The sequence below is a fragment of the Lycium ferocissimum genome, chromosome 7 (assembly GCF_029784015.1).
Source record: "Lycium ferocissimum isolate CSIRO_LF1 chromosome 7, AGI_CSIRO_Lferr_CH_V1, whole genome shotgun sequence".
Lineage (NCBI taxonomy): Eukaryota > Viridiplantae > Streptophyta > Magnoliopsida > Solanales > Solanaceae > Lycium > Lycium ferocissimum.
This window is the reverse complement of record NC_081348.1, coordinates 62018392-62090480: the sequence shown is the minus strand read 5'-3', so window position 1 is coordinate 62090480 and position 72089 is coordinate 62018392. Positions and strand designations below refer to the sequence as shown.

Here is a 72089-nt window from a genome sequence, read left to right as displayed (position 1 = left end):
ATTCATAAAAGAATGCGCAGAAGTGCGAATCAAGACAAAACCACAATCTTACGGTAGGTATTATAGGCCGACTAAGTATAGTTAACATAATTCAGACAATAAAGCAATATAGGCAAATAAATCGACAAGCATAGGCCAAACATAATCAAAGCCAAGTACATGTCATCGCCTAAGTAGAGCATCTAAAACCAAATGTGCCAAGTCTTAATATGTCCAATCCGAAACCAATATCACAAGTAAAACACCAGATCATCACATTATAAGCCATAATGCAATGCAATGCAATAATGTATGAATGCAAATGTAATGCAATGCAATGTTGTGTACACATATACTCCTGACGGAAGTATCGACGTCTCGGTAGTACAACCCAAGGTGACTCGCGAAGTCTAAGTGCCACTCGTCCTGGATCTTTGCCCACGGAGGTTCTCACCGGCACCACTCTGGGGGACCCGTGGAGTCCATGCACTCACTCAATCCACGATTTCGGGACTAATATCGGACTCTCACGTCACTCATTTAAAAATCGAGCCCAACTCATCATAATGTTTCATCAAGTACCAACAATGTATCAACAGTATATCATGAGAGTGCGTGCAATGCATGTATCAACATCAATAATCAGATCAATATCATAAGTACCACCATGGGTATGCCAACAACATATCAATGTCACAAGTACCAACATGGGTACGCCAACAATATATCAGTGTCACAAGTACTAACATGGGTACGCCAACAACATCATAAAAGACTACACAAGTCATATAGAACTCTATCCTCGTATCAACATCAAACCGTAAGATACTACAATATCACAATCAAGATGATCTTATTATCTTTTTTTGTAAAAGATCATTTATTTCATTTTTACAAGTTTTCATTAATTCATGGTTCATTTGAATTGGCCTTGCCTTTGTAAGGATGGCCTGTTCATTAAAACCTTCAATGTATGGAAGTTCAACTATGTGTCGCTTTCTTTCCCAAAAAGCGTTAGGTAGATCTGAACAAACTTCTCGTTCAAGTTTTTCTTGAAAACTTGTGATTTTCCCTTTTATCACCGGGATTCTTTTGAATTTTAATTTCATTTTTTAAGTATGAAATCTGATTGGTTAGTAAACTTACTCGGAAAATGGTTTTTGCTTTAAAAAATCACTTTCATCTTGGGAAATAGTAGTTAGATAAGGAAATTTAATTTTCTTTCCAAATATGTTGGTATCGATTGCATCTAATCCAGCATAGTAGGGTTTTATCTGAGTTATAAATGGTGTTCCTAAAATAATTTCTTCATTTATGTCTCTTGTAATAGCAAAATCATTTATAAAACAAATGTCATCATTACAAATATGGGCTTTGGATAATTTATAATTTATTTTTAACTTTTCTCCTATGGTGGAGTATTATTTAGTAGTACTTTTTTCAAAATACTTAGTTGGTAATAGTCCTTCCATTATGCAGTTTTTTCTGCTCCGGTAAAAAGATTAAGTTGTTTCAAACGACAATTAGATTTTTAGGACATGACTTGTACCAAGGAACTTATAAACCCATTTGTAGAGCAATAAAATTCTCTTCCAAGTTTTCAGATGAAATTCCTGATAAAACCCAATTACAGAGGTTTTTAGGAAGTCTTAATTATGTTACAGATTTTATTCCAAACATTAGAAAAATCCGTGAACCTCTTTATAAGCATCTTAGAAAGAATCCAATTCCGTGGAGTCTAGATTAGACAGAAACAGTAATAAAAATCAAGACTATTGTCAAAAAGCTCCTATATCTAGGTATTCCAAATCCAGATGCTTTTATGATTGTAGAAACAGATGCTTCAAATGAAGGATACGGTGGAATCCTCAAATAAAGAGTTTCGCTTGAGTCTTCAAAACAATTAGTTCGTTTTACTTCAGGAATCCGGAATCTGGAATCTTGCACAAAAGAATTATGGTACAGTTAAAAAAGAAATTTTATCTATAGTACTATGTATTACAAAGTTTCAAGATGATTTAATAAACAAATTTTTTTTTTTAAGAGTTGATTGTAAATCAGCTAAAGAGATTTTACAAAAAGATGTTAAAAATCTTGTTTCAAAACAAATCTTCGCCAGATGGCAAGCTTTATTATCCCGTTTTGATTTTGAAATTGAATTTATAAAAGGAAATTTAAACTCTTTAACAGATGTTCTTACAAGGGAATTTCTACAGGGTAACCATGAGGCCAGGAGCCCCAAGATCCCCCTTCCAGCAGAAACCTAATAACAAGTATTCAACCTTAGCTAAATTCCCAAACCTAACTAGGCCCATGAGACCTATAGGACTAGTCACAAACCAATAAAAGTTAACTATTCTTGGATCTATTCCCCAAATAGAACCACCACATTCACCATTCCAGAGAATGCAAAGATCCTCCACAAGCTCAACAATAGGTAAGATTCAAACCAAAGGATTGCTATGAGATGAATACCCCAGAGTCTTTTGCACAAGAAGTTAATCCTAACACTCCCTCAAAGAAGGAAGGAAAACAGCAGGCAACTCCAAAAGAATTTGCCATTGTTAAAAAAGCAGAAATACCTATTATGGCATTAGACAAACATTATTCAGATTGGAAGGTTGAGGATTTACTTAAACCTTGCTACACTAATTGGGACTATATTAAAACCAATGATCCTATCAAGACTAGGAGATATTATGAATTCGTCCTGACAGATACAGGATCCTTAACCATTGAAAATTGTTTAAAGAATGAACTGGACCCAAACGACATTCTATATTCAAAGTTCACAATAAACAGAATTTTCAGTCCATTTGAATGGAAAGTTGATGATCTACACACCCCAATTGTGCTATCCAGACAACGTAGGCCACAGACCTATAATTATTGTGATTATGAAGTAGCATGGTGCAACTTTTTATATGTACGACCAAATTCCCATACATGGTTCGTTAAGTATAGCGAACAAATGATTAGATCAATAATTCCATGGTAGTTTTGCGACTGGTGGATTAGGTTTGGAGGCAATGAGCTAACAATGCCCAAAAGCTTTCAAATTCATTATGAAAGATTCCAGAAGGACCAAGAAATTTCTACCTTACCGGATCACATCAAGTTATGCCACTATTACATTAAGAAAAGAATTTCTTATATTATCAGCTGGTCTTTCGATATAGTTGAAATAACCAGGATTAAGTATTTAATCAAAACTATTGAAATCAAAGGATGGACTCCAGAAGCTAAAAATTTAAAGCTTAAAAATCCAAAGCCATCCAAAGTTATGCGAACGAAGATTACCGTAATCATCAAGGCGACTAAAGAAGAAGCTTCGAGTAACATTGACAACACTGATCCAGCAAAAGTTCAAGAATTACTGGATACAACGTCATCATCAGCGAAAGATAATGGAGACATGATGGACCCACAAGGAATGGCCTACCAAGAAGATTTAAGGTAATTTGCCCCTTCAAAAAATCAGGAGGTAAAAGAAAGAATAAAATGCAAAAAGCAAAAAGGTAGCCAACAACTTTTTACAAAGTAGCCGTCCAACTTTTCAAAAAGTAAAGCAGAAGGCATCTTTAAAGATGACCGCCCACTTGTAACAATCTAGAAGATGTTAATTATTTCAGAGGTCTAAATAAGACTCTCAAGTTGTCACTTCAAAGGCATTCGAAAATCACCCCCACTTTCGATGTTGGTTGTTGCAAGCTTATTTGATTTTGGGCTTGTTCTCTCTCTACTTGTTGTTGAGCATTTCTCTTATGTGTTGAGTGTAATCTGTGCTTGGCCTAATATGTTTTGACTTTGCTAAAAGGGCACATCCGGGCCTCTAGTTTTCTTTTGTTCATCTGACTTGGGCCTGGATTAGTTTTCTTCTCAATTTATTTCTATTTTCCTAGTTATATGTACCTGCCTATTTTTTTTTAATTTTTTTTTTTTTACTTTCAATATATTTGAGCACGAATTTTCCATACTCTAATTCTAAAATACTTAGACATTTACTAACCTTTATCCCTTTGTGCTATGTGATTCAACCTGGGCCATTTGGGCCTCCTTTGCATTGAACCTGTTGGGCCAGAGGCCCAACCATTCTTTTTGATCGAGTCCGCTGAAGAATTAGAAATGGAAGCTAAAATTATTTGAAGGCCCAACTATGGGTGAAAATAGTTTACTGGTGGGCTTGGTAGGCCTACCCACTGAATTTCTTCCTTTATTTTTATATTTGTTCATGTATGTGTATTTGTAAATCTCTTGCAAAAAAAATATTGGAACCCTATGCATGTATAGAAACTAGGAAATCAACGTTTAGTGCCTTAGGAAAGTTGTTAAAACCTCTTTTCTAAAAACTGGGATAACGAGCAATTGTTTTTTTTTTTCACATGGTAAATCAAACTTAGATAAAAAAAATCCAAATTATTTCAAGTAGCATTGTTTGGCGAAGAGTGTAAAAAAAATGGCATTTTTTCTTAGATCAAGGGAAAGGAGTAACGACCAAATATCTTTTTTCTTCAAAAATGGCAAAATGTTGAAGCTTTTTGGTACCTCTTTTGTGACTCTAAAGGCAGCTGCTTGACGTTTTTTCTGGAACTAAAACTATGATGAAATACCTGCTTGGCAAAATTCAAAATCGCTTTTGGTTTGGAAGTTTGGAAAAGAATTGGTACGTTTCAAAAAACTTGTAACGACCCGTTTGGTAGTTATTGCATTTTCTACCCTTTTTGACTCTTTTTCGAGCTTGGTTAGCTCACTTTTGACCCGAGGGGACCGTTGACACGCTTCCCAAGGTGTCTAGACTTGAATCGGGCGACTTTTTGTGAAATTTAGGCTTAAAGCGAAAAATAGTTGACTCAAAGTTGACTTTTGGGTAAACAGACCTTTTTCGAAAATCCGTCGATTCCGAGAGGTCCGGATGGTCATCTAGAACTAGTGTGTATATCTGGTTCGGTTCCCAATACACTTGAATGCATTTAGGGACTTGGGTTGGGAAAAATGAATTGAGGTATCGGGGGTTGACTCAGTCAACGGGACCCCGTTGGGAATTCCAAGGCCACGAGCACGTTTGTAGCATGTTTTGATATGTGTTTATGTGTGCGGTATGTGAGCAGATGGCCTTAGAAATTAGTCAAAAAATCGAATTGAAGTGTGAAACTTAGCGTAGTTTCTTGTGTCTGGTGCCCGCTTTGGCGGCAGCAGCACCGCAGTAACGGTACTGCTGGAGCGGTCCTGACCATTTGGGCTTGACCGCTGTAGTGGTCAAGGCACCACTAGGGCGGCGCCGCTGAAGATGTCCGGGTGACTGCGGAAGCGATGATCGGGCAAAGGACTGGGTATTTAAATGATATAAAACCCCAAGTCTTTTCATTCTTTATTATTTCGAAAGTGGTTCATATTGGGATCATTTCTAGAGGATTCTTAGAGGAGACTCTTGATGGTAAGTCTTGCTAACCGCGTTACTAATTCCTTATTCCTAATCATCATATATTCCTTTTTCCTTATTAGTTCCTTAGTAATGGAAGATAGAAGTGGGTTTTAATGAATAGTCTATCTAGGCTTATTAATGATGAATTGATGGAGTTTATGCTAGATTTTGATGAATCTAAGGTTGTTAATCATTTATCTTCCATTATTAGTATTGAATTCTTGAATCAAAGAGTTGGGGTTTATACCCAAAATTGGGGGTTTTGCTTGAATCTCGAAATTAGGTGAATCTTTGAGTTAAATTAGCAATTAGTTGTTGGGTTATGATCACCTAGTGCTTAATTTGATATTTTACTCCCGAATTTTCCGTTTTGACCTTGTGGGCCTCGTTTCCCCAAATTCTAGGGTTGGATTTGACCTAAATTGAATGATAGCAATATTAGTATCAATCTTCATGATTTCTAATCTAGATTTCAAATATGCCTACACTTCTTTGATCTTGAGGCTCAGCAGAAGGGCAAGGCAAAAGAGTGATTGATTGGTGTTTGTTGTTCAGCCATCCAGGTAGGTTATGGATTACCTTTGGTGAGACTTCGTATAGCGAAGCATAAATTTAGATTATATTGTCGGAGAAGGCATGTAAATCTTTGGGTATAAAGTTGGGTTGGATACTGTCTTAGGTTGGGCCTTGTTACGTGATTTGACTTAGCTACCCCGTTGTGTTGTGACTTGATTGTTCTATTGTGTTGGCTTTCCGCTACGAGCTGTTAGTAGATATTGGAATCTATTGTTCCATCTTGATTGTTCTATTGTGTTGGCTTGACGCCACATACTGTTAGTAGATATTGGAATCTGTTGTTCCATCTTGACTGTGATGTTGTAGCATCTTACGGGTTGATCTTGATACGAGGATAGAGTTCTATATGACTTGTGTAGTCTTTCACTGATACATTATTGGCGTACCCCTTTGTTGGTTCTTGTGACACTGATACATTGTTGGCGTACCCCTTTGTTAGTACTTGTGATACTGATACATTGTTAGCATACCCCTTTGTTGGTACTTGTGATATTGAGCATGATTAGAGATGTTGATACATACATTGCACGCATTCTCATCCATTCATGATATACTGTTGATACATTATTGGCACTTGAGGAAACATTGTGATGAGCTGGGCTTAGTTTAGATAAAAGGAACGTGAGGACTGATACGCTCAAATTACACCCATTAATGGTATAACGCGGACGTTGTCAAATATAGTAACCCAACAAGGTTGGGGTCGAATCCCACAGAGAACAATATGTAGGCAATTTAAGCGGATCGAATTATCACTAACAATAGCTAGGCAGGAACGCATCAATGGTGGTTTTTGATAAGGTTTTGATAAAATACGGAAATATAAATTCTAATCTAAAAAGCAAGTAAATTGATCAATGGCCACAAGAATGGAATAAAGGAAACTACTTCTCAAGTAACGATCAATATATTTCACGAAGTATAAATAATAGCAAGCTTATGTTAATTAGCCTCGGATAATGACTCTAAATTAACTTCTCCCGAAGATTAACTAGACTACCCAATTGAAGATCCCTCAAGCAATTAGGAGTATTAAGAACACCCGATTATGGCTACAAGTGGTATCGCCTATTCCTAGGTCAATTTCCATTAGATGGGGGTTAACGCCCCAAATTCATGTTAATTATTCTATCCCAACCCCGTTCTTCCTCTTCCGAATTTCAAACGAAGTAAATGGGCGAGTCCTAGGGTTAGCTACTCCCTTGAGAAACGTTCATTATCAAGAATAATTAAAATAACAAGAACTTACTTGATTAAGAGTAATGTCGATCAATAAATAAGCACAACAAGAGTTTCATCTTAATTGTCACCGAAATTCCCATAAACAAGGATTGAATAAAAGAAAGAAAATATAGTAGGAACCCTAGCCTCCAAACTTGTGTTTTATGCCAAAGATAATTTTACAATCTTCCCGATTGGCTTTTTAAATGAGCGTAGTAGAAAAATCGTCAAAATCCAAGTTACGCTCGGGCGGGCCGGAAAACCTTCGGCGCGAACGCGCCATGTTTCTGCACGAACGCGTGGATGACGTCAGCATCACCCTTCTTACTTCAGCGCTAACGCGTGGACTACTGGCGCGAACGCGCAGTGTCACTGGCGCGCGTGGGCGCGAACGCGTGGATTACCTGCGCGAACGCGCAGAGTAATTTTCCAACAAAATCTCCAGTTCTTTCCAGTGATCAACTTTTTTCCCCTTTTTTTGCTTGTTTTCCACACTTAGGCTCTAGGGACCTCGTATTACCTGAAACATAACAAAAACTACGTAAAATCACATAGACTTGCTTAAAAACAAGTAAAACTTACAGCCGGAAAGCATCAATTGTGGCGTAAAATCACGCCACATCAAGGACCGATATTCGATGGTTGTTCCGGAATCTGGTGAGTGACATGGTTGTCGAGGTTTGTCTTAGGAAACCGTGAGGTACCTGGACTTCGCGGGTCCCCCAGGGTGGTGCCAGTGAGAACCCCCCGTGGGTAAAGATTCAGGGTCCCGTCTGTCTGTTGGGCAAAGATCCGGGACTGGTGGCACTTAGACTTCGCGAGTCACCTTGGGTTGTGCCACTGAGATGTTGATATTTCCGTCCGGAGTACACGTGTACACAGCATTTGCATGGCATTGCATCCATACATTATTGCATTGCATCGCATCCATACATTATTGCATGGCTTACATTGAGATGTTTTGGTGTTGTACTTGTGATGTTGGATTCGGACTTGATATATTGAGACTTGGCACATTTGGGATTAGATGCTCTATTTAGGCGATAACGCATACTTGGCTTCGATTATGTTTGATTTATACTTATTGGTTTATCTGTCTATCTTGCTTTATTATCTAAATTGTGTTAGCTATACTTAGTCGGCCGATGATACCTACCAGTACCGTTGTTTTGTACTGACCTATGTTTGCTACATTCTTTTATGGATGCAGAGTAGTAGACAGGTTCCACTCTTTCCCCTCATGGCTGATTGGCGGGGTTGCTGTCGAGTCATTCCAGGACGAGCATGGTGACGACCGTTGCCCGGATGTTCTTTCCTTTACTCGCTTGTCTTACTCTTATTTCGAGACAGTTATATTATGAGACTTTATCATCTTTCAGACTTGTAGTATGTAGTTAGTGCTCTTGTATGACCAGACCAGATCTATAGGGTTGTAGTTAATATTTTCGCACTTTATCTTATATGGATGATTTGAGACTTCTTCTATATTTATTTCTTCCGCCTTTACTTAAATTGGTTATATTGGGATAAGGGTTCTCCTATCGCGGTGCGAATGGTAGGTGCCCGCGCGTCCTAGTAAAATGGGCCGTGACAAGTTGGTATCAGAGCCCTAAGTTACTCGATCTATAATACAAGAGCGTGTCTAGTAGAGTCTTGTGGATCGGTATGATGAGCTCCGTACTTATCCGCAAGAGGCTATAAGACATTTAGGAAACTTCGAATTCTTTCATTTTCTTATGAGACTTTATTCAAAATGGTATTTAGTCGATTCCAATTGGTATCTGAACTTTCTTATCTCAATCACCCACGGAGGGTGGAAACTCGTCCTTAATTCTTATGCGAACGGTCGATCTATGACGCGTTATGGAATGGTACGGGATGTGTTATCCTGATTCGGACGCGTGATTCAGTTCAATCACTAGTTATGGCCTGATGTTTCGATTATGTGGAGCCGCGACTAGACTCGGTTGCTGTGCGGGGTCGCGATTAGACTCATTTATTGTGGAAGTTCGTAAGAAATTGGAAGATAGTTCAGAGGGTTACAGGGTCTCCATGATTCAGCATTGGGTTACTCAGAAGTGACAAAGTGCATTTATGGCTTACCAATAGTGGGTTGCTCGATGATATGATAGGTTTGACTCTAGTTTTGTCAAGGCTTTATGATGGTGCGCGTGACACTGGTGAACTAATGGAGGGTCGGCGATTCAGTAACGGTAGAGTATTAGACTTGGTAGGTGAGAACAAGTGTAAGTTCGGTGATGACCATCGAATGTGAGCAAGCGTATTGTGATCGCGTGTAATAAGAAAAGAAGTTGACAATAAGGACAGGTAGGAAAACTTTGTGGAAGGCGCGTAGCGAAGCAAGACTTCTTAGAATATCTTGGACATGAGTACTTTCGAGAGATTGGGAAGGGGAAAATTTGTATCTGGCATGGTTGTCGGTATAAGGTTGCGACTCTATAAGCTGAACCTATGGATCACTCACGAGGTGCGAAGGTGAAACCTACTACGAACTCTGAACTCAGAAAAAGAGTACAACAAGGTAGTATTTGTCCAAACACCATGTACCGATAGGTATCATAGGCCGAAAACAATTAGATCACGTTATATTAGAAAGAAACTGAAAGGTAGGCATGCGAGCAGTCAAGTATAAACCACGATACAATCCAAGATCAGAACAACACACGTGATATAAATGCCAAAGCAGAATCAATGATATAGATGAATGAAGTAAATGAGTGCATATGTAATGCAAATGATACACTGGCCAACTGTCTGTCTTCGTACATATGTACTACCGATGGATATCCTCCACATCTCAATAGTCATGACCCATAGGGGACTCGCGAAGTCCATGTACCAGTCACCCTGCACACAGCCCCGAGATAACTTCCACAACACTAGCCACTCCGTACATAACCTAGGGATGGCTTCCATATCAAACCTGTCCACAATATCGGATGTTCCTTTCTCACTTATTATCACCAGTACCAATCACAGTCCGCATCTATCACGACCCAACCAATAGACCATGACGGGTACCCGGAGCTAACTACCGAGCACCACTCATCATGCAAACCATCACCCAACCTGTACATACATAATCTCCAAGGCAATACATATATTTACATAAGCCCTCACGGCTGTGGCTTTCCTCTTTACTGACATCACTGAAATCATAACACACAATTAGGGAAAAGAAAATCTTATAACATAGCTCTATCGCAAGATCTAATAAGAAGAAAGACGGTCATTTTTTTTCTAAATTCCCCGCAGCCTCTTGTTTATAAGTGTGGCGCGCTTCACACCCATAAATTAGACTCTGCTGGACACGGCTCGTAGACACACCCTAGGATGGAACTGCTCTGATACCACTTTTGTCACGACCCAACCAGTGGGCCATGACGGGTACCCGGAGCTGACTACCGAGCACCACTCATCATGCTAACCATCACCCAACCTGTACACACACAATCTCCAAGGCAATACATAAGCCCTCACGGCTGCAAAAATGATATACAAAATATACACTGGTGTATTCATGAAACATCTACTACCTACGCATGCGTATCTACGAGCCTCTACTGGAGTACTGAGACATAAGGATGGGATAGGACCCCGTCATACCCAAATATGAGCACAAAAGAATGTATCAATGAGCTACACCTCCGGAGTAGTGGGGTGCTCCTGTATAAGCTGATGTAGCTCCTAAGAATCTAGGCCGCCTCCCACTCTACCTGTGGGCATGAACACAACGTCCATAAAAAGACAGGACTTCAGTACGAACAATGTACTGAGTATGTAAGGCATACATGATAACATGATAAAGAGATACAGGAATACAAGATAAAGAGATAACCTGTAACTGATTGCCTCTTAAGGCGGAGTCATGCATGCTAACTTATAAAATAATTAACATCATATCATATAAACACACATACACACACACACACACATATATATATATATATATGATTACCCGACCATATAGGTACGGTGTGATCATCATTAGCCCGCATCCGAGGTAAATATCTCGAGCCGCCCACTAGTGGTGTCTGCCCATGCCATATAGACATGGTGTAATCATCTTCATAGCTGCCCACTATGCCTGTCGTAGTGGTGACTGCCCGGCCATATAGGCGCGGTGTAATCATACGTATACATAACATAATGCATGCATGAGAGCTCAAGAAAAGCTATAACTCTATTGGAGTGACGTAAGGCCGATAACCTCCGATTATGTTATGGAATAGTCATGATCGTCATGTCTCACCTTGAAGGAACTAGTGACATGAGGTGAGACTAACAACAATGAACAATCATTAAGGAAAAACATAGAATAAGATCATAAACCTTATAAAAGTATCAGTTCATAAACTTTGGAATCTTTAGAATTAAAGCCATCAACCTCATCATTATCATAAAACACATCTCATCTCTATCTCATAAGGAGCTCTTAAGAGCCTTTAACCTTCATCTTTTAGGATGTAAGAAGATCATGGGAATATAGAAGGGAAATCATAATATAGGAGTCATGCCTTCGAAAGAAGAGGACTAGCCTTACATACCTTTACGTCGCTCTAACTTTATCGACTAAATGCTTCCCTCCAATGCTCACAATCCTACATTCAAGAGAATTCGTACTAGGTTAGATAACCGGAGCATACTTTAGGTCTCAATTAACAATCTAAGAGCTAACGAAAATTGGGCCGCATCTCCTCTGTTTCAATGACTTCCTCCACATAATAAACAACTCCCAAACATCAATAACGACACCCACAATATCTTTAGTAATAACTTCATCAAGCTAGACATTATTTGATTCTCAACATTTCCTATCAAAATCATTCATAACCCTAACTATGGCACACTACCGTATCCATTCTCATACAATGCTTCTACAACATCATTAATACCATTCATAGTAAGATTATACTCATTACGTATCAAGGACTATGATTCAAGTCAAGTTACTATTCAAGAATACCAATATTTCCATATTTGAACTCCATACTCTACTTTCTTCCATAACCTAAGTCTTTTAACCACTCAATATTCTTAATGACACGGAATGAACATAAAACTCACCTTTTAGGATGTAGGAATGAGCTTTGGATGGCAATACTTTACTTGGAGAGAAACCCAACTTCAATCCCAAAGAGATGCTTGGCTTCTAGCAACCCTAATGAACATCCAAAAACTTGATTCCCTTGATTATTAGTGTTTGATCTTTGATTCCTCTTGGATTTGTGACAATATGATGTGGGGAATATTCTAGAGCTTTCAAGACTTGGAGAGAAGGTGAAATCTAAAAATTATGGACAAGGATCGTTTATTTATAGCTGGAACCAGAAAATTCCAGCGATGCGGGTTGACGGCCGGGTCGATGGTCCCGTCAACACGTCGATGGTCCGTCAACTTGGTCCGTCGACTTGCGCCTAAAAATCTCTGATTACAGAAACACAGGGGCGATGCACATTGACGGTCCGTCGACAGTTGACGGTGTCTGCACCTTTTCTTGACTCGCCCGTATTTCGCCGATTTGATCTGTTCAACTTATAGTCCTGTAAATTACCAGGATTACCTGCTGGTACATTTGTACACGGGGTAAGACACTCTCTACCTTACTTTCTCCAACAGGTTTCTTCTCTCCCCTCAAATGTCTTTGGAATCTTAATTAGAATCATTAAGTATCCCTTCTTACTTGTGGGGACATCATATACATCTCACCCATTTACCGCACATAGTCTATTTACCGCACAACGACATGAAAATTTTTTCCGAGGTGTAACAGTATCAATGAATCATGTAAATGTGTATGAATGCTATGCATGATGTAAATATCAAGCATAAATCACAATCAAATCTCATTCGTGCCTCTACATGAGCACACATTACAATACCAATCCTAAATCAATATTCTTTCCTCTATCAATAATAAGTGACAAGATAAGTGAGATATGAATGCATCACAAATGCCACACAGAAAAGGGCAACAAGCCCAACACCTCACACGTGGCAGCAAGCCGAATTATGGTAAACAAGGCGACAAGCCAATAAAGTCCAACAAAAATACTAACCTAAGAATATCCATCCCAACTTCATACCTGAAGGCTTAGCTTCTTTCTCCGTTAGTGACTAACTTCTACATATGTTTCGCTAATTGAAGTCTAATCGAAAGGTAAGCCGTAACCTACCTCGATGCCGAGTTGGTGCCATGAACCGTCAAATGTGAGTCTTGCCCTTCCGAAGAGCCTCCGAATACTCAAAGTCTAGTCATTATCGAAATCAAAGTTAGAAACAGGGATTAATGGTACCCATATTGCTATACATTAGTTCGAATCGAAAATCAACTATAGAAAGAGGGAAATCGGCCCCCACAAGGGCAAAACGGGTATTTCAAGAGTGGAATTGGTAACCCGACGTTCTTTAATTCTACTGCCCAATTGCTAATTAAGCTCAATTATTGATCAATTTCATCATTCAAAAGGAAACCCCCAATTTAGGCATGAACCCTAATTTTCCCATAATCAAATCATTAACCCAAATTAGTGATTCAAGCTTATTACTACTAATTCATGAAATTTTATGCTTAGATTAGCTAAATCCATCAATTAAACTCACATCCATAGCCTAAGATTCAAATATTAAACTTAAGGTTAAGACTCATCTTCTCCAACTAGTATTTCTAGATTCCCCTATAGATTTCTAGCTTAGCAAGGTAAATAAACAAGAACAAGGTGAAGGAGACTTACCCTAAGATGAATCAACTCTGAATGTACTTTAAATCGCCCTTGAGTCACTTGGAGAATTAATTTTGGGAATGGGAAGAGAATGGTTCGAAATAGGACATTTAATGATTCCGGTTTAGGGATTCTCGCTCCAGCGAAGAGGGTCCGTGCCCGCGATCTCGCCTCAGCGGAGGACCATCCACTGAGGCGGATCTCAATTAAGGTGACAGGCATTCGCGCTACAGACCAAGGCTCGCTGAGGCGGATCCGCTGGGGCGCAACAGGCTCTTTGGGCCGAGACACCAGAACCAGCAGAATTCTAGTTTTTCACTAAGTTTCACCCCAAATCCAGACATCTACCCGAGACCTCCCAGATACAAAACAGATATGCACACATATGTAAAAACTCGTTACGAACTCACTCGTGGCCTTGGAATTCCTGACGAAGGTCTATTTGACCGGGTCAAACCCAACGGCCAAAAACCAACTTTTCAACCATTAGTACAAAACGCTCTCAAATGCCTCAGGAACTGAACTGAATACCCCCGCCAAGTCATAATAGACCCTCCAGACCTCACGGAATCGACAAATTTCCGAAAAAGGTCTGTTTACCTAAAAGTCAATTATTGGTCAAAGGTTTTTCACTTTATGGCTCTATTTCTCACAAATCATAATAAAACTCGCCCGATTACCTCGGAAGCCGTGTCGCCCATCCCCTCGGGTCAAAATCATACTAACAAGACTCGAGAAGGGTCAACGGGGGTAAATAGGTCAAAAGTGCAATAACGACCAAACGGGTCGTTAAAGAATACACATTTCAACTGACCCAGTTATTAAATAAAAAAAGAAATGAAATTAGTCAAGTCTATTTAGTTAATAAATAGATACCCCACACAAAGATATATAACCGATGCTTTCGGCTAATGATAAATTCCTTACAATTCTAATTACTAATTGCAACATGATCAAAATGTAGAGTACCATGAAAGCCTTATCCAGAATCATTTTCTTTCATGAAAAAGATTCATTCTTTTGGATATAAACGAATTTGCAAATACATCCCTAATAAAGGATATGCTGCATATTTCACTATCATATTTATAGTTGTCAAAATGTCTTTCAAATTAACGATATTTGTATTATCCAAAATTTTGGCCTTGCAAAAGGATATATATTGATGTTAAAATCACCTAAAAAGAAATGTAATAGAGTATTAATTCAGTTGTTTCAGGCATATCATCAATCACCATAACTGCACTAAAGCTTTTCCCTTTTAATTAGATTTTTAGTCCAAATGGCAACTGATCACCGTGGTAAGTGCAGAAGCATTTGAACAATAAAAAACACATGCACAGAATCTACCCAATATTTTTTGAAAAAATAGGAAAACCTGGATACTTGTAAACCACTAATCCACTCATACATTGAATAAAAAGAAAAATAAAGCACAAACGAAAACAAAGAGCTTTGTAGGCAAATGAAGATTCTATATCTAGTCTATAAAAAATAGAATTAAAGATTTACCTTCTCACCAATAAAGAATAGAGGAAAATTTAGCATAACAGGAAAATATTATCTTACTCCATTTTCAGGATTTTTTTTTCCGACCTAGATGCATGTGTATGTTGAATACTGTATCTATAGCTGCACATACACGTAAAAATCGGGAGGAGAATTAAAGCATACAAACGAAAAAGTAGAATACCAGAAAGATAAAAAGCAAAATGAAAAAGGACAAATAACAAAAAAATACAAAACACAAAATACTCACATGCATACTATAAAATTCAATGGGTTTTATGGAGAAAGAGAGCAAGTGAGAGGACAGTAAAACTAAAGAAAGACACCAAAACCAACAAAAAAATTTGAAACTAAAGTCACCCGCAACAAATAAATCAATCGGAACATGAGAATGAAACACGCGGAAGAAGGTGGTAGAGAAAAGGAAAAAATGAACAAAATAGAGAAAAAGAAAACAGAGATCGATGAAGAAGAAGAAATTGCCAAATCCAGTTGTATCTTACTGATATAACACGTGTCTTCAAGGAGAGAAGCAAAAGGGTTGAAACTAAAATACCAAAATGCCCATAAGATGTACTCATATTTTCGCAAGTATCCTCAGTCTTACCATTCAACCTTCACTTATTAATAGTTTACCTAAATTTAAATTTAAAAATTAATGGCTTACAATTGCATTGAATTCTTGCTTACTTAGAATCCTCATAAATTATGTAAATCATTTGTGATTATGTACATAGGTGACATTATATGCTTAATTTCACTAAAATAATGGACAAAGAGTTGGTTATAACCTCAAAAAGTAATTTTTTTTTTTGAGTAGTCAAATACTTTTTAAAATATTAGAGCTAATTCCTTTATTTTTAACTAGGAATAAGACATAAAATTACACCTGAACCATAATGAAATCAGTTACTCACCTAAACTATGCAGGAGGATCCCTATAACCTCCTTGAACTTAATTTTTTCATACTTTCCCACCCTTCACTAATGATTTGATAAAGAAAACAAGTTAAAATTTGGCCTGTGCATACAAAATAAACTAAAAAAGATCAAAAAAATAGGGGTCATATGTCCACCATTTCAATTTTATGGTCTCAAGCCCAAAACTGAGAAGACCCTCTTCCATTTCTCAAGCCATTTGTTCTTTCACGATTATATGACAAAAATCTCGTCTTTTACTTATTTTTTGCCTTTTGTGAATTAACATTACATACTTATGTGTAACATTTTAATTCTTTATTTGTAGTTGTAATTTCATCGAAACTTGAAGAGATCCAAGAATTAGGGTGTTACATAGTTAACCATAAAATTATATAGCAATTTTGGGAACAAATTAAAAACCCTAACTTTAAGATGTACACTTACAAAGGAATAGAGAATTGAAATTCATAATAAAATTATTTTACCATTTAAAACCACCAAAAAATTCTAACAAAAATGAAAATTTTGAGCTTCACTACTCGTTGTCGATTGCTAAAATGAGAGGGGGAGGAAACCTTTTCTGCAAAAACGGTTGTAACTTCTGATTTGAACCTTTACTTGACAAATACATACAGAGTATATGGGTTTTAAGTTAGTTGATACGCGCGCTCTTATAACGTGCATTCACCTTCAAACCTAGGTCCCAGGTCGTTACGGAAGGGAGTAAAAACTACGAAAAAAATAAGTCTAAAGGGGTCATAGGACCCCCACATAATTCAGGTGTGTAACTGTCACAACCTAACTCGTGAATCGTGCAGCCACCCACGCTAACCCCCTGGTGGGCGAACCCTCTCCTCAAAGTATGCCATTAAATCAAATGCGGAAATGAAATTAGAAATAAACTAAATCTCAATAGATATATAAGATAATAAAGTAAGTGCGGAAGTAAGAAATACTACAACTCCAGGATCTAGTCTGAAACTAGTACAAGAGCTACTAAAATAAATATATAGTCTGAGTAGAGTACTACAAGTCTCAAATGCTAGAACTATTGTCTCATAAGTAAAGAAAAGACAAGTATGCAAAGAGCAGTCTCCGGGCTATGGATCCGGCAAGTGGCTCACCCTAGAAGCTCTAGCAAATAGGCCTCGGGATCACTCGCGAGGCTAAGATATGGATCTAGTGACAAACTCTGCTCTCAAGAAAAAGTGCAGCAAGAGTAGGATGAGTACAAACACATATACTCGTAGGTATGACATGCCAACAACGATTAATTTACATACATAAAAGAAAGAAACTAATAGGTAGGCGGATAAGCAATCAAGTACAGTCAACGAACAGTCTCAAGTATAAGATCAGTCAAATGTACAATACCAGTCAATGCATAAGATCAACCAAATGTATAAGATTCCATGGACACAGTCAAGTATAAATAAGTGAATGTATATGCGATGCAATACAATGCACTGTACTGGCCAACATTCCAATCCGTACACGCATGCTAAGGGCAATGCCTTATAGCCATTACCCATGGGGGACCCGCGATGTACCCCTCGTCCTGGAAAATGACCTCAGGCACGAGCACTCTCTCGCTCCGGTAAATGACCTCGGATCACGAGCACATATTTCTGCTCCGGCAACAACCTCGGATCATGGGCTCTCATCTCTCTTTTACGCTTTTCGACAAAGACCTCGGAAGATACTCTCTCTCACTTACCATCATTTCCAATCATAGTTCATATCAATCATCATATGAACTAAGAGTGCATGCCATGCATGATATCAACATCAACAATAATTCATATAAAAAAACTCTTCAGTACTTGCCATAAAGTACACATCACAAATCGTGTCATTTTCATATTCCTTCCTTTCCGGATGATACGTGAGATATCAAGAGAGAGATGAATGCAAACACATATCACAAATATAGCACATATGGTGACGAGCTCACATAACAGCTGACAATACCAACCTAGTTGGATTACACCTCCACACCATGCCCGAAGGCCTATCATGTTTTTCCCGTCAATAACTAACATTTACATATGCTTCGCTAACCGGAGTCTTACCAAAAGGTAAGTCGCAACCTACCTCACAAGCCAAACAGGTGCCACGAACCTCAAGCCAAAGCCTTTCCCTTCCGATTAGCTTCCAAACGATCAAAGTCTATTAATTCATTATTCTACATTAGATTCCGAGACAAATGATACCCAAATTGCCATAATATTATTCAGAATCGAAAACAACCTTTAAAATGGAAACTCGGGCCCACAAGGTCCAAGAATGAATTTTAGCGGTAAATTAGGTTACCCAAAGTCTAGAGAGACCAAAAACCAAGTTCATCACAATCTAACCTCAAATTAGCATCAATTCGTCACAGCCCCCAATTATAGGGAAACCCCTTATTTTCCATAACCCAAAATCTTAAATAAAAGAGAGATTCAAGCTTAACAACTAGTTACCCCAAATATTAAATGACTAGATTCAAGGAGATTCCTCAACAATACAAGATTTAGAGTAAGAGATAGTTCAAAATCAACCTAGAGTTCATCACCCCTAAAACCCCCAACTAAAACATGATTCTCCAACATGATTTTTCCCAATTTAATGGTAACATAAATAAATTAAGAAGGTATGAAACTTATCCAATGGAGGAACCCTCAAAAAGACCAACAAAATTTCCCCTTAGAATCCCTTTAAGACTCCAATTTAGTAAATGAAAAGAATGATTTCGAATTAGGGGATTATTTGTACTGTGTGGTGTTCGTGAACATTGATTTCCTATTTGGTTCCTGATTTGAGATCGTCTTGGGCCGGATTAGTATATACCGAAGAATGATGGATTCGAGGAGTAGAGACTTTCTCCTAGGATAAGACTTAAGGTTTCAGATAATAGTGTAGGTGGTACCAGTGTTTGATTATTCTGAGAAATTGTGGAAAACTTGGCAGGACTTGAGTTTATATGCTTCACTATTGGCTTGATCTAGATATAACTCACTGAGGCCTTCTTGGACGTTTCGATACCTGAACTGTTATTCTTGGATATGTGTTTATGCCTTATATCTGATTGCGAGCATGTCTATTCTACAGTCTCTTTCTTTATATATGTTCACTAACTGTTGTCGGCCTATGATGCCTACTCAGTACGTGTTGTTTGTACTGATGCTACCTTGCTACACTTCTTTTCGGGGTGTAGAGTTTGAGACAGGTTCCGCTCCTACTTCTCGAGGCTGAGTTCCGAGGCCTGGCTTGCGAGTATCTAGGGTGAGCATCTGACGAGTCACTGCCCGGAGGCTCATCTATCCTGTCTTTATATTCCATCATTCAGACATCTTTTTATTTGACTTCCAGACTTCTGTATAGACATTCTTGTAGTTGCTCTTGTACGAGTCAGACCAGTTCTTTGGGGATTGTGATGTCTTCCACACTTATTCATTTTTAAATGATATTGAGATTTATTGTTATTTACATTGTTAATCCGCATTTCTAGTTGTATGCTAGTTAAGGAAAGGGTTCGCTTACCGAGGTAAGGAATGTTAGGTACCCGCGCGACTTAGTAAAATTGGGTCGTGACATTTACCTCATGTAAATAGCACTGGACAAAGAGAGGGCTCGTGTTTCAAGAGTTGCATACTTCACAAAATCCGGGCCATGTACATGTCATCAAGAGAAAACCAAAACACAAAAATCGTAGCTCATTTATACAATGAAAATAGAGAGGCAAGTAAGGAGTTCAGTTATCACAAGTATTGCATTTAAACACCATTAGGTTGATAGGCACAATAGACAATTGTTCGAATACACATTTCAACTGACCAAGCTATCAAATAAAATAATAAATGAAATTAATCATGTATAACTAGTGTTTAAATAGATACTCCACACAAAGAGATACAACCAAAGCTTTCAATTAATGATAAATTTCTGACAATTATAATTACTAATTGCAACATGATCAAAATGTAGAGTACCATAAATGCCTTATCCAGAATCATTTTCTTTCATGAAAAAGATTCACTCTTTTAGATATAAATGAATTTGCAAATACATTCCTAATAAAGGATAAGCTGCATATTTCACTATCATATTTATAGTTGCCAAAACGTCTTTCAAATGACCCATATTTGTGTTATCCAAAATTTTGGCCTTGCAAAAGGATAGATATTTATGTTAAAATCACCTAAAAAGAAACGAAATAGAGTATTAATTCAGTTGTTTCAGGCATATCATCAATCACCTTAACTGCACAAAAGCTCTTCCCTTTTAATTAGATTTTTTGTCCAAATGACAACTCACCCTGGTAAGTGCCAGAAGCATTTGAACAATAAAAACCACATGCACAGAATCTACCCAATATTTTTTTAAAAAAAAAGGAAAACCTAGATACTTGTAAACAACTAATCCACTCATACATTGAATAAAAAGAAAAATAAAGCATAAACGAAAACAAAGAGCTTTGTAGGCAAATGAAGATTCTAAATCTAGTCTATAAAAAATTAAAATTAAAGATTTACCTTCTCACCAATAAGAATAGAGAAAAATTTAGCAGAACTCGAAAATATTATCTTACTCTGTTTTCAGGATTTTTTTATTTTATCTTGCCGATCTAGATGCATGTGTATTTTGAAGACTGTATCTACAGCTGCATGTACACAAAAAAATGGGAGGATAATTAAACCATACAAAGAAACAATGTAGAATACCATAAAGATAGAAAGTAAAATGAAAAAGGACAAACAACAGAAAATACAAATCACGTGTCGATTGCTAAAATGAGAGGGGGAGGAACAAAAACTAAAGAAAGACACCAAAACCAACAAAAAACTTTGAAACTGAAGTCACCCGGAACAGGTAAATCCAATCGGAACATGAGAATGAAACACGCGAAAGAAGGTGGTGGAGAATATGAACAAAATAGTGAAACAGAAAACCAAGACCGATAAAGAAGAAGAAATGGCCAAATCAAGTTGTATCTCACTAATAAAACGCGTGTCTGCAAGAAGAGAAGCAAAAGGGTTGAAACTAAAGTACCAAAATGCCCATAAAATGTACTTATATTTTCGAAAGTATCCTTAGTCGTACCATGCAACCTTTACTTATTAATAGTTTATTTAAATTTAAATTTAAAAATTAATGGCTTAGAGTTGTATTGAATTCTTGCTTGCTTATAATCCTCATGAATTATGTAAATCATTTGAGATTGTGTGCATAGGTGACATTAAATGTTTAATTTCACTAAATAATGGACAAAGAATGGGTTATAACCTCAAAAAGTAATTTGTTTTTTTGGAAAGTAGTCAAATACTTTTTAAAATAGTAGAGCTGATTTGTTTATTTTTAATAGGGATAAGGCACAAAAACACACCTAAATCATAATGAAATTATCAGTTACTCACCTAAACTATGCAGAAGGAGGCCTATAACCCCCATGAACTTATTTTTTCGTACTTTTCTCCCCTTCAGTAATGATCTAATAAAGAAAACAAGTTAAAATTTAGCCCGTGCATACAAAACAAACTATACAAGCAGGGTCGGCTCAATAACATCGAAGGCCTAAAACAAAATCATAACAAGAGGCCTTATAACGAGCATCGTTGACAAAATAGACAAGTAAATATAAGGAATGAAAAAAAAGAACTTGATTTTATATTAAAAAAACTGAATGAATTAATGAAATATTTATTTATTGCGATACTTGCATGCTTGATTGCATCACAACTTAGATATAGGTAAGTGACTAACTAATGAATAGAGAAAAAGAATTCTACAAAAAAGTAAAATAAGATAGGCAAAATTTCCTCTGTCCCAGTTTGGCACCGCTCGACTAGGCACAAAGTTTAACAAAAGAAAGGAATACTTTTGAATTTGTGGTAAAACAAACTTTAGACATTTGTGTGGCTATAAATATTTTCATTAAGAGTCAAAGGAGAATTTTAAAATTAAATTGTTTCTAGTTATAAAAAAAATGATAAAAGAAAAGTGTGTCACACAAATTGAGACCGAAAGAGTACTAATTAGTGAGAGGAAGAAATTAAGTTATTAAACATTAATGTTTAACAAATAAATAATTTTATAAATTGTATAAGTACTATGTATAGAGAAATAATAATTTCGGGGCCCAATTTTTTGGGGCCTAAAGCAAGTGCTTACAAGACCAAAAAATAGGAGTCATATGTCCACCATTTCAATCTTATACTCTCAAACCCAAAATCGAGAAGACCCTCTTCTATCTCTCGAGCCATTTGTTCTTTCACGATTATACGACCAAAATCTCATCTTTTACTTATTTTTTTGCCTTTCGTGAATTAAAATTACATGCTTATGTGTAAAATTTTATTTCATTGTTTGCAGTTGTAATTTCGTCGAAGCTTGAAGAGATCCAAGAATTAGGGTGTTACATTGTTAATCCTAAAATTTATATCAATTTTGTGAACAAATTAAAAACCCTAACTTTAAGATGTAAGACTTAGAAAGGAATACAGGACTGAAATTCATAATAAAATAATTTTATCATTTCAAACCACCAAAATATTCTAACATCAACGAAAATTTTGAGCTTCACTACTCGTTGTCGATTGCTAAAACGAGAGGGGAGGAAACCTTTTATGCAAAAACGGTTGTAACTTCTGAGTTGAACCTTCACTTGACAAATACATACAGGATATATGGGTTTTAAGTTGGTTGATACGCGCGCTCTTATAACGTGCATTCACCTTCACCTTCTAACCTACGTCCCAGGTCATTATGGAAGGGAGTAAAAACTACGAAAAAAATAAGTCTGGGGGTCACCCCCACATAATTCAGGTGTGTAACTGACAGTTTCATTATAGTTCAGGCGTATTTCAAACTAATTAATATCACGTTTATACTAGTGCGATTTGATTTAAACAAGTCCTTCACCCTATCTTCTCGTCTATCTTCTTTATCTTTTGGCGAAAGTCAACCCAAAAGGAAATAAATAGGTCGTTCTTGGTTACAATCGTCTTTGCAGAGTGAAACAAAGAAACCTTTTCTGCAAGGACGATTGTAACTTTTGATTTGAATATTTACCGAACACTATGTACTTCTTTTTGAGACTGAACTCCAACAATAGATAATTTGAAACAATTAGATTTTTTTTATTGCTATAAAATGCTATACCTTAATAGTAACAAAGTCAATTAATAGAGTCGATTCAATGATCGATGGGATGCACTTTTAAGAGACATGAACGATGACAGTTGGAACAGCTTTGTTTGAGTAGTTTTCTTTCTTCGTCTATTGTAAAAGTGAAATATAAATCGTTATCTTTTTGCAATATTCTTACGAATAATGTCACTCCTGAATTCACAAATATCAGCTTGATTGCCGCAAAAAATAAGAGGAGAATATATAGATTTGATTGCAGGTAGAAGCGAGTCTCTGCAAGCGACTTCTCTCCCTAAGGAGTGAAAAAAAATATACGAGTGTTGTCGCCGCTGAATCCACAAATATTAACTTGATTATCGCCTAAAATAAGAGGATGATATATAGATTTAATTACAGATAAGAACTAGTCTCTGTAAGCAACTTCTCTCTCGAAGGAGTAAAAAACATGTACAAGTCAAATCAAATCAATGCAAAATTACTATTAACAAAAAAAATCAAAGTTATCAAAACCCAAAAGTTACATCATATAAACAGTACAATAAAATTAAATAGGTTTTAAGATATTATATAACTTTTACTTGTTTTTTATATTATATCATTTCATACCCAACCTTTGAAGCACTATTATATTATAATACCAACTTCTTATTAATAATCTTAGTTTTGTGGACAGATAGGATAGACAATAGATTATCGTCTTGATGTCTTTAGAAAAAAATAAATATGAGGAGAAAAAAGGGGGTTTAATGTCGGTGGAAAATCAGGAAAAAAGGCAGGAAAATAGTACTACACAACACTATATTACATGATCACCAAAAAAATAAAAATAAAAAATTCAACACTATATTACATGATCACCAAAAAAAAAAAAAAAAAAAATTTTTTTTTTTTTTTTTTACTACATAGTAGTTGTTGTCCTTGTTAAACTGAGTAATATGTACACACACTGAAAAAGGGATCTGTACAAACACATCTTTTTCTTTTTTTTCTCTTCACATCTGTCTATCTTCTCATTTACTATATAATATAAAATATAATATATAGATATATATATGTATATATATATATATATATATATATATATATATATATATATATAGATATATATATGTATATGTGCTCTACTTCACCTGACTTCATTTGATCTCTCTTTTCTCTCTCTGTGTGCCAAGAAAATTACTCTACTGAAACCTTTTTAACCCAATCAAGAAAATTCAAGAAAGCTCCTTTTTGGTTAGTTACTGTCTATGTTCTTGATATACGTGTCTTTATCTCTCAACCCTTTTTGAAGATTGATGTGTTTTTTGTATGTGTGGGGGTTTTTTTCTTTGTGTTTTTGTTCATTTGCTTTAAAAGTTTGATTTTTTGACTTGGGGTTGACTTGTTTTGATGAATTTTTCAGGTTTTTTCGAGATTGGTGTTTGTTGACTCAGTTGAAAAATGGGAGCTTTTGGTTCTTGATTGAAAAAGTTTGTGGCTTTGGGATTTGTTATGTTGATATCAAGTGTTTGGATTGACTCAGATTTGAATCTATACTAAAGGTACTGTTTTTTTGTTTGGGTTTATGCTCTTTTTTGTTGATTCCATTTTTTTGGTCTTTGCTTTAGTTGTCATGTTGCTGAGATATGATGTCTATGATTCTTGTTGTATGGGCTTTTTACCTTTTTGATGTCTAGTGAAGTAGCTGTGTGCTTGGAAATTTTATGTCCCCATTTTTGCTAATTGAATAGACTGTTTCGTGCTTTGTTGTTTGTTTGAACTGTTGATTGCAGATTCAATAGACTTCTGTATGATGTTTTGGGTCGTATACCTGGAATTGTGTATGGCTGACAGTTGTGTTGCAAGTCTCCAAACTTATTTGTATTGACAAAAACTTTTTTGCACCCAAATGCAGATCTTCTAAGCGGCAGAATATGTGGTTGTTGTGATACGGACACAAAGTTGCAGTTATATCTCTAAAATAGTAGGGTAGTAGGATGGGTTGTGAGTGTTCTAAGCTCGCCTCGTGTTGCTGGTCTGGACAGAATGGTCCCGTTCACGAGGCTCAGAATCCTGGTACGTAAAGCTTTTTTTTGGGATATACTTCTATCACTGTTCAAGGACAGTTGATTAATTGTAAATTTGTCGGTTTTCGTTCTTCTAATAGATGACGAAGCAAGAGATGAAGTTAGTGATTTGCCTACGTTCCGCGAGTTTACTGTTGAGCAGCTGAGAATAGCTACTTCTGGATTTGCGGTAGAGAATATAGTTTCGGAACATGGTGAAAAAGCTCCCAACGTTGTTTATAAGGGAAAGTTAGAGAACCAGAGGAGGGTTGCCGTCAAACGCTTCAATAGATCCGCATGGCCTGATTCCCGCCAGTTCTTAGTAAGTTATTCGTAAAGAGCATTTATGTTAATTCCATTGGGTATTTAAGTTTCTATATTCATGTTATCTAAAATGATATAATTCTTTTCCTTTTCGTTAACGTTTGGTGATACATGTTTGATCACAAAAGGAAAATAACAATTAATAGAGGATTTTGGAGATCTTAAGCTGTCCTATTGTTTAAAAGCACCATTCCAGTCGCGGGAATAATTAGTGTTTCGTATATGAGACAACTGAGCCATAAATGGGAAATTGAAGTATGACGCTTCACACGTCCTATTTTTTGTCGTTAGTGCATGCACCTTTTGATGTTTTAATAGCTTGAAATTGAGTATCTTGTCTTTCTCTTGCTGACAACTGTGTCGTGAGTGCATGCACCTTTTGATGTTTTAATAACTTGAAATTGAGTATCTTGTCTTTCTCTTGCTGACAACTGCGTCGTTAGTGCATGCGCCTTTTGATGTTTTAATATCTTGAAATTGAGTATCTTGTCTTTCTCTTGCTGACAAATGCTTTATGTTGTTAAGCGATAGACTTTAACTTCATTTTCGTTATCCTCCAAATTGAGAACTTCAGGAAGAAGCAAGATCGGTTGGTCTACTCCGCAGCAATAGGTTAGCAAATCTTCTTGGTTGTTGTTGCGAGGGTGATGAGAGGTTGCTTGTGGCAGAATTTATGCCCCATGAGACATTGGCAAAGCATCTTTTTCACTGTAAGTTCATTTACATTTATATTTTACTTTCCATCCTAGTCATGATCCTTGTACCGTTGCTTTACTTGTTTTCCAAAAGGCTGTACTAGGGCGTAAAAATCATGGGAATATAATATATGTTTAAATATTTCTTTGTTCTATTTTGGGGATGGGTTGTCCAATTACTGGTGAACCGTGATGATTGGATTTCGTTATTTAGTACTGTAATTAACTGATTCGATTGACTCCCGGAGTCTCGTTTGGGTGTAAATAATTGAATTTGTATGTCCTAAATTTTTCAATCTTGCCCCCACATGATTGTCGGGCTTAGTTGCCTGTATTCCTTGCTCTTTCATGTTGCCGGATATGTCTTGTTGCATTTTCTTCGTCCATATTACTTGTCGTCTATGTTGCTGGGACTCGGGTGCGTGATTATTTTTTGATAAGGCTCGGGTGCGTGATTATCCGATCCGAGTGCGGATCTGGAGGTCAGATTCTTCATTAAATTTAGAATTCAGAGGTATGGATCAAAGTGCAGATACGGGCGCTGGAATACGGCCAATAAATGCATATTACGACATATAATGTATATATTTCGATTAGTTAAAGTTTTGAACTAAAACTAATAAAACTTCATTCCTTATAAACACTAATATTTCATTCTTATCTCGCGGAATAGAAAAACATTCTCATACTTTATATGACTAGTTATATGTGTGATATAAACCCAAAAAATCAAACCAAATACCTAATCAATCTATACTTCTCCCTCATAGAATGTGGTCAAAGTACGCAAGGTAAGTTGACCAAATCTGGTATGGATCCCACACCCGCACCCATGTCTACATGGTTGCGGCAGGGATTTTGAAGAGTTCGCACAACATAGCTTGTTGTCGGATACTATAATTATCCATCATGATTTTGATATTATGTTTTGGCTTAAAGTCAACGGGACTTCAGGATTTAGTGCACTGTTCTTAGGATATACAAGCAGTATGTGTTAGAGAACGTTTCCATTTTCCATTTTTGATTTTCTTAACAGGTTAACTAACACCTAAAAGCCTATTGAGTAGCTCAACTGATTAGGACAAAGAGCTAGGATCCTCGCATCTTCTTTTTAATATTCTTTGGCGCTGGATTTTTGTTCATACAAGACCGTGCTTAACATTTTTTTTTTTTTTTGGAGAATGGTAAGTGGCATATAATTGATGATAAAACAATACTAAGTGCGTGCTTAGATATTTACAACATCAACATCGCAGTGAGCCAAAAAAAAAAAAAAAAAAAAAAGAAAAGCAAAAGAGCAGAAGGCAAAAAAGGAGGCAAAGGAAAAATCTGGCTAATTGCTAAAGCCTCATCTATACATGTAGAAGGTATAGAGCCTTTAGTAAGGTATCCACATCCTTCACAAAATCCATTTTAAATCAAAAAGAAAGAGGAGAGAAGTGAATTTGATCTTCATTACTGGATTGGATATGTCCTTGAAAGACCTCCTATTCCTTTCTTTCCAAGGAGTCCACCATATGCATGCAGATAGTATGTTCCATATATAATAGATGCTTAATTCTATCATATGAACCTATTTGCTTGCGAAAATTTTCTCTAGGAGGAGGTCACTTTGCAGAAGTGTAGCAGATATTTTTTTAATCAGAAAAAAGTAATTTCTACTAAAAGATGTTCATAAATGAATATGTATGGGTTATGATTAAGAATTACACTAGAGATTATGTCCCTTTTTTTTTTGATCAAGTAAAAGGTTTCATTGATAATAAACAGGCCATCTTGGCTATATACAAGAGATATACCAAAAATGGAGAAACCTTCAACATATGGTTCTCTCCAAAAGACTCCCAATCCTCTATACAAACAGGAACTACATGGGTGCACCAAAAGATAATAAGGGATCGGAGACTACTCCTCAATTGAGCAAAGCTCATCTCCACCCTTTCAAAAGCTCTCCTATTTCTCTCCTTCCAAATGACCCACATTAACGCAAGAGGTGTAACATTCCAAGCCTTGTGCCTTCTTCTTCTAACTCCACTCTTCCACCTCAACATCAACTTCTTCACGGATCTTGGCATAGCCCAACAAATGCCAATCCATCTAAACATATCCCACCATAACCTCGTGGCTATTTTGCAATGTAGTAAAATGTGATCCACGTCCTCACCTGTCTCCTTACATTGGAAACACCAACTTATGCAACCAACCTTCCGTTTTCTAAGATTCTCCGCTATCAAAATCACCCCTCTAGTAGCTAACCAAGAGAAGACAAAACGCTAGCACAAACTGCTCCCACAGACACGCATGATAAGGGGGTGTGGGGACAACCAGGCCACCACTTTTACCAGATATGGGTCCGGACGGTTACAGCCATAGTTGTGCGATGACAACTCTCGTCTTAGATCCTCCTTGACTTCATGATGAGGTCTGAGACGACTTACCTTCCTCGGCACCTTTGGTGTGCCAACAGAAGCTTACGGAAAACTAACCTCGAAAGACTTGACGGAGAACAGTTTGTCGTTCACCACCTCCCACCTCAAAGCATCGGGTCTGTCGACTGGCTCGCATTGGTTGTGAAGTAAAGCTAGTAATCTCTGAAGCTCGGTCACCTCCCAATCTTGGAAATTCCTTCTGAACCTCAAATCCAAAACAATTCCACGCCCTTGTGTCCTTTTCTTGTTCAACCACCATACAGGTGCATCTACCAAAAAGGCCATAAGGCTGTTCCCGCCCCTCCTTAGCAGAACTATAGTAACTGGTTCCCCTTTTAGTTGCTGTATGGTCTGAATATATAAAAATCTTTAACTCTTTTATGGCTCATGCTTTTCCACTATCAATCAATCAAGAAAGTACTCTTTATCCCAAAGCGGTTGAGGTCATATAAATCATCCTGTTGATTCAGCTCTATTTGGGCTCATTTTCCCAACGATAAATAATGATTTCTAAGATAAACTTCAGTCATTGTTGTCTCACAACTTCGTACCAGTGCTGCATATGAAGGGCCACGCAAGACATGACTAAATTGGACCTTCTCTCATTCTATCTTCTATGTGCTACTTCCACTCTGTCTAAAGTGATATTTCTATCTTCTCCAACCTTGTAGTAATGCACATTGGTCTTAACAGTGCACCTTTTCAACATTCATGCTATGGGTATATGGAGCTTTAGAGTCCTAACATCCATTCCCATACTAAGAGCTTAACATTTGTAGCCATATGACTTGAAACCACCATTCTTTTAGTTATGTTTATTTTGTTAGGTATCAGACCATCGCATGTCACTTCTATAGACCCCTCCATTTCAGTCGTCCTATTTTAATTTTATCTGTTACACTTCACTACTTTAGCCTAGATATCTTAGTTCTCTACATTTAGGTGTCACCACCTCACCTAATTCACTTCACACACTTCCTGTTTATGGAGGTTCAACTTGTAGTACACATGTTCTTCTTACTTAATCATATGACCCATTATTCAAATGTCCGACCTGAACTGATTTGAAATTAAGGCATAGTTGATTGATTCTTATAATATGTTAATTTACAGCTCTGCTCTTTTACCCCCATCACTTGTCTAGAAAATTTGAAGATCTGAAAAGTAAACTGTAGTGAAATCCAAACTTCACCTAGAAAGTCGGTAAATGGAAAATGAGATTGGATGAGACGGGGAAACACATATCTTACCGCTTTAATGAAGGAAAATGGAAATCACAACTTTCACAAAGATTTAAGGGAACATATATTTCTTCGTGATCACTGAAGTTTCAGTTGACTTATTGTATTTACATATCCAGGGGAGACACAACCCATGAAATGGCCAATGCGGTTAAGGGTGGCGTTGTATCTTGCACAGGCTCTCGAGTATTGTACGAACAAAGGGCGGGCACTTTATCATGATCTTAATGCTTATAGAATATTATTTGATGAAGTAAGTACATAGTGCCATTGTAATTTATTTTGTTGTTCATTGGTAAGTATCTAGTTTTACAGATTCAAGGATTTGAGTGCTTCTAATGATCTACCCCCTGTCTATTTCTCAGGAAGGCGACCCCCGTCTCTCTTGCTTTGGTTTGATGAAAAACAGTCGAGATGGAAAAAGTTACAGCACAAACTTGGCATTTACTCCCCCTGAATATTTGAGGACAGGTACCTCTGTTAGTAAAGAAGTTGCTGTGTGTGGACAAATAGTATTTCATGTCCTGCTTAGTTGCTTAACATTTTACTTGTTGACACTTTTAGCTGTTCAAGAATTTCAATAACATGTATATCTGGTAAAGCGGTAACATGACTATTGCTGGTAGATAGATGCAACAGGGAGAAAAGTTTCTGTGAAGACAGTACACTCTTAACTATCCAAAAGCTGCGCCCTCTCCCTGAATTTTCCTTGAACTTTATGCAGCTCGTTACAATTATAGCTGTTCAAATTTGACAATTTTAGACATATTTTTGGATGAATCTGGAACATCAAAATACTGACTTCTCACCTCCACTGTCGAGATGACATTAAACGAGTGGTGCATGATTTTTTATGGGTATATATGTGTGTGTGTGTGTATATTATATGTATATATGTATGTATTTTATGTATATATGTACATATATTAGATGTATATATGTATATATTTATGTATGTGTGCTTTAGTATATGTATGTATTTATGTACGTTTGCTTTAGTATATATGTGTGTAATATATGATATATATGTATATAAAACGGTGGTATCTAGGCCAACTTGCACGTACTGGACTAATTAAATGTTGAGTTCAAGCTATACATTGTCAGTGTATAGACACCGAAAGAATATCTACACGTGAGACTGCTTAGAATGTGGAATTTTGTATTTAGCTGCTACAATAGGTAAAGGTGATTTGATGGTGTAAAAATTTCTTATACTGCCGATGTATATAACTTACACTCTATAAAGATTTATGTTACTTTCCATCCACATATGTAGTAGTCCACCAAGACTTGGGTAGAAGAGAACAATTAAACCAGTGTCACCTCTGGTACAATTCGATCTTTTTTCCTGAGATTAGTTACTTTGGTCTTCTTTGGAAATATCGGTTAGCTCCTCCGCTGAATTTTGTAGTTTTTAAATTTAGCTCCAAATTACTAAAACTACAAAGGCTAAATTGGCGCCAAAATGATCAACTGGAGACAATAATCCAAGAACCAAAATTAGTGGACACTTCAAAATGGTCAAAGCTAGTTATGGGGAAGGTATGCAAGGCCTTTGGGATCCATGCAAATGGGTTCAAACATGAAATTTTTGATTTAATCATGAGAATGGATGAAAATAGACAAGCTCAAGCACAAAGAAAGAGTTCAAATGACACGCCTATCAAGAAGAAACAGGGGAAGAAGAAAGGGGAGATTGAAGTCCAAAATCTAATATGTGGGATCAATTATGAAGGGAGCAACATGAAAAACAGGGGCAGGAACCACCAAAACTATTCCAGATGAAAGTGAAGATTTTAAGCTGGAACATCAGGGGTCTTAACGAGATGGATAAAAGAAGTACCATCTCATCACTAGTAAAAAAATGGAAAGCAGACATTGTGTGTATCCAAGAAACCAAAATGGAAGGTTTGAGCACTAACTTGATACACCAAATCTGGGGGAATAGATGGGCTGATTGGCAAGAGCTGAAAGCCAGTGGCACCAGGGGAGGTATCATAATTATGTGGGACAAAAGATTGTGGAAATGCATTGATTCCCATGAAGGATGCTTTTCTATTACTTGCTTCTTAGAGAGCCTCACAGAGGATTTCAGATGGGGATTTACAGGAGTCTACGGTCCTCACACAAACATTGAGAGGGAGGAATTATGGCATGAATTGGGCGGAGTCAGAGGTCTATGGGCTGAAAATTGGGTTGTTGGAGGAGACTTCAATGTGTGTAGATATGTGACCGAAAGATTGAATTGCTCCAGAAGATCCAAGGCTATGAGGTGTTTCTCAGAGACAATTGAAGATCTTCAGCTTATAGATTTACCACTTCAAGGGGCTCAGTTCACTTGGTCTAGAGGGGATACTTTGCTACAAGCCTCCAGAATCGACAGATTCTTAGTCTCTTCAGAATGGAATGAAAGCTTCAAAGTCATCAAACAAATAGTGTTACCAAGAGTTATCTCTGACCACAATCCCTTACTGCTAGAGAATGGGGAATGGGATTCACCACCTTCTTACTTCAAATTTCAAAATATGTGGTTTCAACATGAAGGTTTCATTGACTTGATGAGAGGATGGTGGCAGAATTATACAGTCAGTGGCAGTCCAGACTTTGTGCTTACCCAGAAAATGAGGAACTTGAAGAAAGATCTTTCCAATTGGAACAAGGAAGTGTATGGCAGGTTTGAATCTAAAAGAAGCAAGGCCCTAGAGGAACTGACTCTCCTAGAACAGGCAACAGAGACCAGGCTCCCAACTCAGGCAGAAAAGCAGAAGTTCACAAATTTGAAACTTGAGTTGGAACAATTAGCCAAAGTTGAAGAAATTTCTTGGAGGCAGAAATCAAGATGTTTATGGTTGAAAGAGGGGGACAGGAATACCAAATATTTTCAGTCTTTGGCCAATTCACATAGGAGATACAACTCAATTGATAAGCTCATAATTGACAATGTTATTTCAGAAGACAAAGACCTGATCAAGGGGGAAATTCTGAACTATTATCAAAATCTCTTCACAGAAACTGAAGATTGGAGGCCAACCTCCAACTTTGAGGGAGTGGCCAGTTTATCAGTGGAAGACAGTGAGGGGCTAGAAGTGGCTTTTGGGGAAGAAGAAGTTTACGCAATCATCCAATCTTGTGCACCTGATAAAGCCCCTGGACCAGATGGTTTTACAATGGCTTTCTTCCAAAAGTCATGGGAGTTCATAAAACAAGACTTCATGGGGGCAATGAACCACTTTCACCAACATTGCTATATGGTGAGATCCTGTAATGCCACTTTCATTTCCCTGATCCCTAAGAAGTCAGGGGCAATGGAAATGAGAGACTTTAGACCGATAAGTCTCATTGGAAGTGTTTATAAGATAGTGGCCAAACTCTTAGCTGAAAGGTTGAAGAAAGTAATTGGTAAACTGGTCTCTAGTCATCAAAATGCATTCATCAAAGGAAGACAGATAACGGATGCATCCTTAATTGCTAATGAGGTTCTAGATTGGAGAATGAAATCAGGAGCCCCTGGAATCATGTGTAAGCTTGACTTAGAAAAGGCTTTTGACAAGTTAAATTGGTCTTACCTAATCTCTCTCATGAAGAGAATGGGTTTTGGGGCCAAATGGCTTAAATGGATCAAGTATTGTATGACCACAGTTAAATACTCTATCTTGATAAATAGAGGACCAGTGGGGTTTTTCTCTCCACAAAAAGGAATTAGACAAGGGGACCCTCTCTCCCCTTTTTTGTTCATCTTGGCTATGGAAGGACTAAGCAAGATGCTGGAAAAGGCAAGACAGTTGCAATGGATTCAGGGATTTAGTGTGGGCTCAAACTCAGGAAACATTTTGACAATATCCCACTTACTCTATGCTGATGACACGTTAGTTTTTTGTGATGCAGACAAGTCCCAAGTTCTATACCTGAATCTTACTCTGAAGCTTTTTGAAGCTTTATCAGCATTACACATCAATATGTTGAAGAGTATTATCTATCCTGTCAATGATGCTAACAACACAGAGGAGCTGGCAGAAATCCTGGGATGCAACATTGGATCACTTCCTAGCACTTATTTGGGCCTCCCCCTGGGTGCCAAGTTCAAGTGTTGTGATATTTGGAATGGGGTGGTGGAGAAATTTGAGAAGAGACTGTCCACTTGGCAACTCCAATACCTATCTTTGGGTGGAAGACTCACTTTGATCAGCAGTGTTCTTGACAGTATTCCAACATATTTTATGTCCCTTTTTCCCATCCCAAAGAAGGTGCTAGAAAGGCTGGATAAGATCAGGAGAAACTTCTTATGGGAAGGAAACAGCAGCACTCATAAGGTCCATCTGATAAAATGGGACAAAGTTTTGCTCCCAAAATGCAATGGGGGTCTTGGGGTCAAAGATCTGGCAATCCATAACAAATCTCTACTTATGAAATGGTTATGGAGATTTGGTTCTGAAAATGGTAGCCTCTGGAAAGATGTGGTCATAGCAAAACATGGAAAGAAAGACAACTGGAGCTCTAACACTGTGAATCTACCCTATGGAGTTGGTCCTTGGAAATTTATCAGTAAGCTAGGCTCTGAATTTTCTCATGGAATACACTTCAAACCCGGGGCTGGTGAGTATATCAAGTTTTGGAAAGATAGATGGCTCAACAATTCTACTCTCATGGTGGATTATCCCAATATCTTTAACATAGCTATGGATAAGGACTCCACAATTGCTCAAAACAGGACTAATAACCATTGGGATGTGCATTTCAGAAGGTTTGTGCAAGACTGGGAACTTGGGAGTTTGATGGAAATGTTGGCAAAGGTGGAAGCTCACAATATTGATGAAAGTGAAGCAGACAGGCTCAGGTGGGGAAGCAAAGGCATTTTCACAGTGAAAGAATGCTATAGACAACTCTGCTCACAAAGTCAAGTACCTGATAGATGGCCATGGAAGCTAGTATGGAAGACCAATCTGCCTATGAGGATCAAATGCTTCAGTTGGATTACACTAAACAATGCTTGTCTTACTTTAGACAATCTAAATAGGAGAGGATTAGAGTTGGACAACACCAGATGCTTTTTTTGCAACACAACTCCAGAGACAGTCGACCACCTTTTTCTTCAGTGCCCAGTAGCATATGACCTCTGGAACATGTTCTTGTGTTTTTTCAGTTTAAGTTGGGTGATGCCGCAAAGATTAAGGGAAGCTCAAATTTCTTGGAGTCTTCAGTTAGTTGATAAGACCATCAGAAAGATCTGGAATATGATTCCTGCTGTAATTTTTTGGTGTATTTGGATCGAGAGGAATAGAAGATGTTTTGATGGTTCCTCAACTACCACTCCCATTCATGCACTTAAAGCGAAATGTCTAGTAAACCTTTATTGCTGGACAATGTTGTCCCCAGTGACTAGTACAGATCAGTTTTTGGATTTTATTAGCACCCTAGTTTTAGAGGGAGCCAATGTATAGGGGCTTATAATTCTCTTTTGCTTTTGTCTATCTGTAATTAGCCCCTGTAATTATGCATCTGCTTGATGCCTTTTCTCAATGAAACAACTTACTTCATCAAAAAAAAGAGAAATGGCTTCTTTTGGTTGGCCTTTTTTTTTTTTTTTAAGCTGGTAACTCGTAGCATATTAATAGACAAAACGGTACATAGGTTGTACTGAAATCATATTTACAAAAGTGCTTCAGGTATACAAAACTAAACAGCCATCCTAAATGCTACTCAGAACATCAATTATATCAACAGATTATCCTGAGTAGATCTGTCACAGAAGCAAAAGACAATTCAACTTTATCTTCTGCAAAGAGTTTTCCACATCATGAAAACATCTGGAATTTCTTTCTTTCCAAATTGTCCACCAAATGCTTGCCGGGACAGTTCTCCATCTATCCCTGTCTATTGCCTGAGAACCTGCTTCCTCCCAACTGTGTAGAACATCAATAATCTTTCCAGGCTAATATTATGCAAGATATTCCTCTTAAGGTCCATGAACATTCTCCATAGTTGCTGTGTAATTTTGCATTGTAGAAATAGATGATTAACTGTCTCTACTTTCTCACAACAGAGAAAGCATCTGGAGCATAAAGTGATCTTTCTTTTTGCCAGATTCTCCTGAGTAAGAACAGCCTCTCTGGCCAGAAGCCAAACAAAACAAGAAATTTATGGGATTTTAATCTTCCAAATGTGCTTCCATGGCCAGTTCATAATTGGTCTGATTCAGTAACTTGTAGGCATTATGTACCCTAAAAGAGACACTGTTATATGTCCCACTGCTTTGGTTGACCTTTTTAAATAGATAAAAGGAGAGTATGAAGCAGGCGATAAGCTAATCTAACAACCTTCCAACAAATATTTCTCACGGCTATGGCCAAACTTGCTGCTGATACTTCTGATAGCAACTGAAGTGAAGCATGCTTAAAAAAAATTGAAAGACATAAGAAACCGAACATGTAGAAAGGCCAAAGTATTAGGTGATTTCCTCCCTGCAGACAAACTAATAGGTAAACCATGAGGTCTCAGGTTCGTTCCAGTGGAAACAAAAAAACGTTAGCTGGTTTCTTCCCATTCTTCCCATCTGTCCAAGCCTGGATAGAGTTACTCGGTACTTGTGCTGGTGGGAGGTAGCAGGTATTGTGGATTAAGTCGAGGTGCGCGCAAGCTGGCTGGACACCTCGCTTATCACGAAAAAAGAAGAAGGCCAAAGTAGTTCTAAAGTAAATTCCAAAACTTAGAGCTCATTTGCCTTGATGTTTAATGAAAAATATTCTTGGGATATAATTTTGTATTGCTGACAAATCTTTTTCCGTATACAACTTTGGTTGCTAATACTGTGTTTGATTCAGGTTTAGAACTCCAGATACCCTATACTTACACTTGTGTCGAATTAATGTATTAACTTATGCAGAACATTCTATGGTGTAAGAATACATATATCAAACAATACTAAGATAACAAAGTCTAATATGACAGAGAATACCCTAAGGGGACTTGTTTTAGTAAATACAAAAAATATCCTCAGCGAACCCTCAGGGGTTGGCCTGGTGGCAATTGACTTGAGCCTTGGGGTGCTCCCTTTCAAGGTCTCAAGTTCGAAACCCGCTGGGTGCAAACAATTTCTGAGGGCCATCGGACTGGGGAAACCCCGAATTACCCGTGGTGCACTTGCGGGAAACTCCTTGCCGAGGGCTGTGCACCCCCGGGATTAGTCGGGGCTCAAAGAGACTCGGACACCCGGTGCTTAATCAAAAAAAAATAAAATATCCTCAGCGGATTTGTTTAAGTAAATAAAACAAAATTCCTCTTTTGAAATGAAATTATACGGCAATCACCTCTTTCTCAATTGTAAATTTTCCTCTCAAATCTGGGACCTTATTCTCAACATTTTGGGCCTTAGATGGTGCATGGCCAAAACAATTCTACTATGCAAGGACGGCACAGGAAAAGTCTCAACAAATCGTCGTCACCCATTTGTAATACTTTACCTGCAGTAGCATGGCGGACTTCATGGAAAGAATAGAATGCGAGTGTAGGAATCAATTAAGGAAAGACAATCAATTAAAAAGACTATTAACTATAATAAACGGAAATATTCTATTCCTATAATTACGCAAGGAGAAGGAAAAATAAGTCTCCTAAAATCATGCTAATTAATTAACACAATCTCTTTGAGGATAAAAGAGATATTGTTACTAAGTAAAAAACATTCACATTTGCCATGTACAAGTTACTCTGTATCGATCAAAAACTTTATAACAAAATTTCTTAATATCATAATTTAAAGAGCTTTTCGAAACTTTTACAAGTATACCAAATTATTAATTCCCCAAGGTGTTGGTTCAGAAGGCAAAGGTAGTATAACACTGGATTTGTGGTAGGTGCACGTCACAAACTCAAAATTTGATGTTGTACAAAGTTTGATATTTTAGTCACAAGGATGGGGAGGGGGAAGGGTCGATCTGTCATCCCTGAGTTTTGGAACTGGTCACTAAAAGAAACTGATGATGTTCTACACAGTTGGGAGGAAGCAGGTTCTCAGGCAATAGACAGGGATGGATGGAGAAACTGTCCCGGCAAGCATTTGGTGGACAATTTGGAAAGAAAGAAATTCCAGATGGCTTGATGACGTGGAGAACTCTTTGCAGAAGATAAAGTTGAATTGTCTTTTGCTTTTATGTTTTTGGTGTAAACAGACCTATTCAGAAGAATCTGTTGATATAATTGATGTTATTAGTAGCATTTAGGATGGCTGTTTAGTTTTGTATACCTGAAGCACTTTTGTAAATATGGTTTCAGTACAACCTATGTACTGTTTCGTCTATTAATACACACAAGTTACTAGTTTTTTCTTTTATAAATTAAAAAAAAAAAAAAAAAAGGAAGAGGAGGATCATGCATACTAATAGGTGCTCCGTGTGTAAGCATTCAGGGGAGGATTTAAATCAACCTGCCGACCCATTTTCAAGTGGTGAGCAGGTTATGGTAGATCATATAGAATCTCTTTTAAATCCACCAGAAAGTCTTAGAGTGGCTATCAATCTATCTTAGATTTACTTGGGTTCTCGTTTTAGGCTCTTGATGTCTGACAAGCATGGTTAAACTTGAACCTTCTCCATTTATATTGAACATATGAAAGGTGACCAAGTCATAAACGACAATCTAAAAGTTAATGATACTCTCCTTGATGACCTTGGTTTTTGTTATTTGATACGTGCCCTCCCATCTTAAGAGGAAGAGGGTTTTTTTTTTTTTTTTTTTTTTTTTTGGGGGGGGGGGGGGGGAGGTGGTTAGGGAGGAGCAGGATGATTTTGGTGAGATTTTTTTATTATCTTTGTTTGTTTACTTAGAAGGTTGAAGGGGCAGCTTCTTTATATGCAATTTTACCTTTATGGCATTGGTTTATTCATTTCGCTAGTTGCTGTAATCTATTTAGATTAATTGCTTCATTAATCTCTATGGTGTTAATAATATTTCTGGCTACGAGTTGTTGAACTTATCATGGTTCACTCAGTTATTCTGAATTTTTGTAGGAAGAATTACCCCGGAGAGTGTCATGTATAGCTTTGGGACGCTGTTGCTTGACCTTCTCAGTGGAAAACATATTCCTCCAAGCCACGTATGTTCTTTTCTGATAATTGAAGATGATATTGTTTTACTTTCTTTTGGGACAAGAAAACATGATATGTTAATATGCCCCATTCGTCCTAATCTATGTCTGGTGGCATTTATATAAATAAATGAGCAAATCTTTTTGATCCTAGGCAGTTATGATTCGAAGATATTGTTGATTAGGACTTTATGGATAGTGTATTCGAGGGGGTGATTTTCAATTTGTTTGACTCTAGAGATAATGATACCCTTTCTTCCCCCCCCCCCCCCCCCCCCCCCCCCCCCACCACCCCCCAAAAAAAAAGGAATTCTTAGATGATTTTTCATGTTGTGAGCTCCAGTTAACTCCACCTGGCTCTGTGTTTAATCCCATGGAGTCGTTTACTAGGTTCCTAGAAGAAACCGTTACTTACACCACATGAACATCTGATTCTTCCTTGTCTTTTCCTATTCCCTCCTCTCCTCTTTAGCAAACTATCTTGTTCAATCTCAGTAGTGAGGAGTAGTGAGGCTTAGACTGCTCGTTGAAAGTTATCTGAACAGTCTGAATCATGTTTAGATGATAATTTTATAGTTCTTACCTGTAAGAAAATGAAAAATGAGAACTTCAAGCTTGGAAAAATAGTTTTAATCAGGCATCAAATCCATTTTTTTGGAGGGTGGTGCTGGTTTCCTCGATTTTTGAAGACAAGTGGTGGTTCAGCGACTAAATGGGTGTAAAGTAGGACAATTATATCGTAACTGCTTATGACAAAAGATATCTGGTGGTTGTGATTAAGTCATTGGCCAGGTACCCGTGAACTACTTTTGCTGTGCTCATCCCTTCTAATACTGTATCTGTTTTTGTCAGGCCCTTGATTTGATTAAAGACCGGAATCTTCAGATGCTTACGGATTCTTGCTTGGAAGGCCAATTTTCTTCTGATGATGGAACTGAGTTGGTAAGGATAGCTTCAAGATGTCTGCAATATGAGCCACGCGAGCGGCCAAATGCGAAGTCACTAGTTGCTGCTTTATTTCCTCTCCAGAAAGAAACCGAGGTTTTGTTCTTTCTTGTTCTGGTGTTACTATCTATTAGTATCTCTAAGGTTTCTACTGAGTTTGATATTTATTTTTCTACCTGTGTGCTCTTTTTTCTTTTTTTGATCAAGTTAAACTTTCATTTTGGCGTCCGGGGCTGCAATATATACAGAACCAAAGGACTCCTATGTAAAATTGAAAGGAGTCGACAGAATCCGAAAAATGATTTACATCATTTACATTGAGAAACTTATGGAAACTAAATAGGATAGTGATAAGAATCGGGTTACTTGAACAAAACAAGAATTATAATGCGGAAGCGAAAATACCAAGATTAAAGACAAGAATGTAAAGATAGGCGAAATTCAAGAATAAAATCCCCAAATTTCAAGATTAAGTGATAAGAACCCTAATTGGTCTTAGTATTCAAAATTAGCGGATTAAGACTAATTAAGATACTAATAGAGTCAATTCAAGAACTTATATCAAAAGTGATCTAGACCCCTATTTCGAAGAAATTAGAGACAACAATTAGTATAAGACTAATTACCTTCTTTAATTGACGAATAAGAACCAAAGATATCAAGTACGAATTAATCTTATCTCCTAAAGAATGCTTGAATGCTTCTTGTAGGTTTGCAAGATAAATCCATAATCACCACACACAAAGGTGTAAATAAGAGAAACTCTCAATAATAATAATATTTTTCTAATGAAAATAACAAAATCCACCCCCTATATATATAGGAAACTTATCCCAAATAGAATGGGATTAGAATCTACTTTTATGGAAATAATTAAATACTAAAACCTAATTAGGATTAAACTAGGAAATTCTAAAATTAGGAAACCTTAAACTAGGAAAGCATATAAAATATTGTCAAACTTGTTCCTAAAGAAATAAAGGAAAAAGTCAACCAAAGAGCCCATGTTTGGGCGTGACTTTCAGCCCAAATTTGGGCGTGCAAATCAGCCCCCTCTTTGGGCTCTTCTTTTGGGCTTCTTGTGGGCCTAAATCTTCCTTGTTTCGGACTTGGACTTGGATCATGAAATACGTGTAGTACTTAGTCCACTCCTCGCTATAGTTCTTGAGCTTATTCTTGGGCTCGTCTTCGACGATAAGCATCTTCTTGATTTCACATTTAAGCCCGGCAAACTTTAATGGATGTACGCTACCGTGGATGCTATCATTCCCCTCTTCTTGAAAACAATTCGTCCTCGAATTTGAATCTCTTAAAATCAAGAAGACTTCCATTAGTAAGCAACATCCATTAATCGAAAGTAACAATGGTAGGAACAAAACAAGATAGTGATCATGTGTCCACTTAACCCAATTAATCCTAGCATGTATAAATACACCCCTATAAAGCATGTGAATGTCATCATCCCAATAGAAAATAAGCACCACAAAAATTACGTCTATATGTTCTAAGGAATGATACATGCCTTGCCAATTTAGTTCTATCAATAAAGTCTTCCAATGGGCATGATAAAGACGACACAAGACCCCTAAAGCATGCTTCAAATTGAACACTTTTATGATATATCCAAGCATCCTTAATTAGACCTCCCTGATTCTACATAAAAGCCATTCACATAAGCACAAGAGTTTTCAAGAAAGTTAGAAGAACCATTAAATTTCAAAACAAAATGTCCATTAAATCCGAGCTTCTTATCGGGATCATCACAAATAATATTTTCAATCTTATCAATTCTAAGTAATTGCTCAAATTCTCAAACAAGAAATCATGGATACGTTCAACAAAAAGTATTTGAACACTAGTATCATAATAATCATCTATCTCCTTATCACTAGTAGTATAGACCTTTTTGAGCTCACAATTAGCAATATTGCTAGTACTTGAAGAATTATGTCTCATCACGCAGAAAAAATCATATTCCAACAAGTTATCACATGAAAACTCATTTGACACTAGAATAAGAGAAGAATCATCTAACTCACTAGCAAGCCTACAAACATTATGTCTTTTTTCAACAAGTGAGAATCCACAAATAACATCATGCTCAATTTTAAAAGAGAACAAATTACTCTTATGCTTGAACTTAGAGGTTATAGTTAATGACTTGTTATATAGCAAAATAGCGAAGATCCTCAAATTAATAAAGTCACCAACATAAGAAATTAGAGTGTAGTTCATTACCTCTAGAAAGACCTCGAAGTGTTCTAGAATTCCAAAAGTGTGAATAAACCAATTATACATACCGTACTTGGTCTTATGCAGCAAAGAAATAATATCACCTCGTTTTTTCTTGTTCATTGGTATTAGATTCACAACTTTATCCTTCTCATCAACATGCACTCGCCCTATGAGATGTGTAGTTTTGACCACATTAGGATTAGTTTCATCCAATGATGGTTCTACAATGCAAACTTACCTACAAGAGAGTCAAAACTAGGAAAAGAAGTAGGAATGTTAGAGTTAGAAATAACCTCACTCAAACTCTCTTGTTTTTCTCTCTCAATCTCACGACTATCCCTTTCCTTTTCTATTTCATTATCATCTCTCTTTTCTTTTCTCTCAAGCGCACTTTTTTTCTCACTTGACATCCCTCTCTCTTCACACAACACAACCTCTCTTTTTTCCTCTCTGGAGATGTCAACATGCACTCCCTTACTTCTCTTGTTCTTTTCTCTCTCAAAAAATTTCATTGCTTCGCTCACACGTTTCTGATCTTCATAAACTTGGGATGGAGTTAAAGGTGCAAGAATATATTTTCTTCTATTTAGGTCAAGAGAAACTCTATTATTTCTCCTATCATGAATTGCATTCCTATTAAATAGCCATGGACATCCAAGCTTGATATGACAATCTTGCATTGGAATTACATCACAAAGAACATTATCGGAATACTTTCCAATGATGAAAGAAACCATACATTGCTTTGTCACCTTAAGCTCACCAAAATCATTCAACCATTGTCGCTTATAAGGAGTAATGTGTTTGATGCATGTCAGTTTCAACTTCTCCACCACGTATGTTTCAACTTCTCCACCACGTATGAACTCACCACGTTAGCACCACTTACACTATCAATAATCATAGAGCAAATTCTACCATTTATCCCACACCTTGTATGAACAATATCTTCCCTCCTAAATCAGCTACGTTGACATTCATATCCCCGGGTGTTGTCATCATACGGGCACTTCAACTGAGTTGGTGTCGTTTTGAATTCCAACTTCAATTTTCTTACCTGTTTGAGACATCTCAAGAAAAGATCAAAGAAACTAGTATCTCTCAATTCGACTTTTTTTTTTCTCTCAATTGATCTCACCCTCTCTTGCCTTTTTCCACTTAAATTACTACCTTTGGCTGAATCCTTTAGGGTTTATATATAAACCCTATTAGTAACAACCTTTTAGAAGTAAGATATAGAAAGACAAAGAATTTATCAACTCCCAGACCAATTGGGATTGATGAGACAATAAAAATGACCAATTTGTGTAAAAACGAGAACTCCAAATTTCCCTTCTTCTTGGTTTCCCTTCTTGATGTTGGAAAAACAAGAAACACAATAACTATGGAGTTTCTTAATTTCCAAGATTTTTTTTTTTTTGCTATATAGCTTTACTATTTTAAGCTACGAGAATTTTTCGTTTTTTTTTTTTTTTTTTTTTTCTTGCTATGTAGCTTACCTTTAAGCAACTACAATTAAAATAAAAAAAAAAGAAATTTTTTTTTTTTTTTTTTACGAAACTCCCAAGATTATCAAGAACGGAACCTTGATAGCACCGCTCTGATACCACTTGATAAGAATCGGGTTACTTGAACAAAACAAGAATTATAATGCGGAAGCGAAAATACCAAGATTAAAGACAAGAATGTAAAGATAGGCGAAATTCAAGAATAAAATCCCCAAATTTCAAGATTAAGTGATAAGAACCCTAATTGGTCTTAGTATTCAAAATTAGCGGATTAAGACTAATTAAGATACTAGTAGAGTCAATTCAAGAACTTATATCAAAAGTGATCTAGACCCCTATTTCGAAGAAATTAGAGACAACAATTAGTATAAGGCTAATTACCTTATCAAGTATGAATTAATCTTATCTCCTAAAGAATGCTTGAATGCTTCTTGTAGGGTTGCAAGATAAATCCATAATCACCACACACAAAGGTGTAAATAAGAGAAACTCTCAATAATAATAATATTTTTCTGATGAAAATAACAAAATCCACCCCTATATATAGGGGAAACTTATCCCAAATAGAATGGGATTAGAATCTACTTTTATGGAAATAATTAAATACTAAAACCTAATTAGGATTAAACTAGGAAATTCTAAAATTAGGAAACCTTAAACTAGGAAAGCATATAAAATATTGTCAAACTTGTTCCTAAAGAAATAAAGGAAAAAGTCAACCAAAGAGCCCATGTTTGGGCGTGACTTTCAGCCCAAATTTGGGCGTGCAAATCAGCCCCTAATTGCATGCAAATCAGCCCCCTCTTTGGGCTCTTCTTTTGGGCTTCTTGTGGGCCTAAATCTTCCTTGTTTCGGACTTGGACCTGGATCATGAAATACGTGTAGTACTTAGTCCACTCCTCGCTATAGTTCTTGAGCTTATTCTTGGGCTCTTCTTCGACGATAAGCATCTTCTTGATTTCACATTTAAGCCCGTCAAACTTTAATGTATGTACGCTACCGTGGATGCTATCAGATAGGCTCCCAAGATTTTGGTCTAGTGGTAAGTAAGAGGGAAACATATGAGGTTCGAACACTACCGCAGATCAAACGTGGTTGAACTGGAGTAGGGTAGAGGGGCCCCCATTATTCGCGAAGTTCCAAACCTGGGGCCAACTAGCCCTCGGGGGGTTTCTCAGTATCCAAAGAAAGAAAAGAAGGTTCACAAGACAGCTTGGTTACCAAAAAGGGACTGAGGTTTTCTCTCCTTCAAAAACGTCTTCTATTCCTTCCTCTCCATATTGTCCAAAAACATACAGCTGGGATGGATTGCCATAGCTGCTTCTATCCGGCTTGTGTGCTTTTCTGGTTCTAGTTTCAGTTTTTGTTTCTGCAGCTATTTTCTCTTTATAAGTTTGTCCTGCGAGCTGCTTTTTTTTGGTCGAGAGCTCTATGACAGTGGAAGTAAATATGGTAAAGTAGTTTGCTAGACATTATATTGTGGATGGTCGTTAGTCAGAAGCTGATATGTTGTCACTGAATACCTTTAGGTGTGTGAGACAACTAATAAACACGCTGATTGTGATACATCCTTTGTTATTTTATGATGTGATCACTCATAAATATCCCCGACATCATTTGAAGTGATTTCAGTTTTGTTTGAACAGGAAATTTAGTAAAGGTTAACACATTAAGTGCCTTACAACCTGCAGGAGTCTAATAAGCTGGTTTATTGAAAAGTAGCTGCAGTTTTGTGACCGGCATTCAATTTTATAGTTCGAGTAGTAAATAATGGGGTGTGGAAGTTGCTATTTCCGTCAGTGGATGTACGATTTCCAAGCTTTTGTTGCGAAAAATATGATTTAGACCATTATAGACTATTTGGAGCCTAATGCTCCCATGAATTTTGTCTCGTAGTAAGAACGCAGTGCGAGTTCGAACCTGGCTGCAAACAAAGGCCTGACATTTAAGTGGAGAAGGGTTTTGTGTGGGGGGGGGGGGGTTCCAATTTCCAGCATGTTTCGAACCGTATCCCAGCTGACCGTCGGGGATTTCTCGGTTATCAAAAAAAAATTGGGAGCCTAAATTGGTTCTTTTATGTATCTATGCTCTCTCCTCCTGGTGTTATTGAGTCCCTTGAAGCTGTAAAAAAATAACTATACAATATATACGAGGAATGCTTGATGCTGTTGTATACTCGTAATGCAACATTGATGAATGCATTTAATTGCTATCTGTGAATCTGGTACTAGTCTGTACTTTGTACTAGTCAAATTAGTAAAAACTGTAATTTGGAAGGTAAGAAACATTTTAGGTTGTATTACTGTCCCTAAATATTAATTTTCTATATTGGCTGAACGTAAATTGTAGATCACATTAATGGTAGAACCTAGCAGGAATGAAGTTTTGGTTACTTGTTTTTGCAGGTTCCTTCTCATGCTTTGATGGGTATATCACTTGATGGTGAAACTATGTCTCTGTCTCCACTTGGGGAAGCCTGCTTGAGAATGGATCTAACTGCCATCCATGAGATTTTAGAAAAGCTTGGGTACAAAGACGATGAAGGAGCAGCTACTGAGGTTGTCTATGAGTGATATTTTTTGAGGATTCGATGTCCTCATCTTGTACATGCATGCCTTTCAGTGTTTTATCTTCAACAGGCCGAGTCACACTTCTAGCCTCATGCCATATGAGGATCTTTTATGCTATTATCCCTGCAGTTGTTAGACAGCCTCACATTTTTTCCCATCTGCTTCTTATCCCTTCTTTATGATTTGCTTTGTAGTGATTTCTCTCATGTAGGGAATCCTAACAACCAGAGAGCCTCTCGATGCTGTTTTAAGTTTAAGAAGCCTTGTTTCCCCCATATTTCAGCTGCTAAAGAAGGTTAATTAGAGAATCTTATCCAGGAAATCAGATTAGATCATTGTTGTGCCTTCATCTTTAGAGGTCGTCCTGATGAGACGATTTCTGTAAGCAAATTTGTTTGAATTTTGTCTAAACCAGTGTCCTCGTGGACAAATAGCCTGTTGCAAAGGAAGTTCCCAGAAGCAATGGAGAAAAGTATAATGAACTTGTGCTTCTTTTACTTATTGCCTTCAATTCCCAGTGCCTATAGAATGATTTTGCTCAGTTCTCCAACACGGTGTCTTTTAACAATTACTCTGCCGTTAAATAGTTTTCTTTTTGTGACTTATTGCTTGTTCATATGGTAATCAAATCCAAGTTATTGTACACTTTTGGAGCCAATTGTCAAAGTCTCATGATAGCCACACTTTTTTAATGTTGCTTGCAGCTTTCATTCCAGATGTGGACAAATCAGATGCAGGAAACGTTGAATTCCAAGAAAAAGGGCGATGCTGCTTTCAGGCACAAAGATGCTAAGGCTGCTATCGAATGCTATACTCAGGTAGGAAATTCACGATCCTATTTGATTGCTTCGCTTGCCTTGGTTATAATACTTTTAATCATCTTACTGAGGTTTGAATATGACTAGCAAGACTGTTCTTCTGAACTTGAGTTTCTTAGTCGTTCATTTCAAATGCACTTTCTTAGACGAGATAAATGTTAGTAGTCTAAGGCTTTATACATTCAATAAAGTAATAAAATGGTCTAAACAGATGATAGCATATTGTCGAGATTATTACTGAGCGCTTAGAAGAGTAGATTTAATCTACTTAAAATGCATCATTCAGTTAATACTTGGCTTGGTTGTGCAGTTTATCGATGTTGGAACCATGGTCTCACCAACTGTGTATGCTCGGCGTAGTCTGTCTTATCTCATGAGTGATATGCCACAGGAAGCCCTCAATGATGCAGTACAGGCACAAGTAATATCTCCTGTATGGCATATTGCTTCGTATTTACAAGCTGCTTCTCTTTTTACACTGGGAAGGGAAAATGAGGCGCAAATTGCACTTAAAGAGGGTTCTGTTCTTGAAGAAAAGAAGAACACAAATTCCTGAAAGTGGCAAGTTGAGCCAGTGTGATCGCTCCGTTGCTGGCGGGGTTTGGACGTAGATCACAAAAGTTTCTTGTTTTTCCAGCAGAACTGTGGGTGGAGAGGCTGTTCAATCTGTCGCCTCGTGCATGCGATCATTTAACAGGTTCGGTTTACTTAAGAGCATTCTTTTGCAACATAATTGGATGGGGTTGGTTTTGGTCACAGCTTTTGTGGGAATAATACAATGCCATTGGTTCCTAAAGGATCCAACATCTGTGGAAATGGAAAGCTGGAGACACTTCTCTGTGCTGTAATTTATGTACAGTGCTTTTTGTCTGCTCAACTGTTTAGATTCTGTGTCTCTTTTTTCTTGAATCCTTCCTTTTCTTTCTTCTCTTGGTGTTGGGGGTCAATGTCCTTTCTTTGTGGTGTTAATTAACTTTGCAGTGCTTATTTTAAGTAATTTTAACTTGCAGAATATTGTTTGTAAGGTTTGTGTCTTATTTCAACTATCAATCAGTTTGAATGCTTGTGGATAATTATTTGTATAGCTGGTAGCTCATTCATATATTGTTGAAATTTAAGTTGTTAAGTCTTTTCAGCTTTGTTATGTTGTCTCACATAGGTTGAGGGAAATGAATTAATGTCTCCTTATACGGCCTTTGGGCAATCCATTCTTCACCCCAATGGTTAAATTTCTTGGTTGAGTTAGGTGTGAGGTCCTCATTTTAAAAAAAATCAGGCGTATGGTCAATTTCTTACCATAGCATAAGAGTCAAGAGTTAAAAATGCCTTTCGAGTTTTAAAAATGATTCAAAAATGCCCTCCTTCCACCTATTGGATCAAATTTACCCTTTATTATACGTTGTTCTGGATCAGTGTTATTGTGGGCATCTTCGAGCAATCTTCAATACGTTAAGGCATTTTTTACCCTTATGTTGTCTATGATCAAAATATTCAATCCTGAGCGTCGAGGGTATTAGATTACTCCACATTGGTTGAAGGAATGAGCCATTGTATCCTTGTCGTAGGTCATTGTCATATTAAGAGTCAAAAACTTTTGGGGTTGAGTCAGTCTTGACTGCCCGAGGTCCATTTTTCTTAACTAGCTTCGTTTACAACAAATCAAAATTTTCTTTTTCCTTCCCAGGATGGAGAATTTTGTTAATGATGGGGTGCGGGTGTAGAATTATTGTACATCTAATTATAGCAATTTGGAATTCTTGTGTCTGTTCATGAGGTGTGGACATGGGAAAGGCATTGCTCTTTAATATATTGCGAGTTTAGTTTTAGCTAGTACAAAAAAAAAAAAAAAAAGAAGGAAAACAGGTCACCAATAGAGCGGACTACTGAAGATGAAAGAAAATCACAGTGATTGCTTCGAAAAGAATATTATCGTTTTTTCAGAAAAAAACATTGCATCACTTTTTGGTGAATACTTAAGCTTTGTCTGAGTATTCTTCTTTTGGTAGTAGTTAAAGTTAAAAGGCGCAACAGATGATATTTTGTGTGTGTGTGGGTGAGGGAGGGGGTTGACGAGGTTTATAGAAGAAGGGCCATGTTTCTATGGCTCCCGTGCTAATGCTCCCCTAAAAGACGCTCTTTTTCAAGTGAGGTTTAAGGCGCAAAGACCAATTTACGCTTTCTTCAATGGGATGTGTTGGTGCAAATGTGCAAGGATGTTATAAATAATTTAAGAAGTGAATTATTTGGCATTTGGGAAGAGGAACAAATTGTTTCACACGTTGCTTCGTGATTATTATTTATGAAAAGGAAAAGGATAAGAAGGAGAAGTTGAATGTGCACAAGCGTATAACTTATTTAAAGGTAATTCAATGTACTGAGATCTCATTATGTGTTGGATTCAGAAAAGGGTTGGGTTGCATTAGATCCTATATACATTTTCATACTATGGAATTCGAACTCTGACTTCTTGTCCACCAGGGGTGGAGCTAGGTGGTGGCAAGGGGTTCATCTGAACACCCTTCACCGAAAAATTACATTATATATGTAGGGTCAAATTTGAGTTTTGCGTTTATATATCTTTTAATGAACCCCCTTGATACAATTAAGAGGCTTGGTTCGATGGTTGAGGGGGTTCAAAAGTTTGTCAACATCACAGGTTCGAATCACTGCTTCACTCGCTTAAGCATTTTTTCGATTTTTACTTTGTACACTTTTAGCTATAGTTTGAAAGATCCAAAATGGTCTTTTATGTCAGGACTTCCATTCTAAATAGTCCGTATTATTTGAGGTGGGGCTAATAATCTTTCGTCTTTCAAATAATTGAGCACATTTAGCCCTAACTAATTCTATATTTAGAAATCTTATTGCTCTGCTAGCCTAGGGGGTTGGTCTTCTCCTCAACACTTCGTTAATTACTTTTTAAGTTTTACCTTTTTTAAGCTCTTGCAAATAAAGGCTTCATCAACTTCTAAACATCATCATTACAAAATAATAAAGGCTTTATCAACTTAGCTTAAATAACCTAGGCAAATAACCTTTTGCAAATTGATTTTAATAGTGGCTACTTATACTCCGTAAAAATGAAATTTCTGTTCGAATTATATTTAGTAGTTAATCTTATTAACTATGACAACATCATTTGTTGAGCACTTTTTTTTTTTTTTTTTTTTTTTTTATTTTTTTATTGGATGTTAATTATGTGTTATAATATTAGTAATTTAATTCTTACGCCTTTTTCAAGAATCTTTACGATTTTCAAAGTAATATATGATTGAAGGGACACCCCCCTCCCCCGATCTGTTTTTCATCCTTAATTTTCTCGTGTTACTTCTTCATATTTTGAACTCCCTCCGCCACTGCTGGCCACACAACGACAACTTTTTACCGCTATACTAAGCATCTCTTTATGGAAGCTCCAAGTTCACATCCTGTAGAGGTAAAAATTGCTTAATGATTTCTTTCCATCTAGGAGTATATATGTTAAGAGTTTTTCGCCTATTTCGCTCATGGGGAATACTAGATATTCCGAGAAATAAAGATGTACACAAATTAGTTCAGACATCACCATTATTTTTATATATAAAAAAAGAGAGGAGGGGGGGGGGGGTGGGGTGGATATAGTTGAACATAATCATTTGCAGTCCACAACCCGTCTACAAATTACCTTGAGCATAATCATTTGTTATAGATAATCAAACAAGCAAATAGAGAACCCTAGAAGCCAGGAGAAGTACATCCATTATCTCAATTATTTAAGATGGGATAAGGTAAAAGAGATTGTTTTTCTTTTTCGCTTCTTTTTCTCTTTTAGATTTATTTCGTTCTTTTTTCTTTGATTCTGTTAGACCTGCAATGGTGTAAACGTGACAAAAATTTAAAGATAAGTCATTCTATACTCAAACTCAAGGGCGGAACCGGAATCTCAATTTTTTTATACCATATAAAATCAAAAATATTTTTATATCTAAGTCGTTTCTAGTAGGAGATTTTTTATCGGTGTGTTGTCGACCACATTTATTAAAGGGAGGCTACATGCAGGAGCGTCTCAATACTGTTGGGGGCCTAAAGCCAAATTTCAGTGAGGGGCCTTAACTTTTTTTTATTTAATCACAAAAACGAGAATAGAAAAAAAATCATGTTTATTTTTATTTGAAGTCTACCATGTGAAGAAATAAAGTTGATTTTTTGGAGGTACAAAAAATCCTATGTATTTAGTAAGGGATCTAGAATAGTTTAGTGTAGATCTTGGATAAATATCTTAAAGAAAATCTAGATATTCTAGAGTAAAGTGGAGAAGATAAAGTTTACTATATTTTTTTTGTATATATCTAGATAATTCTATCTAGAACCATCTCAGACAAGTATAAATAGGACCTTGAACATTTGTAATCAAGCCAAGTTAACCCAACACAACCCACTTCAAAGCAATTCAAGTAAACACTTCCTTTCCAAAGCTTCCTCTTCTTTAGTTGAATCTTCCGATCTTAGTTAATGATCTTGGGCACAAAGGTCTCCCCGATTTACTTTTCTTCGCTATATTTCTCTACATAGATTTATCGAGCCATAGCCATATGTTGAAGCTTCGGACATATTTTCAAGATCGGGTTAGTGGTCGATTCAATTGTTTTTTCTAAATGGATGTGTGTGGTCGTGCTAACGGACTGGGGATGGAATTATTGAACCAATCCAACTACAAGGTATGGAAGGCCTGTTTGGAGTCTTACCTTGTTGGCGAGGATTTGTGGGAAGTTGTCAATGGGAGTAACACAAATCCTCCTGCCGACGTACCGGAAAGTAACGACGCACGTAATAAGTGGAAGCAGATTAATGCCAAGGCGGAATTCATCTTGAAGAGGTCCATCTCTCCCAGTTTATTTGATCATATTATAAGGTGTAAATCAGCTCGTGGAATATGGAGGACCCTTGATCGTTTGTTCAACAAAAAGGATGAAGCTTGGCTACAGATTTTGGAGAACGAATTGGCCAACACTATTCAAGATAATCTTTCTATCGCTGAGTACTTCTTGAAGATTAAAAATTTATGTTCTGAAATCTCTCTATTAAATACAGACGAGGCTATTTCTAAAGCACGAATGAGAAGAATTATCATTCGTGGTTTGAAATCAGAATATATTCCTTTTGTTACATCAATTCAAGGGTGGGCTCAACAACCATCCTTGGAGGAGTTTGAGAATTTGTTGTCATCACAGGAGCTACTAGCCAAATAGATGACTAGTGTATGTTTTAAAGAAGGGGAAGGAAATGCTCTTTCAGTAGCGACAAGAGGAACTTCAAAGGAAAAACATTCACAGATACGCCACACTCCCGATTTCAAAGTGTTTCCAGCTCGCCAGAAAAGAAGGGAGAGTCTAATAATAACTATAAGAAAACTCTCAAATGTTACAGGTGTGGTAAAATAGGACACATAAAAAGATATTGCCGAACAAAAGAGAGCAACATGGCTCAAGTTGAGAAAGATGCTGAAGAAGAAGAGGACTGGGGAATGTGCTTCGTAGCTGAGGCTCGAGTAGTAGATGCCCTGGCTTCCTTCAATTTCGAAAGAGACTGGATCATGGATTCAAGAGATAATATGGTCCATCACGTGGAGAAGGGAGGCATTGGTGTCATAAAAAAAAAGCAAGAAGATTCCAAAGACGTTTAGACTAGTGACATGGTAGCTGCTACCGAGGAAATCAACGAAGCAGATCCTGAAACTAGTAATAAAAGTATGGACGTAGATGGTATTGAAGTAGAACCTCAGCATGAAGTGTCTGAAACTATATATGGCAACGGGGACCATTCCGGAGAAAGCATTGAGGGAGTTGTAGTGGAAGTTGAAGTCTCTGGTCAATCATCTGTCGTATCAGAGTCAATCACTAGCTCAGATCAAATACTGGAAGCAGATGGAGAAGCCGGCGGTCAACTAAATGAAAAGGTTGACCTTGAAGGATCAATTTCATATGGAGATACAAGCAATATGATTTTTGGAAAATTTCATATGGAGATACAAGCAATATGGTTTTTGGAAGCTCTGAAGCTGGCAAACAATTTATTGAGGAGCTGGAAAGGGAATGTAGTGGTGGATCCTATGTTGGTGTTGAGTCTTCGAAGGGTATTCATGGTCAGATCTTCATCGACTCTGATGGTTCTCCAGATAACACAATTGTCAAGGAGCTAAGAGAAAGGGGGAGTCTGAAAACTCAAGAACGTAAAACTCAGCATGGAGATGATTCACGCGATTCGCAAAGGCCAAAAAGAAAAATTGTTAAGCCAGCTCGCTATAACGATGAAAAATTTGCCGGTACGTATTCATGCTTCTTTGCAGGCCCAATTAATGGCAGAAAACCTTTGTTATTTGAAGAAGCAAGGGGAGATAGGAAAGTATGTCTGAGATCTTCACCAAGGCACACCCAAAAGCTTCATCTAAGTTCTTCTGCAACAAGCTTGGGGTAGTTTCCAAAAATCACTTTAAGGGGGAGTGTGAAGAAATAAAGTTGATTTCTGGAGGTATAAAAAATCCTAGGTATTTAGTAAGGGATCTAGAATAGTCTAGTGTAGGATCTTGGATAATTATCTTAAAGAAAAATCTAGATATTCTAGAGTAGTGGTAGAAGATAAAGTTTACTAGATTTTTTTTGTAGATATATCTAGATAATTCTATCTAGAACCATCCCTAGACAAGTATAAATAGGGGTGGCCTTGAACATTTGTAATCAAGCCAAGTTAACCCAACACAACCCACTTCAAAGCAATTCAAGTAAACACTTCCTTTCCAAAGCTTCCTCTTCTTTAGTTGAATCTTCCGATCTTAGTTAACGATCTTGGGCTAGCAAAAGGTCTCCCCGATTTAGTTTTCTTCTGCTATATTTCTCTACATACCAAAGTATAGAGAAAGGTTAAAAGTAGATTGGGCATTGTACAGAAACCAATCAGGGGTCTTCTTTTTTGTCAATTTACTAAATATAGATTAAGTATTTATATACTATACGTTACTTATTGATTTAGGGGTCTTATTTTCCGTCAATTAATTAACTATTTTCTTTTAATGACAAAAAGTACTTAAAATACTTTATAATTTTTCAAAAAAAAAAAAAAAAACTATATTGTTGAAAAAAGGGACCTCAAAAGATGAGGGGCCTAAGTCTAGGCTTCACCCAAATGCCACCCCTGACTGCATGGCATCTAGGAAATGTTATCTTTCTTTCATCTTCTAGACCGTGCAATAGAGTTGTGCTTAAGGAAATCGTTCTACCTCATGCGATTGTGACTGGAGCGATAGTAAACATGAAGTCCTTATTAGATCATGTGCGTACTGAATGTGCAAGTAATCTGTTAGAGCCCCAGGGTGCGAATGTTCATCTCACCTATGCGGGAAGAAGGTTATGAAAATATCAGATAGCAAAGTATGAGATTTAAAGGTGAAAGGGTAGAAGTAAAAGGAACATAAGTACAAGTTGTCTAAGAAGACAAAATCGTAACGTAGCCCAGAATTCAGACGAAAGGATAGAAGCGTTATGCTTCAATTTTCGGGTGCCGTAATGATCGTTGATAGTATCTTTCCTAGCCAATGATGCACAGGTAGTAAATATAGGATTGTCATAGCTTCTTGATGTGTTTATTTTATAATTTGGATTCTCTTAGTAAAAATCGGACTCCAAAGACTACTTATATCATGCCAATAATTTATTAAACTTTGAAATTGTTTATCCATATTATGAGCCTTGAATTCAAGGCCCGTGATATAGAACAATTGACATGGCATAGAATGTCTCATGTCAATAATTTTATCACGTTTATATTATTGTAAGTCAAATAAATCTAAACAAAAAGAGAAGATCAAAACAAATCTAAACAGACAATTAAATAAATCGAAAAGAGAAAAAGAAGCGGAAAGCTTTCTTTGTTGGTCGATCCCATTGTAAATAATTGAGATTTTGGAATATTACCTGTCTTCTTCTACCGGCTTTTAAATCCATCTATTTACTTGTTTAATTAAAGTATAGTGATTCAGAGTAGTTTTATTATAAAATATTTCTTTGAAGAGTGGAAATTTTTGTTTGATTAATTAATTTGAAAGATACTTTTATAATATTTAAATAGTAATTTGTGCTTGTCAAAGGTTCCAAAAATGCTTCTAAAAATATTTTATTCAGCTTCTAAAAAACAGTTTTTACAATAAAAGTTCTTAATTGTTTCCTAAAAGCTTGGACAAAAACCTCAACTTTCTAATTTTTTATTTTTATTTTTTTATTATTTGAAATTGAGCATCTTTACTCTTCATTAAACTTTTGATCTAATGATAGATAGTTGGAAAATAATATTATTTTTATCTTTGCTATTTAATAGAGCTTCAACTTGAAGGTAATTTGGGCCTCATTTGATCGCACCTAATGAAGGTCTGAATCTTAATTATTAAGATCTCAATCATAAGCACATTTATTTTAAAGTTTGAATTTTAATCATTCAGGTCTCAATCGTTAAGTGTATTTGTTTTTTTATTCTACAACCACTTAATAGATCTAGATAAATTTGAATAATTAAGATATATCACAAAGTCTTAATTTTATTAAGATGCTATTCATTTAAGAATTTTCATAAAAATTGCATCTCACCACTACTCCATCTTCTTTCACTGTTAACTAGGGGTGTACAAAGCAAACCGACAAACCGCACCAAACCGATAAACCGAGTCAAATCGAGAAAAAAACCCGACTAGTGGGTTGGTTTGACTTGATTTGGTGTTGGAAAAAAAAAACCCGGTCATAATTGATTTGGTTTGGTTTTAGCTAAAAAAAGTCAAACTGAACCAAACCGACTCGACATTACGTGTATTCGATTTTTAAAATATTTTATACATAAAAATATTTATTTACAATGTAATTTGTAAATAATTCTTAAATTTTTTCATAGTTTTTTATTTTATAATATTATTTTAAGCTTGAACTTAGAATTTTGAATACCAATAAGTTTTATATCCCATAAATGTTAGTAACTCAAATAAAGTCCAAATCAAAACCAACTCAACACTAATGCTAACAAAAGAAATTCAATTCTAACGCGAGGTATGACGGTAATGTTGGATATCTATTCTTTAGTTTCGCTTAATTGGTTTAAAGCGTAAAAATACATAGCTTAGTTTTTTTCTTTGCCATGTAATTAATACTTATTAGCCGTACTTATTTTAGTATAACTTAGTATTTAGATTAAAGTTATTTTCTTTATGGCTTATTAATTAGCAATGCTTATTTTAACCAATTTTATTATCTTTTTTGTTGAATTTTTTAATACGATGTCATCACCCATCTCACATTTTGTGTTATTTTCTTAAGAAACACCTTAGTTATATAGTTGTATCTTACTAAGACTAAATAAATATTTGAAGTAAAAGTTATATATTTTGTATGAAGACTCTTTCGAAAAAAAACCCGAAAAACCCGAATAAACCGAATAACCCGAGAAAACCCAAAGTTGAAAAACCCGAATTTTATTGGTTTAGTTTGGTTTATAAATTTAAAAACCCGACGCAATTGGTTTGGTTTGGTATTTGAAAAATCCGAACTAACCCGGTCCATGTACACTCCTACTGTTAACCACCACTGCTGCTCATCATTATCAACCATACCATCACCTACCACCCACCACTAAAAGTAATCATCTTCAGCCACAACTGTCTTTGTGTCCAATTAGCAAAATCAACTATCACCATAACTAGCCACCACATATAATCATCATTACCAACTATCATAGTGCCACATCAACCACCATTCACTACTGACGATCAATACTATCAACATCACTATATATCACCAATCAATGCTATCAATCATCACCGCCACCATTAATAATCACTATTATCCATCACTGTCCACCATCAACCACCACCATTAACTATTTGTCGGCCACACCACAACTATTAGCTCCTACGGACGAATACAACTTCCACCATCGACCAACAGTACCACCTATCTCAATCAACACCCACAACCACCACTATCAGTCATCGTTACCACCAACCATCATGTAATATTTAAAATTATTTCTTGATATAGTATTAGATAATTAGTATTTTATATGAATTACATTTTAAATAAAGACAAATTTTATGTACTTAGATGGTTAAAAAATAAATAATCTTAATTATTTAGCATATCGTAGTACATCTTAATATTCAAATTTGTATTAAAATTCAGACATCAAATACTCAGATTCATGTGTCTTAATCCTAGTCAAAACAAATTGGGACATAGACCATAGTGATTAGTTGAGGGGATGAATGGGATTTTTATCGAAGAATTTAGACACATGAAATTTACCCATTTCACACAACATACCCAGTGAAATCTCACAATATGGGTTCGGGGGGGGGGGGGGGGTGGGAAGGTAAAGTGTACACAGACCTTACCTCTACCTTGGAAGGTAGAGAGACTGTTTTCGAAAGCACCAGGCTCAAGAGAAAGCTTGACAAAAAGGGTTAGATAAAGACAATCAAATCAAAGCGGTATGAAAATAAAAATAACAAGAGTGAAAAAATTATGATTATTATAAATATTATTTAATTACGGATGTCTATCTTTAGGAGAAACTTTAGGGTTTGTGACTCTGGCACCAAGTTAACTTTCTCCTATAAATAGAGATGTTCTCTTCATTGTATACAATTCCTAACAAGAGAAATAAAGAATTGCTCTCTTCTCTCCTTCTCTATAAATATTCTTGTTCTTGCTTTATTATTTTATAACACGTTATCAGCACGAATTTCTAGTCAAAAGAATTAATAACCTTCAAATGTGGAGCTTGACACCGGGTGCAGAACCTTTCTGCTACTTAAGTTGTCCAGATTTGGTTATTAAAGTATCGTGTTTACTGGCCGATATATCTCATATCTAGATATGATACTAAGGTAAGTAATTTATCTGATTAAGTTGAGTTATGTGTGTTGCGCTGCTTTGATATTGGAATACATATTACTATATAAAGATACTGGAAAATTTCTGTTTAAATACATAGTTCTTCAGACCATAAACATGCGGACTATTATACATGTAAAGATAGTAAATCATAATGAGCATAGTTATGGCAGTAATGACTATATGATTAGCCACAATTCTACTGTCAACACGTTGTTCAAGTACTGATGTGGCAAAGGATTATAGCACAATATTTTCATCTGATTTATCCTTTCGTCAATTTATTAAATCATTATCTATTTTTTTGTTTTCAATTCTTTTTGGAGGCTCACTATGAAAAAATTCACGTTAACCACCTGAAGTGGTGAAACAGTCATAGTCTTTTTTAAGACTAAATTATGCTTATAACCACCCGAAGTGGTAATATTTTAATAGTCTTATTGTGATTATATTGAGGATAAGTCATCTATATTGTATGCATATTTCGATTTGCTCCAAAAGTAGCAACATTTTTAAAGAGGTACTAAGCTATCATAAATACGATATGGTTATGACACGTTCAAATGATTATATTACATTCTCGAAGAATGAGAACTTTTGACAAATGTTACAAATACAGATCCATTTCCAGAAGTGAATGTGATGATATTTAGTAAAGATTATAAATAAGGACGTGCGATTCGTTGTGAAGTTATCACGAGTCACCTCCAGAAGAGGTAGAATAATTGAAGAAAAAACATTCTGAATATTCTATGCTTTACTCCCGAAGTAGTAAACTCTGAAATTTGCTCATGAAGTAGCAAACTTGAACTCTATTTCCGAAATAGTAAACTTTGAGCTCTACTCCCGAAGTAGTAAGACTCTGATCCTACTCCCGAAGTAGTAGGACCCCAAAATCTACTCCTGAAGAAGTTTATTCTTGAAGTAGTAAATATTCTGAAATCTACTCGTGAAGTAGTAGAACTTTGAAATTTACTTCTGATGTAGTAAGACCTTGAAATTTACTTTTGAAGTGGTAAACCTTTAAAATTTAGTCCTGAAGTAGTAAAACTCTGAAACTTAACTCCTGAAGCAGAAAGAATTGGTAGTATATCTGAGACATTATTTTGAAGAAATGTTTTCTTGTACTTGAGAAAAATGATGAGCTATTATAAAGTGCATCTAAATGACCAGACTTGATTCCCCGAAGTGAATGAAATAAATACTACAACTTATCTCCTGCAGAGATGGAATAATAAAGGATATATATATATATACTATTCCTGTGGTATAAAAGTTATTGCAACACGTGCCTGTAGTATGTAAAAGCATATTGGTTATTTTTTATTTTATTTTATATTAAGCATCATTCTAAGGCAAATTGAAACATATCTTGTAGAATGTTTGAATATTAGTGTTAGTTTACTTACTTACTGAATAAAAGAGTAAAGTTGCTCACGTTTTGAGCATAAAACCACCATATGCATGGGTAAAATACTAATTAAAATGATGAAAACTTTTCTAAGGCAGATGATGTATTTTATGACCAAAGTTATGGGTACCCACTGGAAAATTTTAGTTTAACTTGATCTTATCATTTAATAGCAAATTACATATATACTTGATGATTATATATGGCGTTGTGTTCCATTATTTGTAATTAGTTTTTGTGTTAATTATGGTTACAATTGTTATTTGATCCTTATATATTATCTGAACTTGTCACATTCTGATCACATTCGTATTGTAGATGGTTATGTTTTACTAGCACAATGCATATACATTTAATCATAGTGTTCACACTTTATCATTATATGTTATTAAATTATCATATTGACCATATAAGTCACTAAGTAAATTGTTGTATCCTAATAGGACTTATCAATTTAGTGTCAATATTTATTAAGACAGATAAAGTGAGTTGTTATACTTAATAGGACTCGTCAAAACTAATCAGTTTTAAATATACGACGGAGTTTGTTATATACTCAGTTTTCACTTTGTATTTTCTGACAGTACTAATCATGACACCAGCAGTGTCTAACTATAATTCCTCTTATGATACCTGCAGTATCTAAACAATGTTTACAGAGTTAATGATCAAGGGCTCTAGAAGAGCTAACTATTTCTCTAGAAGATCATGACACTAGTAGTGTCCAAACAATATGTGATTACGGAGAATAAATTAAAGGCTCCTGAAGAGCTTATATAGTATTATGTCATTCGTTCTAGAGTGTAATATATGAAGGTGTTATGATCAAAACACAAGTTGTAGTAAACCCGAAGTTTACTAAAGTAAATGGCTATCATATTGAAGCTATAAATGATTGGAGGATTAAATATCTTCAAAATCATAGTGTGTAAGACATATGTAAGTGAAAAGTTACCCTCTCTATTCTCCAAATTGTACTACACAAATATAAGCATGATGAAATCATATGCCATGATAAACCAGAAGTTTATTGATACAAAACAGGAGTTCATGTCATAGTAAACCAGAAGTTTATTAAAACAAACATGGCATGGTAAACTTGAAGTTTACTAGTATAAATAAATTTTATTAGTCGGCATGAGCGGTTTGGCCATCCCGATTCAAATATAATGTGCAGATTGAGTATTTGGCATATATTGAAGAACCAGAAGATTATTCAAGAATTTATTTTTGTTGCTTGTTCTCATGATAAGTGGATTATACTGGCAAATGTTGGGATTGAATTTCCTAACTCTGAAAAAAATAAATATAAAAGGTGAATATGGGCCCGTTCACCTATTATGTGATGTCTCAAATGGATGCATCGATAAGACAGTCACATGTGTGTTTATTGTCAACCTGTAGTTTGGCACATGCAAAGTTACTTGCTCAAAATAATTGAGTTGAGAGCACAATTTTCAGAGTATGTAATCAAGATAATTCATCTTGTTAATGCTGGTTTATATTCAAGCTGGTTTGGCATTGAGTGCCTCTGATAAATAGCTAAACCATTGTTTATGAGAACAAAGCTTTATGTGCTAGTCTGAGATATGATATATGGTATACAACATCACTTGTATGCTTCAGACCAATAAATTATATTAAATTCTCCCCTCACAATTGGGTCAGGATTAGGAACCAGATATTTCAATCTAACAGTTTTTATGTATGGTATATGATTAATTAATCTACCATGATGTGCGAAGATGGATTCCCTCAAAGAATATGGGATATATGTTAGTTTTAGTTTTTCTAACATAAGGTGGGAGAAAATAAGCAGCTGAGGAATATGTTATGAATTATCATTAGTGTGATCCTCATTAAAAGGATAATTCAACTCAAATGCTAGAAGCATTTGCTGACCCAAAATTAATTTCTAATTTCAGCTACAAAATGCTCCCATTAAATTCATGTCCCTAAAGGACATAGTCTACAACATGCATGAAGTGTGGTAGACTAATCGATTCCAAATGCAATAATCATTGAAAAGAAAGAGGAGCAAATGGTCAATGATCATTATATGGATGTCTATCTTTAGTAGAAACTTTAGAGTTTGTGACTTTGCACCAAGTTAACTTTCTCCTATAAATAGAGATGTTCTCTTCATTGTATAAAATCCCTAACAAGAGAAATAAAGAATTGCTCTCTTCTTTCCTTCTCTACAAATATTCTTGTTCTTGCTTTATTATTTTATAACAATGATAAAGCAGTCTGAAAAAAAAGCAGTAGCTACCATAGATAAATAAGATAAAAAGCATGATATAGCATTATGAAAAAAGATAGTAATTACAATCGATATACAAGTGAATACGCTAATCGAAGTATAAGAAAGAACATAAAGTAACATAAATCAAAGGACAAGAAAATATACAAGTAATACTATGACTACTACTATGGACCTACTAAGTAGGGCAACGCACGACTACCTACTACCCTTCTACCGTAATCTATGTCTTGCATAGCCTCTTATCTAAGGTCATGTCCTCTGTAAGATGTACCTTCGCCATGTCCTATCTAATCACCTCTCACCAATACTTGATCGGCCTACCTCTACCTCTCATGAAATCATCCATAGCCAACATATCACACCTCCATACTGGGGCATCTGTGCATCTCCTCTGTACATGTTCGAACCATCTCAACCTCGTTTCCCCCATCTTATCATCTATCATAACCACTTCAACTCCCACTTTGTCCTGGATATCTTCATTTCTAATCCTATCTCTCTTAGTATCCCCACACATCCATCGCAACATTCTCATTTCTGCAACTTTCATCTTTTGAATGTGAGAATGTAACATCCCGTAAATCCGAGTTAGGTGTGAATATGAAATTATTAGGGTTTAGATGTCATCTTAGCTATATGGATCCCCTTGGAATGGGTATAGATGTTAAATGATCTTTTCGAGGTCAAACGAGATAAGGAAGTCGTTAGAAATCCTGAAATTCGTCTAAGCCTGAGATAATTCTTAGTTATGTCCAGTTTTTGGGTATTTTCGTTGGGAATTTGGGAAAACTCAAAACATGAAAGTTGTAGGTCTCTGAAATATCTTTCAAACCATATAAAATGGGGGCTTAATCCGAGTTACGTACATAGAGTTATGACTATTTTACTGGGCGAATATCGATTGTCAGAAACATGCATTAAGTGTGCGTCACGGGCCCATCGCGCAAGAAACAGCCACAGTCGAGCATGTAATCAGGTGTTAGAGCCGCAGCGTGTAGCTAATGCGGATTCCAGTCCTCGCGTTGGACTCGCGACACGAGCTCAACGAGGATCGGGGTATATTTTTTGGTTTCGAATTTTCTTTAAGTCCTACCCCGTTGTGTTATTTCCCACTTTGTTCCAAACTAATATTTCTGAGGAAAAAAACCCTAGAAAAGTCTCTCTAACCCTAAGGTGAGTTCGTACTCAATCTTGATCATTCTCACACCACGTTCATCCCCTCTTGATAGTAAGTCATCTCTCTAAAACCCTAAGTACTTGAAAACTCAAGAAGAAGGAGATAGGGGCCTATGGAATTCGTTTAAAAGGTAAAGTTTCTGAATTTTTCTGAGTATTAATAAAGTTTGGGTGAGAGTAGAAAGTTCTACAAGGTTAGAATCCGTTTGTGATTCTTAAAAGGGTTCAAGAACCTCTTTATAGGCTTAGAAAAGACCTAGTTTTCAAATAAGGGTAGAAATCACTAGAATTCCTTAAAGTTCTAAACTTTGTCATCTAAAAACTATTGTAGTGTGATTGTTGAACTTGGAAGAATCCAGTTGCTAGCTTATAGCGGGATTAGAAGTATGTCTCTTTTTAAACATACTAAACGGTTTTTATGAACTCTTTGGTTGTGGTTTGTGTGTGTGAGGGACAAGCCCACATTAAACCTTGTTTGTACTATATTATCTATACGTATTCATAATTGTTTTCCTCTCTAAAGGATGTTTGAAAATTGAGATATAAAGCTTTGGTATTCGAATTTGAATTATCCCATAAGGGGTGCTTAAACTTGATAATTGAAAAGCTTGACTATCTCATGTGAATGCTCTATAATAGATTGTGTTGAACTTGAAACTTGTTTAAAGAAGTGAACCCGATTTCTAAAACTGAAATGACTTGATGTACCCCTATAATGGGATGATGAACAAAAGCCTTAATGAATAATATGACTATCATGATATGACTTGTGATTTGGCTTTCATGCCATGATTTGAGTGATTCGACTTCTATGCTAGGATTGTGATTCGGCTCTTTTGCCATGATTTATATTATTTGTGTTTGGACTAGCTACTTGGGAGGAAGGGTAGTCACTATGGATCCTAGTGGGGTTAGCCTTGCCATTCCGGAGGAAGAGTGGGCATCGAGGGTTACACACTCCGATGTGATATTTGCCTTACTATTCGGGAGGAAAGATAGTGATCTTAGGTCAAATTGTCCCGGTATGGTGCTTCTATGCTGTTTTAAGAAACTTGAATGGTCATCCCATTGTCATTATTGATTTGAGCTTGTATTGGCATTGTGATATGAGTTTGTTTTCCTGTGAGTGGCCTGTTGATGATATTAAGCTTGTTTGCCTGTGAGTGGCTGGTTGATAAATATTGAATTCGAAATGGAAAGACTGGAATGGTACTCAATGACATAATAAACTGAACTGGTTTAAATACTGATTTATGGTTTCTCGATTGATGGTTGTGAAGTTGTTAGTTTACCTTACCTCTGTATTTTTCACTTAAATGGTGTTACTGATCTTAATTATTTTATTTATTGTCCCCGAGACACTAACTGAGTACTCAGGCATATCTTTGTTGTTTTTTATGGTATGTTAGGTAACATTGAAGAGCAGGTTCGTGACGCGCTGATGACTTAGGGGAACTTGCTACTTCTCGAGATCTTTCGATAAGCCTACATGTTTGTTTGTGGGGAACCTCTCTATATTATTTTACTTACTTATATTGTTGGGCTGCGTCCAAGACTTTAGACACTCGTTATTTCGTAGAAGCTCCTTAGATGGTTGTTAAACTATGGGTAGTGTTATGGATGTTTTCCATGATTGTTGGGGCATGTTGCCATGTTATATTTAAGTATGGATTTAGATTTCCGTTGTTTCCTTTTAATGAGCATGAGTTTACCTTGGATATTTACGAAGGGTGTGTCTCTTACTTATTAGGTAATTGCTGACTAGAAAGTATTAAATGTTGTCCATATGTAATAAGGTTCTTACGATATTGTTCATGAAATCGGATGCCGATCACGTCTAGGGTGGGTTTTGGGGCATGACAGAGAGTTCTTGACTGGACAACACTCCGCCCCATACAACATAGTTGGTCTAACCACCGCGCTGTAAAACTTGCCTTTAAGTTTTGGTGGCACCTTCTTGTCACACAAGACTCCAAATGCTAGCCTCCATTTCATCCTCCCTGTCCCAATACGATGTGTGACATCATCTTTAATCTCACCATTCCCTTGGATAATTGACCCAAGATACTTGAAACTTCTTTTCTTTTGAATGACCTGGGTACCAAGCCTAACTTCTACGCTAGCCTTATGTGTTGCGCCGCTGAACTTGCACTCCAAGTATTCCGTCTTGGTCCTACTCAACCTGAACCTTTTAGACTCCAGGGTTTCTCACTAAACCTCCAGCTTAGTGTTGACTCCGTTGGGGGTTTCGTCAATCAGAACTATGTCATCCGCAAATAACATACACCATGACACCTCACCTTGGATTTGTCGTGTCAATCCATCCATCACCAAGGCAAATAGAAACGAGCTAAGGCTGATCCCTGGTGCAACCCCATCATCATTGGGAAGTGCTCCGAGTCTCCTCCCACTGTCCTTACCCTGGTCTTGACTCCATCATGCATGTCTTTGATCGCCTTAGTGTATGCCACAGGTGCACCTCTAGCCTCCAAGCATTTCCATAGAACCTCTAGGTCGATGAATACCATATGAATATCCCTCTTCCTCTCCTTATACAACTCCATCAATTTGTTGGTTCTTTCCGAAATGCGTTGAGGCGCAGCAGTTGACTGTACATCTAGGGGTAAAGCACTGTTTTGGTGCGGGCCGCGAGAGCGGTACCAAATCGAGGCAAACTCTAAATACTAGATATGGATTTCGCGATCCGCTGCCGAATTTATTTTAATTCTAAGAGCTCGGATCGAATCGGTATTGATATACCGATTCAATCGGAGCTCATTATTGAGAATAAGCATTCCCAATATTATGCCTTTGAAGAGGACTCGAACCTCCACGCTCTTTAGCAACTAGGGATTCCTTGCTCAAAGATATTCATTTCTATGTGTATCATATATATCACAAGACTTGTGATTTTACCAGATGAATAGCTTTTGTAGTTAAGCGCCCCGTCATGAAACCGATCTGGTTCTCAGAATTAGACAAGCCTTTCGGCACCCTCGCCTCCACCACCCTCTCCCAAACTTTCATAGTGTGGCTTAGCAGCTTGATACCCCTATAATTGTTGCAACTCTGAATGTCGCGCTTGTTTTTGGACAAAGGAACCATTGTACTCTACCTCCATTCTTCGGGCATTCTCGCCGTCTTAAAAATGACATTAAACAACTTAGTCAGCCACTCCACCTGTCCTGCTTGCACTCTTCCAAAATTTCATCGGGATCTTGTCAGGCCCGATCGCTCTTCCCCTTGCATCTTGCGAACGACACCCTTAATCTCCTCAACCTTTATCCTCCTACAATATCCAAAATCGCGACACCTCACCGAGTGCTCTAAATTACCCAACACAATGTCTTCGTCCCCTTCTTCGTTCAAGAGTTTATGGAAGTACGATTGCCATCTCCATCTAATGAGAGCGTCCTCCACCAATACTTTGCCGTCTTCGTCCTTGATGCTATATATATATATATTCGGTTATTGTTGTATATTTATTTGAGATTACTGGGAAATGCGAACCTATAATTTTCAAATTCTGGATCCGCCTGTGCTTGCCATCCAACTTTATGCTATATTTACTTTGTTATCCAACTTTAGAGCCATATTTACCACTCATAAGTTAAATTCAATATTCTTACCCAAATTTTTTCTGTGGTGCCCATGTGGCATATATTTTTTTTCCAACTAAGGAGGACTTTTTTTTTTTTTTATACGTTTGAAACCGCTGTCGTTTCTTTTTCATTTTCCATAGTATAGTCATATACCCATCAAAACAGATAAAAAGAACCCATCATAACTTATACATATCAGAATATACCGGAAGCTTAATGTGATGGGAAAGAATGAAAAATTAACAGAGAGACGAGTTCTTTAAATACCCTGCTACTTCATTTGTTTTTCTTCTTCTAATATATTCAAAGGGCTGTTTAATGCATTGTTAGTTGATAAGGGCTGTTGGTATGTGAATTGAAGTGTTCCGTAATTATTTGGTCTGTTTATATTCATGACTAGTATTGCAAATCAAGAGATAGAATGAGAAGTGGGGATAAATTGAAGCTCCAATTATTAAAATTGAATCTGAAAATGGGGGAATTGCACATATGACTTGGTTAGTGGGTAGGGTTTAATCGGGTAGGCGGGTTAACATGATTTAAATGGTGATTAGATTTAATTGGGGAAAATAAAAGCCAAGTAGGTGTCATATTGACAAATTTATGTGGGGACATAGGGATTTAACAGAGTAGGGGTAAATATGACATTTTTTTTGTAGTACAAGGGCAAATATATCAAAAAAGTATAATCGAGGGCGAATATAACTTATTCGTGAGAGTACAAGGGAAATATGACTCTTTTTTGTAATGAAAAAACACAATACGAGACAATATATGAATAGGTTAAGGCCTCATTTGTTTGCACTTAATGAAGGTTTGAGTCTTAATTATTCATATTTCAGGCATTAAGTGCGTTTTTTTTTTTAGTGATCTGAATCTTAATCATTCAAATCTCAATTGTTAAGTGCTTTATTTTTTCAATATAGCTACAATCACTTAATGAGTCTAAATAGATGTATATGATTAAGATCTATAACAAAGTCTAATATCATTAAGATGCTATTCATTCAAGTATTTTTTATAAAGATAGCATTTCACCATTACTTCATCCATTGTCACTGCTAACCGCCGTAGTCATCACCGCTATTATTAACTACCATCACCCACCATCCACAACCACTATCCTCGTCAATCATCACAATCAACTGTCACCGCCACGAACCACCATTTAAATCATCACCAGTTCACCACCAACCACCATTACCACAACAATCATTAATCACTATCAATAATTACCACTATCATCCGCTATCAATTCTCACCATCATTAGCTTTCGGTATCATCCATCACAATCATTAGTTGCCACCACCAACTGCCGCCATCAACCACCATTAATCTTTAGTCACTATTGTCAATCGCTATCTCCACTAGCTGCTATGTGCCCGCAACCATCACTAACCACCATTCTAGTCGACGCCCACAAATACCATTGTTAATTATTATCACCGCCAACTACAATTTTGTATTTATTTATTTTCAAATACGACAAGTTTATACATTCAGATTGTTGGCAAAATAAACAATTTTAATTATCTAATATTCCGATCTTAATATAATATTTTAATATTCAGATGTATCTAGATTTTAATTTCTGAATCTTTAATAAAATAAATGGTGAGTGTAACGGGAAGCAAAGCAATTTGGGAATTTATATTTTATAGGCGCAAATCTATCCATTTTCCCTATAAAATAATCATCTATTGCTTCCTTTCTTTCTTTTTGTTTCAACAAAAAAGTTATATGACAACAGTATACAGTGCAAAGATAGTCATAACTTCTTTTTCCCTTTTTTTCTCCTTCCATTTTGTTTAATTTCACACTAGCTTGGTCTGTCTATTATGCAAGACGAAGAGTCAAAATACGCTCTTCCTTTCTTACATATATCAATCAAAATTTATTAACTTCACATGGCAGGAGCGTATTCATCACTTTCTATGGGTCTGGTTTTCAAAGTTCTCCTTCTCCCTGGTTAATTATAATTACTTTTATCTCTCTTTATTTCTAGTACGCTTATGCATACTTGTACACACACATGTTAGTTTGTAATACAAGTGGTCTTAAATTGAATAGATACATCTATTCGTGAAAGGGCATGACTATTCTGAAAAGTAACTTCTCAAATTCTATAAATATAAGGAGACTCTTGAAGTAACATACAGAAAACCTGCGAGGACAATATCTCAGAAAAGTCGATTCTTCACTCCTCAAAGTCAGTTTCTTCTTCGATTATGGTTACCCATTTCCTAACAACACATATATGAGTTTATGTAGAGGCGTTGCCAATATAAACAATCTTTACGCTGGAAAATAGAGTAATAACCTACCATATATAACTGACATTAATTGCAATGATGTATATAATTTTTTTTTTAACATCATTGATGTTTATAACTTAATCTTCTTGTATATATATATGGGCGGATCTAGGGTTTGAAGGTTTCGGGTGCCACACTAGGTAAATGGGTTGGTTTGTTCAATTTTGTGCTTCGGTTCTGATGGATCTTTTTGATTTATATAGATAAGTTGATCGAATATGAAAATTTCTTTAGTTATTTTCTCTTTTAGATATCATGTGATTAGAGATTCCTAAGTTATCACGGATAAATTAAAAGGCCTTATTCTCTAAATTTTTTAGAAATAAAAAGGTATTCCATGTTAGAAATCTGAACCTGTAAAAATCATCTATTATCTTTACCTCAATATATTCATACTCCTTCACATATTGTGTGTTGGTGCGGATATATACTTGAGAATGAATGATTGTAGCCTCTTTGGTCTTCTTCATTTGGCTCGGACTTTGGTCAAAGATCGAAATAACCCTTGATATTTTGAAAACTATAATATAATCAACATACATCATTTTAAAAAATTCAAACCTTTTCTTAAATTTATATTTTACGATTCAAACATATTGTTATTAATATTCATATTTTTTTTTCTAAAATTTAGTACTCATTGAGACTAGTATTTAAAGAAAGAGGAATTAAAAAAAGTCAAAATTTAATTAAACCAAAAAAAAGAGCAACTAGGATTGATATAGAGTAGCAAGTGGAGATATTAAAGAAAATGAAAATAAAAATAAAAAGAATAGAACTGAAGTGAGGACATCTTCCAAAAACAGAAACAACTAGGATTAATAAGAAATAAAAGAAAAAAATTAAACAAAAAATTAGAACTGAAGTGCAGAAAGCAGGAGTGAATTGTGTACTTAAGAAAGTAAAAGAGCAAAGTGCAGCAAGCAGGGATCGAACTCGGTCCCTTGAGCTAAGCATTTCACCCTTTTGCCAGAGGCACCAGACGCCCTATTTTCTTTCCACGTAGCACATTTAATATCTAACCACTTTGTTATATATATATATATATATATATATAGGCACATATACACATTTTCAACCGAGGCGTCAGGGTGCATGGCACCCTGAGCCTTGTACATAGATCCGTCCTTGTATGTATGCTCGATGCACGTACTTGATCATTTGCAGATGTCACCACCCCTTTTTGGGCCCCCGCGCAATAGACGCACAGGTTTTTATATTAAAGGGTTTTTCCAATTGAAGTGACGATTTTGAATAGGGATTAATTATTTTTATAGAGTCGCCACTTGAAATTAAGTTTTGCTGTTTCAAGTCACCTTATGTATTCCTAATCAAAATGAAATGACTCTTTATTATGGTCTGTGAAAATAGAAGACCGGGTAAAGAATTCTGTTGACCGAGGAGAAGGTGTTAGGCATTCCCCGAGTCCCGTGGTTCTAGCACGGTCGCTTTATCGACTTATACTTAGCTTAAACTAATTTTGGATAAATTACGTTATGAGCCTTGATTTGCTCGTACTTTTTATTGTTGAACTTTTATTAGACTTGACCTAGATGCTTAACCGCATTCTGGATCTTTTAAGTGTCTCAAAATAAGATGCGTAACCGCATTCTCAATCAAAATAAGATTAATTATTAAAATGAGATTGGCCAAGGTGCGTAACCGCATCCTTGAGTTGTTTAAAGTATCTCGAAATAAAATGCGTAACCGCATTCTTAATCGAAACAACCATCTTGAAACGTGCCTAAAGCTCATCTAGCGTTAAAAGCAATTATTTGTCTCTAAAATCCGAGACTTAATATTTGGTTAATTTTCACTCTTTTGACAACGGGTTTTGAATAAATTCACAACCCATCTCGCTCCCTTACAATAGGTTTTACCACTCTTTTCTTTTATAATTGACAGCGGGATTTGAAATAAATTCACATCCCATCTCGCTCAGGCTCACAATTAATTAGTTGGGCCTTAATATTGGTCCAGGCCCAAAGTAAATTATTTTATGATGTTCCACTATCAAGCCTATCTCAAAAATTGTAATCGATAACTGAATGATCATCTTGCACATGAGTCAACTCAAAACATTTAAATAAATTTGTTTAATACCCTTTAATCACGAAACATACTAGAAGCTCCAAATGGGATACAAATGACCAGATCATGAATTAACCACTCAAAACAGAAAGAAGACAAAATTGCAAAAAAAAAAAAAAAAAAAAAAAAAGAAACAATAAATAATGACCCATTTACAGAATAATCCAACCAGCTAATGGCATGCAAAGCTTATTTAACAATATTAACATACAAGAACGTCTTTTTAGAACATGATGAGTGGACAATGAAATAAAACTTACAAAGATTTGCACTAGTATTTGAGCCCCAACGTAAATGAAATACGTAACAAATTAAAGCAATAAAACATCTAGACACAGACCATAGGAACAAACAAAGCATTTAAATAAAGAGAAATGACCCATTTACAGAATAATCCAACCAGCTAATGGCATGCAAAGCTTATTTAACAATATTAACATACAAGAACGTCTTTTTAGAACATGATGAGTAGACAATGAAATAAAACTTACAAAGATATGCACTAGTATTTGAACCCCAACGTAAATGAAATACGTAACAAATTAAAGCAATAAAACATTTAGACACAGACCATAGGAACAAACAAAGCATTTAAATAAAGAGAACTAAACTAAAGCAGATTTAATTAGACATATTCAATGTATAAAAATAAAGAACAGACCTTTATACGAGCTGAATTTTCCTTAAAATTAGAGAACCTCCAAAGAGCTTTATACAGTAACGAAATCAATTGTCCTTTGTTGTAAACCCCTTTTAATACATCAAAGGAACTACATAACACTTTAAACAGGAGCTACATTTGAATGTGAGCAGCAAACGTTCAGCCCTATTAGAAAGTAGAAAACTTGAACCAGAGCCTAGAACAGAGACCCTCGTCGGCAACCTCGAATCGAACAAACCTCGCTGGAAATACAAAAAGGAAGGTGATG

The 72089-nt window shown here is 36.3% G+C and overlaps 1 protein-coding gene across 3 annotated transcripts; it reads left to right on the top strand.

Annotated features, from left to right (window-relative positions):
* Window positions 1–24595: 24595 nt before the first annotated feature.
* Window positions 24596–48467, top strand: LOC132065821 (serine/threonine-protein kinase BSK7-like). 3 transcript variants are annotated; one of them, XM_059459376.1, is made up of 12 exons: window positions 24596–24735; window positions 24905–25043; window positions 25397–25557; window positions 25649–25869; window positions 26446–26581; window positions 30356–30489; window positions 30602–30707; window positions 39242–39327; window positions 40171–40359; window positions 46412–46564; window positions 47281–47394; window positions 47705–48467. In XM_059459376.1, the coding sequence occupies exons 3-12, from the start codon at window positions 25479–25481 to the stop codon at window positions 47948–47950; spliced, it is 1464 nt and encodes a 487-aa protein (XP_059315359.1). In that variant the 5' UTR covers window positions 24596–24735; window positions 24905–25043; window positions 25397–25478; the 3' UTR covers window positions 47951–48467. The 3 variants fall into 3 exon arrangements, with proteins under 3 accessions (XP_059315359.1, XP_059315361.1, XP_059315360.1); XM_059459377.1 differs by having other exon boundaries at window positions 24620–24808; XM_059459378.1 differs by lacking the exon at window positions 24905–25043.
* Window positions 48468–72089: the final 23622 nt, after the last annotated feature.

Bases quoted from the DNA above. Each gene is read 5' to 3' on its own strand.
- LOC132065821 (XM_059459378.1), top strand. From the start codon at position 25,479: ATGGGTTGTGAGTGTTCTAAGCTCGCCTCGTGTTGCTGGTCTGGACAG. The intron at 30,708-39,241 runs GTACCTCTGTTA...GAATTTTTGTAG, and splicing joins CCCTGAATATTTGAGGACAG to GAAGAATTACCCCGGAGAGT. The intron at 47,395-47,704 runs GTAGGAAATTCA...TTGGTTGTGCAG, and splicing joins CTATCGAATGCTATACTCAG to TTTATCGATGTTGGAACCAT.